The sequence below is a fragment of the Eptatretus burgeri genome, chromosome 5 (genome assembly GCF_056783735.1).
Source record: "Eptatretus burgeri isolate ZD-2024b chromosome 5, Ebu_testis_v1, whole genome shotgun sequence".
NCBI classification, from domain to species: Eukaryota; Metazoa; Chordata; class Myxini; order Myxiniformes; family Myxinidae; genus Eptatretus; species Eptatretus burgeri.
Window position 1 is genome coordinate 55,805,338 of NC_140965.1, and position 72,089 is coordinate 55,877,426.

The following is a 72,089-nucleotide window of genomic DNA, read 5'->3' on the forward strand; positions in this document are numbered from 1 at the left end:
GTTTGACAAAAACCAAAATTTGCGAAAGCCAGACAAGGCTGCCCTAGCAAGGTCCCTGAAGGCATGTGTGGCACCTGTCTAACAACCCCCTGCACAAGCCTTGTGGTTGATGGTGGGTGGCTCCCGCATAATGTCAAGTGTGAGGCTAACCTTACTTGGAAGGATGTTGCCGAGAGCTACATCCGGTTTGTGAAGTCCATGGGGAGCCATCGCCTCCGGATAACGGTGGTCTTTGACGGGTATGGCAGCTCCACCAAGGACCATGACCATTTGAGACGAACAAAGAATGCATGCTGTGACATTCAGATTCGTCTGGATCTCAAAATCATCATTGCAAGAGAAAAGTTCCTCGATAACAAGAACAACAAAGCCCAGCTCGTTCTGCTCCTTGCTGAGACATTTAGTAGGAATGGAATCAGTGTACAGAAATGCTCCGATGATGCCAACACCTCCATCGTCTGCGCAGCTCTAGATGAGGCAAGAGAGTCCCCTGTCGAGGTGAGGGCTGAGGACACAGACGTCCAGGTTATGCTGATTCATCATGTTGCAGACCATCTGATCTTCCTCACGACAGCCAAAGAAACATCTTACGATGTCAGAAAGATCCGGGAGGTCATCCTAGAGATATACCGGAGGTATCTCATCTTCTTGCACAGCTTCTCTGGCTGTGATACAGTGTCTGCAAATTTTGGGTTCAGCAAACCAACTTTGCTAAGCAAGCTCTGCAAGACTGATGAAGCAGAGAGGGCAATGGACGTGTTTATGGGCATCTGAGCTGAGAAAGTTGATATCATTAAGGCAGGCTGTGATCTTTTCATGCTCATGTTCCATGGGAAATCCTAAAAAGAATTGGAAGACTTGAGATTCGACATCTTCAGCAAGGGAGCTGCCACTGGGAGCATAAAAACTGAGAAACTCCCCCCGACAACAGGAGCTGCAGCACAGCACTCTCTCCAAGCTTACCTCCAGACTAGAGACTGGCTGATGCTGCAAAGTCCATCGTTGGATGCCCGGGACTATGGATTGGCAACTCACTGAGCAAGGATATGCACCAGTCCCTTCTACAGACCCCATTGCACCAGACTACCTCCTGACGTTTGCCAGCTGAAACTGTGCGGGGGACTGCAGCTCACTCAGGTGCTGCTGTAAAAAGCAAGAAGTCAAGTGTATGTCTGTTTGCGGCATCTGTCATGGTAACTCTTGCCTGAACATAAACCAGCCTGATGACAAGAGGAGTGAGGAAGATACTGGAGAGTTTGATGAATAAGGTTGTAAAAGCTGATGAAGCAACATTTCCATTGAGCACAGTTCTGTTAAAAATGTCAATAAAATACATTTTATATGATCAAGGAGTGTTTTTTTCTCTCAAAAATAATGCTTGGAATGAATTCAGCACCCCAAAAAACCCCTAGTCCGACATCCCACAAGTCAATATTGGCAAAGTTAATTTTTCCGATTTTTTCGCGCAGGCCCTCTGAGCACCCGAACTTTGATTAACTCCACAGAATTTTCCACAAGGATTTGGGTTTGCACTAATTTATAGGTGTTAGTAGACACCAAGATGAATACGTTAGTGAAGAAATTTTTTTTGTCAGCAATTTTTTCACAGATGCTCAATACAATTTGCTAAAATTCCCCAACTAAGTAACTCGGAACTAAAACCATCGTTATATCGTCGTACATGGAGCAGGAACACAGCATTACATTACAGAGCAGGAGGTGGTGGAAGTGGTGGTTAATGGGAGGAGAGAGGAGGAGTCGGCGGAGCTGATGATGTGCTTGGCATGGGTCCATCCATTGGGACCATACTCTGTGCAGAGCGTTGGTGCTGCGTTGGCAGTCTCCTTGGCTATTGGGCACAATCCTGGACGGGTCGCCACTCCGACACAGGATACCAGCATGCTGGCACCCATTTTTACCGACCTCGGAAGGATGACAGGCTGAGTCAACCCCACCTGGTATTAATTCAAGAGCTGAGCAGGATTTGAACTCAGCACCCAAGGATCCCAAGCCCACCACTCTAACCATCAAGCCAACACCAGGCACATGGGTCCGTTGGTGGATGGAGCAGATGTTGGTGACTTCAAGTAGCTGCTGAGAGGAGGCTGTTGACAATTTTTTTTCATTTCTCCTCAAGAGTCCTCATATAGATTACTACAGCACGATCCCAGAAATGCTTTTTTTGTCATCAGCTTTCTCCACCAATAAGAAGCAAGCTTTCATAAGTTACCAGGGCATTATGCATTGTAGGAAAGGTCATGATTCGTTGCTTGGGTTGACATCAGTTTAAAATCATTTGCATACACCATACACGTCTTGGCCACAATGGTAGCTTGACGTGCTTTATGGGTTCACACTTTCATTCCGAAAAGTTAATTGAATTCCTGTACTGTATTCGCAGTCCTTTTGAATCTCCTCCATTAAATAGTAATCTCCTCCCCCTCCTACCAGCCCTCACCCCCTCAAGACCACCGACAAGTATAAAAACACCCCTTTCCATTAATTTGGGTCATGCTGATCCTCTGTAACAAGTCTGGACGTAATTGGCCCAGAACTGTATGAGAAGTAGCCCCACAAACAAACAAACCCACAAACACAGGTCCGTGAATAAGGATCAATGCCAAGCAGTATTACCTGTTTGCTGAATTTTTTATGTCCTGCATTTTTCTTGCTTCCAATATTTGCTTACGACAGGTGCAGAACTGTAATCCACTTGAAATTTTACTTGCAAACATGATATATGTTTTCTGTGTGTTTAATTTTTTTTAATTATTCATCTCGGGTAGATGGGGTGCAGGAGGGGGAGGGGGTGCCAAATACTCGAGGTACACCCCTGGTTATACCACTTCCTCTCCCCAATGCAAGTCGGGAGCCAAATCATCCCCACTCGTCCATGCAGCCCAGATTTGTTAGCCTCGCTTAGACTGCCGATCAGTCCCCATGGACTCTCTCTCGGACTCTCTCGTACTCGGACTCGGTCTCTCTCTCTCTCTCTCTCTCTCTCTCTCTCTCTCTCTCTCTCTCTCTCTCTCTCTCTCTCTCTCTCTCTCTCTCTCTCTCTCTCTCTCTCTCTCTCTCTCTCTCTCTCTCTCTCTCTCTCTCTCTCTCTCTCTCTCTCTCTCTCTCTCTCTCTCTCTCTCTCTCTCTCCTCCACTCCTCCACTCCTCCACTCCTCCACTCCTCCACTCCTCCACTCCTCCTCCACTCCTCCACTCCTCCACTCCTCCACTCCTCCACTCCTCCACCTCTCTCTCTCTCTCTCTCTCTCTCTCTCTCTCTCTCTCTCTCTCTCTCTCTCTCTCTCTCTCTCTCTCTCTCTCTCTCTCTCTCTCTCTCTCCTCCACTCCTCTCTCTCTCTCTCTCTCTCTCTCTCTCTCTCTCTCTCTCTCTCTCTCTCTCTCTCTCTCTCTCTCTCTCTCTCTCTCTCTCTCTCTCTCTCTCTCTCTCTCTCTCTCTCTCTCTCTCTCTCTCTCTCTCTCTCTCTCTCTCTCTCTCTCTCTCTCTCTCTCTCTCTCTCTCTCTCTCTCTCTCTCTCTCTCTCTCTCTCTCTCTCTCTCTCTCTCTCTCTCTCTCTCTCTCTCTCTCTCTCTCTCTCTCTCTCTCTCTCTCTCTCTCTCTCTCTCTCTCTCTCTCTCTCTCTCTCTCTCTCTCTCTCTCTCTCTCTCTCTCTCTCTCTCTCTCTCTCTCTCTCTCTCTCTCTCTCTCTCTCTCTCTCTCTCTCTCTCTCTCTCTCTCTCTCTCTCTCCACTCCTCCACTCCTCCACTCCTCCACTCCTCCACTCCTCCACTCCTCCACTCCTCCACTCCTCCACTCTCTCTCTCTCTCTCTCTCTCTCTCTCTCTCTCTCTCTCTCTCTCTCTCTCTCTCTCTCTCTCTCTCTCTCTCTCTCTCTCTCTCTCTCTCTCTCTCTCTCTCTCTCTCTCTCTCTCTCTCTCTCTCTCTCTCTCTCTCTCTCTCTCTCTCTCTCTCTCTCTCTCTCTCTCTCTCTCTCTCTCTCTCTCTCTCTCTCTCTCTCTCTCTCTCTCTCTCTCTCTCTCTCTCTCTCTCTCTCTCTCTCTCTCTCTCTCTCTCTCTCTCTCTCTCTCTCTCTCTCTCCTCCACTCCTCCACTCCTCCACTCCTCCACTCCTCCACTCCTCCACTCCTCCACTCCTCCACTCCTCCACTCCTCCACTCCTCCACTCTCTCTCTCTCTCTCTCTCTCTCTCTCTCTCTCTCTCTCTCTCTCTCTCTCTCTCTCTCTCTCTCTCTCTCTCTCTCTCTCTCTCTCTCTCTCTCTCTCTCTCTCTCTCTCTCTCTCTCTCTCTCTCTCTCTCTCTCTCTCTCTCTCTCTCTCTCTCTCTCTCTCTCTCTCTCTCTCTCTCTCTCTCTACAAGCGTACACCATCTTTGAAGTGTGGGATCTCTGGGGTGTTCCTTGGAGAACAATCAGCTGTCTCCGTGCTGCCGGCTTGTTCGGGAGAACAATCTGGGGCGAAAAAAACAATATAACAACTGCACCCAAAACAATAACTGTAGCTACAGGCTGGAACATCACAGTACTGGCAAAAACTACAGCTCGAGTTAGTGATCTGGCCACTTGGTCACTTCATTGTGATGGAATTGTACAACAACTTTCTTTTCAGGCCTCACACCCAGTGACGCTGCTTGATGACAATACACGGACCAATGCCTGTTCTCGAGAAACTGAAGATACCTTGATTTCCATATTCACTTTTAAACCTTCATGTTTGAGAAGCCTGACTCTATCCATTATTGCTGGCAATAACATAAGCCAACAGGCCACCAGTGTAGTCATTAACGTACAAAATGCAATTGAATACCTTGTAATCATGGACATCGAGCGAACATGATATGTAGTCGTAGTCTGCATGCGGTTGGTGAGATACTTGCTTCATAACTTTGCTTCATTATTGAGATGTTAGTCCAACCTTTTAACATTCTTTTCATCTCAAATGCAATGATGTTATGTATTGTAACGTGAATGAGCACATTGCAGAACATGGCACACAGGCCACGGCTCCACCCCCAAGATAAACGAAGTGGTGATGATGAATTAAAATGTCATAGGTTGTGGCCTCTTTCCCATTTGAGCAACGACTTTATGTAAGCCCCACCTATTAGGCATAGACCCCTACATTTCCAGAGGATTGCACTGCAGCCAATAACAGGAAGCAAATTTAATTCTCTATTTTATAGACCAGTCCACCCACCTACACGATCCTGAAAGCCATCTCAAAGGATGTCAGAGAGTGTTGTGGCAACTCTGAAGTTGCAGCTTAAATCCGGGAGGATGGTAGCATCCAGGTCTCAGCTGGATGTTGGCAAGCTTAAGGATGAGAGGGCAGCTGAGGAGTTTGCAAATATGCTCAGTGAGGATTTTGGGGGTCTGGGCATTTTGGGGAATCCTGAAGAGTTGTGGAGCGCCTTCAAGACTACCATCCTTGATGTTACTGGTGGATGTCTTGGAATTCACCGTCAGGCGAAAAAGAATTTTGTCTCGCAAGGGAAGCTGGATACCATTGACCCGAGACACAGGGCCAAGCTTAATGGCAGAGTTGAGCTGTTCAGGGAGTTGAGGCATAACACTGTACGTGCACTGTGGGTGGACAAGGAGGCCTATGTGCGAGGCATCTGTGAGGGGGGTAAAGCATCACATGTGGACAAGTGATTCTTGTCCTGCTTACAGGGGAATGCATGCATCGTGTTCCTCCAAACCCATCCCTCAGTAAACTGTAGTTATAGCGGAGGGTGGTGTGCTCTTGACAGAGGACTTACTTTGAGCGGCTGTATCAGGCTGACCCACCAGCTGTTGAGTTGGATGTCAGGGGTGTTACTATTCCAATTGCTGATCCTCCAATCAACTGTGGTCCACCTTGATTTGTGGAAACATAGGCTGCAGTGAACTACTTGACATTGGATAAAGCTCCTGGGATCTGTGGCATCCATGCTGAACTTCCAAAGGCTGGTGGAAATGCTGTACTCATGTCATTGCATGCAGTTCTGTGCTCTGTTTGAAACACAGGCATCATCCCAATTGACTGGAAGAGGAGCCTTGTTGTCCTTCTTCCCTGAAAAGGGAAGGGTTATCGCCAATATGACAGCAACGTCCGAGGGGTGATGCTGCTCTCAGTGCCGGGCAAGGTCTTTGCTCAGATAATTATTGATAGGGTTCGCCACCATCTGATTGAGCACCAGTGTCGAGCGCAGTTAGGCTTTACACCAAAGAGGTCAACAATTGACTGTATCCTTTCTCTTCAGGTCCTCACTGAACGTAAACTAGAGCTTCGGGAGGGGCTGCTTGCAGCCTATGTTAATCTCTGCAAAGCGCTTGATTCACTGAATTGGGATGCCCTCTGGAGAATTCTCGGTCTTCGTTAAATGCCATCAAAACTGATCAATTTGATGTCTGAACTATACTCTGGTAATGAGAGTGCTGTGAGATGCGGTGATTCCATCTCGGACTTATTTCCAGCTGTTACTGGGGTTCATCAGGGGTGTGTACTGGCCCCTGCACTTTTCAACGCTTGTATGGACTGAATTCTGGGAAGGATGTCAGAGAGATCAAAGCTGCGGTGCATCGTTTGGGAGTGTCAAGATCTCTGACCAGTCACGTGATCAAGATGGTCTCCGCAATTTAACATCAGTTCCCTATCCTAATGTTGTAACCCATATTTGGGAGCATTCTGACTGGTATGTCTGGAGGTGAAGATTTTTGAAGGAATTTACACAATTTTCCCAAAAATTGACAAAGTTGGTCATTTTGACACACTTCTGGTCATGTGATCACCATGACTTCCTCAATTTAACATGTCCACCCTGGCCTAATGTTGTAACCCAAATTTTGTAGCTTTCTGACTAGTGGGTCTGGAAAAGAAGATAGAAGATTTTTGAAGGAATTTGGTGTCTGCCATTTTGACACACTTCTGTTCACATGATCAGCATGGCCTCCGCAATTTAACATCAGGACCCTGGCCTAATGTTTTAACCCAAAGTTGGTCGTACTCTGACTGGTGGGTCTGGTGAAGAAGATTTTTGAAGAAATTTATGCAATTTTTCCCAAAAACTGACTGAGCCAGCCATTTTGACACACTTCCGGTCACGTGATCAGCATGACCTCTGCAATTTAACATTCCTACCCTGGCCTAATGTTGTCACGCAAATTTGGTCATATTCTGACTGGTAGGTCTGGTGAAGAAGATTTTTGAAGAAATTTACTAAGTTGGCCATTTTGACTTACTTAAAGTCATGTGACCAGAACGAGCTTTGCAATCCCTGTTACCAGTCAGGAGAGGAATGTTGTTGCCAAATTTCAGCCACATCGGCCCAGCGGTTTGGCAGGAGAATTCAAAATAGGAGACAGACGGACGGATGGACTGTGCACGATGACAATACCTTATCTGGAATTTGAATTCCAGATAAACTAAAAAAACTTCTAAATGAAATGCCCCTAGTGATAATTTATGAAGATTTTTTTTTAACAACTCGAAAAAACGCCACACTATAAGAGGCCTGGCCCGGATAGAATTCCAATCTTCTGGCCATGACATCTCCACAATCACAATGCTCGAGCATTTAATGAACTCATTCAAGAGGAAAGGGTAATGGATGAGTGGCTCTCACAAAAGGTAACATACCTTCCTTATCCTGAAATCTGAAGAAACTGAACTACCTCCCAAATATAGGCTAATACCATGTCTACCAACAACATAAAACTTATAATGGGAATACTACCACCTAAAACAACAAGGAGTCATAGGAGCAGAGCAGAAGAGATTAAGTCTGGTGTTGGCTTAGTGGCTTGGGATCCATATCGTGTAGTACCTCAAATCCATATCGATCCATATCGTGTAGTACTTGAGGAACCATATCGTGTAGTACCTCAAATTGAACACCTCGATGAGTGCTTTCTAGATATGTCAAGCTTGAGACATTATGACGTCATTTGGTGACGTTATGAGGAAAACGCATATTTTTCATGGTTACTCTGTAAAAACGATTCTCATCGGAATCTCTCGTAGGCAGATATTCCTCAAGGACTCGCTCCTGGTGGATAGCAGCTCTATTCACCTCAGTGTGACCTTAAAGAAGTCACATGTGGTCACCTTTTGGCAAGATACAGGTCACCCTGCGGGTGACATTGGTTTATTTGTTTGTTTGTTTATTTGTTATTGAACAGTATTACGGAAAAACTCCTTGACAGATTTTGACGAAACTTGGTGGGGGGGTTAGGTATGGTCCAAGGATCATGCCATTAAATTTTGGACTTGGTCCCCTCCCCCCAAAAAAAAATTGTTAGAGAAAAAAAATATATTTTTTTTGCATTTCTACATGTTTTAAGTGATTTCCAACCCCCCCCCCCAAAAAAAATTGTTAGAGAAAAATTTTTTTGGGGGGATTTCTACATGTTTTAAGTGATTTCCAACCCCCCCCCCCCCAAAAAAAAATTGTTATAGAAAAAAAAAATTTCCAACTATTTTTTCAACAAAACTTCGATTTCTTTTTTTTGCATTTCTACATGTTTTAAATGATTTCCAACCCTCCCCCCCCCCAAAAAAAAATGGAGAAAAGAACTATAACTCTGTCAACAATGTTGACATCATATTTAATGAATAAGATATAAGGTTCACTTGAGTGACCCAGCAGTATTGGCTGCAGAGGTTTTGCACTCTCCCGAGTGCTCCCCCTCTAGTTAAATCCGGAATTGGTGGGGCGCAGGCATGATGGGCTGAATGGCTTCCTCCTGTGCAAAAAATTTCCTTGTAAAAAAAAGAGAATGCTATGGAACAATCGACCACCATAGTCGAAAATTGTAAAACGAGAAGAACCAAATTGTCCACAGCCTGGACAGACTATAAAAAAAAGCTTTTGATCGTGTCCTACATTCATGGATGACAAAATGCATGCAAGTGTCCAAGATCAACTGCAAAATAATCAAACTGATTGAGAAAGCAATGGAGCTATGGAATAGCATATTGATATTGCAACACTTGGAAGGAAAGATCAATATACCACGAGTGAAGATATGACACAGGATCTTCCAAGGAGACAGCCTTTCCCCTTTCCTGTTTTGCCTTGCTCTGAACCTACTGAGCAACCTCATTAATGAGCAAGGACACGGATACACCATAACATCTCATAGAAGAATGGCCAAGGAGATGGGGAAGGTGACTTATCTGCTGTACATGGATGATTTAAAACTCTTCACACCAAACGACAAAAAAGTGGCAGAACAACTGAAACTAGTGAAATGGTGCTCTGATATCCAATCCAAATTGAATTTGGTCGAGATAAGTGTGCCAAGTGCACATTCATACAAAGTAAACCAACAAAAATGGACAACAAAAATCGATCTAAGTATAACGATACAGCAACTTGCAAATGACGCATCTTTCAAATACCTCACGGAGTAGAAGAGGGCCACCAAATATGTCACAAACAAATGCACAAAACAATTACCAAAGAACACCTGTAAAACTTGGCTGATCTTCAAAACATACCTCTCACTAAAAAACAAAATGAAAGCCATGAACCAATCAAATGGAAGACCAAATACTGCATTTGAGTCATGAAAAGGAACCTGAAGAAGTAAAGAGCAAAGATGCAGTCATTCAGAGGAACCTAAATAGGATTCAGGTTTCAGCTGCTTCTCCACTACCCTCAAACCCATTCAAGTGCAGCCAAGTGAGCCTTACAGAAAAATTTCTGCAATAATTCACTTTTCCCAGACAAATAGATAAAGAGAAAGAAATAAAGAGTAAAAGAGATAAAGAAAAGAAATATCAAGAACTAGAATGAATATAGAGAAATGTGAAAAAGTAGAAAGAAATGTGAAAAGAACAAAGAGGTCAGGAAGAACCCAGACAGATAACTCACAGTACTGGTGTTCCAATTCAGTTGTGGAATAATAAATGGGCCACAATGGGAAATCAACAAACTAGATATCGAAACAAGGAAACTCCTCACTTTCTGCAAAATGTTCTCCAAAAATCAATGCATCCTGAGAATGTACCTTCTGAGACTCGGAGTAGGTAGCAGCCTGATGTAACACGATCAAGTGCACATAATGACAATTGTGGGGTTGGCTGAGTACGTGGAAAGTTCAATCGACTACTGATTCCAATTTGTGTTTAAACACGAAGACAGCAAGCCAGAAAATGTATCCCTAACCTACCTAGCAATTTTTTTTCAGTGCACATAATGACAATTGTAGGATTGGCTGAGTACGTGGAAAGTTCAATACACTACTGATTCCAATTTGTGTGTAAACACGAAGACAGAAAGCCAGAAAAGGTACCCGAACCTACCTAGCCCATTTTTTTTCAAAAACAGGTGCAAATAGAAGGAGTCTCTCATGAAGCCAAAACAGCAACGACTACAGCCCCAGCGATTGCAAAAAAAAAGACAAAAGAAAAATATAAGATGAAATAATACAGGTGGAAAGCAACAATTGAGAGAATGATGAAAGAGCAGGGAGCTAAAAAATGAAGAAAAATAAAAAGAGTTGGACAGACTGGAGTTGAACAAAGTTGGACAAAAGTTGGTGTTGGAGTTGAGCAAAAAAAAAAGAGTTGGACATAGACACAGAAGGCTCATTGGAATGGTTAAGAGATCATCTTAACTAGGATGGAGAACAAATCATAATAAAAGGACAAGGACACTATACCAATGGCTTTAAGATGATGACAGGACTGTGTCAATCGGATAGGTGTAGGTTCTGCAAGGTAGAAACAGAAAGCATGAGTCACCACCTTTTGGGATATAAAAAAAACTCCTGTCAGAGCAGCTGTACACACAAAGACACAACAAAGTATGTAGAGTAATCCACTGGAACATCTGCAAAAACTTCAATGTCCCAGTTCCAGAAAACTCATGGAAACATGAACCAAAAGTGATCATCGAAAACAAGGATGTAATGCTCATATGCCAAATTGTACCAGTGATAATTGGAGCAATGATATTGATAAAGAAGAACCTTATCGAGATCTTGAAAACCATACCTCGGAATATTACTTTCAAGTAACTCCAGTTGGGGCTCCAGTAAGTAACTCCAGTCCAGAAACTGTATGGGGCTCAGTGACGATCCTGAAAATAGCCTTCAGAATAAAACTTTTAAAACAAAAAAACTTCACAGCTTGGTCCATGAATCGTGATCCCTTAACAAAATGGAGGTGGAGATTCCTCGAGCCGAGGGAGGACTTCATTCCACCATCTGAAACTTGCATATGGAGATAATAACCAATGACACACACACACACACACACACACACACACACACACACACACACACCAATTATTCCCACCTTCTTGTGAGGTGGACAGCTGGTAACGTTTTGGCCCAAGTCTTTCACGAATCTGTTGGCGAGGTCTGACGTTTGACTGAAAGTGACAGGAACTTGGAATCTCACCAGGGTGGTGGTGATACCTTGTCATCTCCATGAAGGACACCATGAAATCTTTAACGTCCACCAAATAATGCTGGCAGACAGGACCTGCAATTGAATTCTGAGTATTGCATTTTGAACACCCCACCTCCACGATCCTGAAAGCCATCTCAAAGGATGTCAATATAATTATAAGAAGAAACTTTGGTTCGGCCAATCTTGTGTAACATTAGCAATCTAACCATTAGCCAGGATGAAGCTTTCTATATTTTTTTAATAGGTATTGCAAATAACAATACTTGTCTCTGTGAAGGCTAATATTGTTCTCTGTCTGCAGACAAGATAAACAATGGATCTTAAAAAGCAAAAGTTGATCAAAGTCTTTACAACTGTGAGAGACATTGGTGTGTCAGAGTTGCGTCTGATGCATTTAATTTGCTCCCTCATTCTTTAGGTTTTTTTAGCTGACAAAGCTCGAATATGCTCGAAACATCAGCTGCACATTTCCTACAACAGTATACTGTATGTACTCCAGTTTTAGTTGATAAAATTCAGTGCAAATAACAAAAAGAAAAAAGTTTTTTTACTTCTCCATAATTTGCTGATTATTACAACATAATTTATTATTGATCTATGGAGGCAAGTATGAAGCTCACTTTCCATTTAAAAGTCCGTCTTAAAGACAACTTAGAGCTACCCAGCTGGCACAGGTTACATTTGGCCAACGTTGGGCTTGGATTGGCATCATGACAAATAGTCATGCACACATTGCCAACGTTGGTTCAATATTCAGTCTTTTATATGGAAGGAGATGATCGATACTGTGGAGAGTGACTGAGGTCGACCAAAGTCGGGTGTTGGTCTGCAAACGACAGACCGATGCTGGGACAACAGGCCATCGTTCAACTAATGATAAAGTTGATGTTGGCCCAACAGAGTGGCTAGTTGAGCCAGCACTGGCCCAATGTAGCTGTGGCAGCTGAGCTTGAACTACATTGTTATTTGGAGCTTAAGAACAACTTCAACCTTGGACTGTTTGCCTGTGTTATAAAGTCGCTGATTAATTATTATGCGAGGAATAACTATGATAGCCTCCATGATGAGTTTAATAATGTTCTTGGACTTTGTGATTCAAATGTTGGGAGAGAACTCTTAAATCTGTCTGACGTTTAATTGCTTATCAATATTTGAAACAATTGGTCAAGCAAAAGTGTGTTATCGTGCAGATGCATGTAGCTTATGTTATCATGCTTAATATACTGCATATTCATTTTTAATATATGCCTGTGTTGGCTTAATGCTAAGGGTAGTGGGCTTGTGATCCTCTGGTCCTGAGTTCAAATCCTGCTCAGTTGTTGAATTAATACCAGGTGGGGTTAACTCGGCCTGTCATCCTTCCGAGGCTGGAAAAATGAGTGCCAGCATGCTGGTATCCTGTGTCGGAGTCCAGGGTTGTGCCCAATAGCCAAGGAGACTGCTTAGGCAGCACCAATGCTCTGCACAGAGTATGGTCCCGATGGATGGATTTTCAATATAAATTAATTTGCTGATGTTTGCCAGTGTCGTAGAAATTAAATTGTGCCGTATAATAGATATAGCACAGTTTCCTTGTATTTGAATAATGGTTTGTTTTTATGTAGGTCATGTTTATCTCGGCAAATAACATTTTAAGAAAACTGATTCGAGTAAACAACATGGCTTCAACTTTAAATCATTATACAAAACAAACACAGGATTTATATTCTATTGTGGTGCTCAAAGCAAAGTTTCTGTATATTTGTGCATGTTTTTCAGATTTGTGTAAAGGACACCTTTCACAAAAGATTTGACACACAACAAGTTATCCCCGAGAACACCGACCTTGAAATCCACTGCGAAGAAGCTTGATAACAGGATCATGAAAACGTTGAGGAGGTGATTCTTTTGGCATGTATTTCTCCAATAACTTCACCTTCCACCTGCCGAACGTGGAACCCTGCTACCCACCACACTCCGTCATAACCTTCCTCATCACAGCTTACATAGTTGTCATCATTGGGGGATTGGTTGGCAACACAGTGCTTGTGTTAGTTATTGCACATCAGAAGGAGCTACAGAATGTCACCAATGTCCTCATAGCTAACTTGGCATGCTCCGACATTCTAGTATGTCTCGTATGCCTTCCACTGACCGTGGCCTACACACTCATGGACCATTGGGCCTTTGGAGAGGTTCTTTGCAAAACCTCACCATTTTTGCAATGCTCTACCGTCAGTGTTTCCATCTTTTCCTTGGTGCTCATTGCCATTGAGCGCCACCAACTCATCATACACCCAACAGGTTGGAAGCCCAGCCTGGCCCATGCCCATTGGGCCATTGCTTTCATTTGGCTCTTTGCTTTTCTGATCTCATTACCCTATGCGGTCTTTCAGATGCTTACCAATGCACCATATGAAAACCTGACTTTGTTTTTCCCCGAATTAATAGACAAAGTTGCATGTGTGGAGTCATGGCCCTCCAATACATACAAAGTGGCTTGTGGCACATTAATGCTGCTCTTCCAGTACTGCTTTCCATTGGTGTTTATCTTTTTCTGCTACCAGCGCATCTTTCTACGTCTGAAACGGCGTGCACGGATGCTGCCCAGCAGTGCCAATGGCCGAGGTCGGGCCACTCATAGTAAGAAGATCAATCTGATGCTCGTAGCAATTGTGGCCGGATTTGCAATACTCTGGCTTCCGCTATATGTTTTCAATACGATCAGTGACTGGAACCACGAAGTATTATTGAACTGTCAAAACAATCTCATATTTTCACTCTGCCATCTCACTGCTATGTTGTCAACGTGCATCAATCCCATTTTCTACGGATTTCTGAACAACAACTTCCAGAAAGAACTAAGGGCAACGATCAGTCGCTGCCAGTGTCAACGTGAGGAGGAAGATATTGAAAACTTTCCACTCTCCACTATGAATACAGAGGTTTCCAAAGGTTCGACGAGATTTAGTTTAAAAATGAATGTGATGTCGAATATGTAAATGATATCGCAATTACAGCTCGAACAACCGACTGAAATCACACTTGGTGCAATTAAGTTAAAATCATGTTGACCGATAAATTAATCCCCCCCCCCCCTTTATCACTTGGCGTGACACCAAAAATAACCGTCTGAATATTTTTTAAACTATAAAACACAGCAGGTGTCCAATTTCAAAGGGGGTCAAAAATATTCTGACAATGTAAATTCCCCTCATCACTTTCAATATTCTAAATGTTTACATGTTCTTCAATTTTAAAACCTTGAAAGACTTATAATTCATATTTCTCAAAATAAATGGGAGAAACAGCTACATCGTGTAAATATAACATCTGGTGGCTTGTGATTCATGTACCATCAATGAAGAAAATCACAATTGCTTTATTTATTGTGATGTCACTGTATAGGCAAACCGTGAGGATATTGATTAGTATGCATTTGCAGATACATTAATATATGCATATAACTATGTCCATGTGTGTATGCCTTGATATTATAACCATATTGCAAAAGCTGTTGCATCATCTGAAAGTTGAATTTTCGAAGATACGTAAACCAGAGAGATTCTGTTACAACGAGGTGATCCCGCTTGAAGCTGCGCTGCTATTCCTGTTATTGGTTGTTGCACTGTCACGCTTCTATTGTATGCACACGACATTGAAATGACATCCTGAAAAAATATATACCGATGTTTTATTTTGCAATAAACCCCTCCCCAAAAAAATTACATGATCCTTTTTGTCCGACATCAATACAATTCATGATCTGAATTCTAAAAACAGCAACAATGTAAAAATATGTGAATACCATTATCTGAGTACCATGGAAATAAGAGGTATTATGTATTACAGAGCTGGCAGGATGGCCTAGAGGCATGCTCATTCAACTCTAAGCCCCTAGTCTGGGTTTGAATCCTGACCCAGCTATAAACTCTCATCCTGGTGTTTCCCAGGCAGGGCGATTTATCAACGTGTGTACCGTTCGTCGGATGGATGTTAAACTGAGCATCCCATTTGCTGGCGTTAGTTGGTGGACTTTAAAGACCTCACGGTATTGTGGTACGTTAAAATCAGAATGTATGTACTGTGCAGCATTTCAGCAGCATATCAAGTAAGAACTTCTTTCCCATAATTGCACAGTTAGGTAAAAGTCGCTAAAGATGGGGAATTGCAACTTTTTCGAATTAATCATTTATTTAAATTTTTTACAAATTATGAGAATTTAACTCCACTTGTACAAGCCCACAAATGGCTTGAACAAGAACAGAAAACTACCACCCACTTTGTTCAACGTGATAACTGGTGAACCACCTCAACCTCAATGCTGGTTTCAAATTTGGAATGGGACTCTGCATATCCATCACCTACTCACATGATGAACATTGTTTTTTTATTCCAGTACAATCTCGTAAAAATCTTATTGCCAACCATTATTATGCGGTACCTGCCACATTCTTTGGAAGATATGATCATCAAAGCAAATATCTCACACCTGAAGCTACAATTGATTCCTTCAAATTTTCATTCTTCTCAATAACTGTAAGGATCTGGATTTAGCTAACTTGCACAACAGACATTGCACCATCTGTTAAAGCCTTCTAGGAGTTTGCCCGACAACTCGTGAGAATGATGCAACCACATGCTGGCTCCAGGATATCTATAATAATGTGTGTGTGTGTGTGTGTGTGTGTGTGTGTGTGTGTGTGTGTGTGTGTGTGTGTGTGTGTGTGTGTGTGTGTGTGTGTGTGTGTGTGTGTGTGTGTGTGTGTGTGTGTGTGTGTGTGTCCTCCATAACTCCCAAACCATGAAACCTCGCAGCCACAAACTTTGCATGCATATTAAGGGAACTCCAAGGGAGTGTATGAATGAAAAGTGGGTGTTTGGGTTAATTAAAACATCCCTTTTGAATATAATTAACGGCCATATTTAATTATAACTCCGACCATGGTGTCATCCTCAGTCACCTTGTTGTCCCTCGCTTGGGTCTGAATTTGCCATTTTTTAAATTGGTGACAATGATTTTAGTTGGAAATAGGCCACAATGGTTTCTTAACCATAAAGTACTCAAATTTTTCTTTCACTCTCCGCACTCATATCATCAAAAGCTTGATCATCATTCTTATGAATCACTGTATACATCGCTTTTGTAAGAACTGTAGTTTTCATATTAGGAGCTTGGAACGATTTTATGCATTACATGATGTGATTTTCCATGATGTACTCTCATGGTCTAATTAAAGTAGATCATCGAAATGTGATGTTGGCTTTGAGGATCACATATCGTCCGTACTAAATAAGTGTCGAAATCTGGAGTAAAATCTGAAAATGTTAAGAAATAGGCAGTTTTGGTTTTTGCAGTTATGTCCCATGACAAATCAGCTTGCTATCACTTGCCAAGCCAGCCATTCCTAATCAACCGTCTTATTGGAGTGCTTGCTTGAGTGCTTAAGCCACTTGGCAAGCACTCTACAAACTGCTTGGTTGTTCATTTTCAAGCCATGGCCATACACGGCAAAAGTATTCACACTGTCACTGAATACATTGATTGACATCAACAAAGTTCAGGCCACACTCACCTGCGTTTGGCCCCGCATTGTTATGCGGTGCATTTGGCAGATGCTCACCCACTGAAAATGTGAAATTTTATTTTACATGTTTTTCCATTTTTGTACGATCTGCTTTCATTATATGACCCATCACTTTGATAAAGGTAGCTACATATATCAAAAAAATTAAACATTTTGTTTTTCAAAGTTTCTTCAACCATTTCATTGGAGTACTTGCTTGACTGCTTATGCCACTTGGTGAGCGCACGACAAGCTTCGATCTCTGCAACCTTCATGGTGATACTGCGGCTCGTTTCTCCTGCGGCTCGTTTCTCAATGGGGATATCTCCAGAGTTAGGAAGGCAAAATAAATTAGATGATTGCAATGAGTAAAAATGTTTTCAGTGGTTACAAAGCAATGAATGACCACATCACGGCAGAATAGCTGAGAGGTACGGACGCTCAATCTAAGCTGTCTTGCCTGGGTTTGAATCCTGACCCAGCTATAAACTGTCATTCCAGTGTGCCTCAGGCAGGGTGATTCATCAATGTGTGTGCTGTCCCTCAAAAGTATGTTAAGGCGCTGTCACACGTTGACGATTTAGCCGGCGTATACCGACTTATGAAAAATTTGTCTAAAACGCTGGCACACGTCAAATACGTTATGGGTAAGTTTTGTTTACGTTAACAGCATGCTGAAAAACACTGCCATACGTCGTAGTACGCTGGCTTTCATCGTTGTACTTTGCGGTTGTCCTCAAATTTTAGCATGCTTGAAATTTTACGACGTATGCCGGCGTATGACTCACACGTTCCGCTACGCTGTCCATAAGCTGTAGGCACGTTATGCGATCGTTGACACACGTTATTTGGAAGTTACTCATAAGTTGAAACACGTCGAGGTAATGATTAGCATACCCGAAACTTATTTATAACCTATGAGTAACGTGTTGTAGGCACGTCACGCGATCATTGACACACGTCGAGGCACGTTATGCGATCGTTGACACACGTTGAGGCACGTTACTTGTAAGTTACTCATAAGTCGAAACACGTCGAGGTAATGCTTAGTGCACCCAAAACTTATTTCTCACCTATGAGTAACGTGCTTTGAACCTATGTGTAACGTACCTCCATCGCATATTGAGGTATGTAGACGTATTTGATTGACGTCTTCCGGATGACCACATAACTTACTGAATGTGTTTCTAATATACAGCTACCGTATAATGGCGTATTGGCAGCATAAAAAAAAACACAATAACTTCCGATATTTTGTCACGTGCCGTTACGTCACGTCCGATTTCCTCTTCAGTTTGCTCATGTCTTATTCTTAGTTCCTCCTCTGTGAATATTTTCTGTTTGAGGATATTGTCACGTCGACGTCGAAACTTAAAAGCAAATGTCCGAATATATTTTAAAATTTAAAAGACTAAAAAAAAAAACAAAAAAAAAAAACAACTTCAGATATTTCGTCACGTGCCTTCACGGAGTGAAGGAGAAAAAAAAAATGTGCCTTGACGGAGAAAATAAGTTCCGGGTACGCTAAACATTACCTCGACGCGTTTCGACTTATGAGTAACTTACAAGGAACTTGTGTCAACGATCGCATATCGTGCCTACAACTTATTCCCAGCGTAGCGGAACGTGCGAGCCATACGGCGAGTACGTCATAAAATTTTCAGCATGCTTCAAATTTCACGATATATGAGACGTACCACGAAATATGACAGCATACTTCATCGTTTTTCAGCGTGCTCTTAACGTATACACAACATACCCATAACGTATTCGACGTGTGCCAGCGTTTTAGACACATTTTTCATAGGTCGGCATACGCTGGCTAAATCGTCAAGGTGTGACCGCCTTTAAACTGGGCATCACATCTGCTGGAATTCATCTCTCCTCAACCCCTCCTCACTCTCCGCTTCCCTTCTCTCCCCTCTCCCAACCATCTCCCCCCTCCCCTCTCCCAACCATCTCCCCCCTCCCCTCTTCTCCCTCCTCTCCCACCTCTCTCCCTCTCTCTCCAGCACCTCTCGCTCTCCCACCCCTCCTCTCTCTCTCCCCTCCCTCCCCTCCCTATCTCTCTCCCACCCCTCCTCCCTTCCCCCTCCGACCCTCACCCCTGTCCCTCTGTTAAGGGGACTATTAAGGACTGATTGTTTAGTTTTGAATTGAAAACAGCTTGCCTCAAGTGGAGCATGTACGAGTTTGATTTGGAGTGAGCCAGCTGGAGGGGTGGAATGGTCGCTGCATGTGCAAGCATGCACATATGTGGCAGGTACTGCAAGCACAAAGAGGTATGTACACCACACACAGACGTGTTACAAATGGTGAGATTGAGATTTGTAAAGGGACTCTCTGCGGGGGGCGGGGGGGGGAAGGGGGTGGTGCATGCCTGCATGCTTGGTTACGTGTGTGAGTTTCTTCAGTGTGTGAACCAAACTCGCACCCAAGGCCCATGTTGCCATGTTGGAGGTTACGAGGCCGTCTCGTGAACCATATGCTTTGGCATGCAAGACAGGACCTGCTGTGATGCCGAAGCCAGATAGGACATGCCACACAATGCAAATGTGGGGAAGGTTGAGTGTGCCGGTGAGAATCCGTGCATGTGTGTGAGTGAAAAGATGAGTATATCACTGGCGCGCATCGACCATGAATGGGTTGTAGGAAAGTGTATTGGGGGCTAAGGACTGACGGTTTTGTTTTGAATTTAGAATAGCTTCCCCACAGTGTAACATGCATTGAATCCGATTTGGAGTGAGCTGACGGGAGGGGTGCAAAGGTCGCTGCATAGGCAGGCGTGCATGCATGCAGGCATTCCTTTGCATGGCAGACAGTGTGGGTTTTAAATGGTCCTGCCCAGTTTTGTATAGAACCCGGCAGTTAAAAAGAAAATGTTGCTGTTAGGAGTGTTTTATCACCCTTGCCTTCCCATCCACTCATGTCACCTTCCCTTCCCCTCACACTGCCTTCCCTTCCCTTCCCCTCATTCTTTCCCTTCTCCTCATTCTGCCTTCCTCATGATACCTTCCCTTCTCCTCATGCTGCCTTCCCCTCCCCTCATGCTGCCTTCCCTTCCCTTCCCATCATGCTGCCTTCCTCCCCCTTATGCATATCTCCTCCCAAACTCCATCTCTTCTCCACCCACCATGGACATCTCCGGGCAGTCTCTGCGTGTTGCACTAACTAGAAGCACCTGCTCCCTATGGGAGCTGTAAAGGGGGTCATGTTAATATATTTATGCCTTTTACTCCAAGGGGTCCCCGGATTACACACACAAAAAATGGTTGCGATCGGTTCAGCCGTTTTTGCGGTACCTGGGGACAGACAGATAGACGGTGAATTAAAGTAAGATGTGCTGCTTTAATGTACCCCATTTTGTTCAATCCTGTACTACACCCCTCCCCACTTTCCTCCATAAGTCCCACTACCAAATGCAAGTTCAAAACCGCTCCCCCGCTTTCCCCTTAAAGTCCACCTCCCAAATGCAACTCCAGAACTCCCTTCCCTCATGCTTACCTCCTCCCAAACCCATTCCCCCTCCCCACTTCAACCCTCCTTTCTCCCCATCCTCCTGAAGTGCATAGCGATGTTTTGTAAGGTGTTGCTCTCTCTGCCCCCCCCTTTCCTCTCTTCCCAGCTCCCCCACCTCACTCCCCCTGCATCTTCTCTCCCTCCCCACCCTCCTCTCTCCCTCCCTCCCTCCTCTCTCTTCCTCCTCCTTCCTCTCTCTCCCTCCCCACCCTCCTCACCCTTCTCTCCCCACCCTCCTCTCTCCTCCCTCCCTCCTCTCTCGTCCTCCTCCTTCCTCTCTCCCCATTCCTCCTCTCTCTTCCCCCTCCTTCCTCTCTCCTCCCTCCCTCCTCTATCTTCCCCCTCCTTCCTCTCTCTCCCTCCCGCTTTCTCCCCCCCCTTCCTTAAATTCCCATCAGCGAAGCGACGGGTTGCATTTGTTTGTAAAATAAATAAATAACCACATCGTTAAAGCTATAGCAAATATATCATCTTCGGTTTTTCAGTCTGTAATGTATTTTATTGGTTTTACTTTCTGTTCTTTCTTATAATTTGTCACTTCTTCACTTACACTATTGATCATTGATGTAATCTTCGTTCCATCCTAGTATAGCTTTCAGATTGAGCTGCTTAAAGGGATTACTTTGACAAGACAAGACAATGTAGTATGCTTGCATGCTTTTGTGGGATTGTACCATGAAAAAAATACAAAAATACATGCACCGAAGATTGTGCTTGAGAATACCGACATAATCCTTGTGTCAAAGGCAGAAATAAAATAAAAATCGTACACTGGGTCACAAACCAGATCTTAAAGACAAGATTCACTGCAACCATAAGCAATAATTACCAAGCATAAACATCTATTGCTGTTTATATAGTCGAATTTAGCAAACAGATTCATCACTGTGGAGTGATAAGACTCAACAATTCATGTGCGAAACAGCCAGATGTTGGACAAAAGTCGGACAAAAGATATAGTTTAATGTGCACAACAATTTCAACTAAATGCACATACTATCAACATTTCCGACAATGTGTTTTCCCAGAATTCCTTGCGGAACAGATAGGTTCAACTATCTTTTATTGGTATTGTTTTGTAACAAATCAAAGTTAATCAGTCAGAGAGAGTCAACTTGTTCACCAACGATTTAAATGGACCACATTTTCGACACAAAAAAAATAATACTAACAATAATTAAAATGACATTTTATGTTCCACAGTGATTTCTGAGATGCCCTTCAAAAGGAATTCAACGTCTTAAATATTTTATGCATGGACACAATATGAATGCACAATCACACACATATAACAAAAAGTAAATTATAGTGTCTTTCCATGGGAAAGGGTTTAAGGTTCAGGTCAGTCTCTGGCTGCCACTGGTAACATGTAACCCAGTACGACCTGCCGCATAATGTTCCACATAAGCAACGAGCGATGGCTGTTGTGACAAAGGGGCAAAGGGTACCACAGATCCTGTGGCTGCAGCTAAAGTGGCAAGTGGAGAGAAATGAGAAAATGAGCATCAGAGTGGGAACATAGAATGTTGGCACAATGACAGACAAGGGGAGAGAGTTGGTGGATGCCATGATGAGAAGAACGGTTGACATCTTGTGTGGACAGCAGACAAAACGGAGTAGAAAGAGTACCAAAGAAATGGAGGAAGGCCGCAAGTTGTATTATTTTGGAGAATAGCGAAAGACAAATGGAATTGGAGTCATATTGGTGGAGTGGAAAGTACTGAAAGTAAATGGAATCAGGAACAGGTTGATGCCAGTCAAGTGGGTGATGGTGATGGAGAAAGGAACGGTGAATGTAAGTAATTTCAGCATACCTGCCACAAACTGGGTGTTCAGAGCAGGCCAAATACATTTAGTGAGAAGCGAGAAGTTCTAGTCAGAATGGCACCAGCAGGAGAGAAGATTTTCACTGGTGCAGACTTAAATGGGCATGTAGGACGAGAAGTGGGTGGATACAAATTGGAACATGGAAGAAATGGATATCGGCTGAGGAATGAAGATGCGGGAGAGGATTCTTCAGATTTCCCAGATCCTTGAGCTTTTCCTTGTGAATATGGGGTTCGGAAAGAAGGAGGAATATTTATTTACTTTCAAAAATGGAGGTAATAGTAGCCAGATTGATTATATTTTAGTAAGACAGAGTGATAAGAAGCAGGTTATGAATTGGAAGGTTATATTGTGTTTTTTTTTTTGTTTTTTTTTTTTTTTTGTATACCTTGGTCGAGGCTCGTATGAGAGCTAACACACAACTCACAGCAAGGAGGCATGAGACAAGAGGGGCGGGAGTGGAAGGGACAAAACAGTGGGGAACAGACACATTATGTGAACTGTGGAAGGGAGAGGGATGGGGATGGGACGGGGAACATGGCGAAGAGAAGATGGACATTTCAGGGACTTTCAGGAAGGAAAGTAGGAGAAATGAAGGAAGTGGACTTGGGTGGATTATCGGGGGTAGAAAAGATCGAGGATTTGGATGGGGGAAGATAAGAGGTGGTGGTGAACAGCTGTTTTGAAAGCCTGGAGGGAAGAATGGGAAAGAATAGAGTGAGGAAGTTTATTCCAAAGGCGGGAAAAAAGAGGAATGAAAGAGTGAAGATGAGCAGTGATTCGTGATTTTGGTAGTTTTACCAGAAGGGGTTGTTGGCGGACCTTGAGCGCCCTGTGGAAATGTGATGGGGACAAATCGCAGAGAGAGCAGGGGGGGCAAGGCTGGAGAGGAGTCGGTAGAACACAGAAAGACCACCGACCAACCTGCGGTGATTGAGTGAGAGGCCCAAAGACTCAGCTTCATTGCGGGAGATGCCGATGATTTAAAATGCCCTGGTTTCGACAGCGTGAAGCCGAGAAAGGTGGGAGGCAGGAGCACCAGCCCAGAGGGGAGAGCAGTACTCCATCGGGCTACGGACAAAAGCTTTGTAAGTGGTCAGGAGCTCAAGAGGGCCGAGGAAGGACTTAGCACGACGGAGGATTCCCAGTCGGCGACTGGCTTTTGAGGCGAGGTTGGAAATGTGACTTTCCCAGGAAAGGTCATGGCAGATAGTGAGACCCAGAAGCTTGAAAGAAAAGACTTCTTCCAGAGGATTGTTGAGAAAGTGGATGGGGGGGTTTTGTAAACGGTCCTTTCGAAGAGACATAGTGAGAGTGTGAGATTTGTCTGGATTGAAAGACATGTTCCACGTGTTGGACCAGTTTGTGATTTTATCCAGATCTGCAGTGAGCGAAGAAGCTGCTGCTCCTTTCCATTCTGAGGGATGACAGATGGTACGGCAGAGGTGGAGTCATCAGCAAAGAGATAAAGAGTATTTTCCAGAGAGTCAGAGAGGTCATTGATGAAAACCAGAAAAAGAACAGGGCCCAGAACGCTACCTTGAGGAACTCCAGCCTGCACAGGAAGAGGGGATGAAAGAACTCCATTTAGGGCCACACGTTGAATGCGACAGGAGAGGAAGTCTGCGAGCCATGAGTGGAGATGGCCTTGAATACCATGGGAAGAGAGTTTGGTGAGTAGGGCAGGGTGCCAGACTGTGTCAAAAGCACGTGATATGCCCAGGGATACGGCTCGGATTTCCTGTCTGGCATTGAGGACCTCCATCCATTGATGGGAGAGCAGAAGCAGCATATCCAGGGTAGAGTGACCTGGTCTGAAACCAAATTGATGATTGGAAATCAAGCCATTGGAGAAGAGGAAGGATTTCATGTCTGAAGCGATGATGGATTCCATCACCTTGCTGATGATTGGGAGAAGGCTGATTGGTCTGTAGTTACAGGGATCTGTTTTTGCACCTTTTTTATGCAGGGCAGTGATGTTAGCAGATTTCCAAGCAGATGGCAGATGACCTTGGGCAAATGAGAGGGTGAATAGAACAGAGAGAGGGTGAGCAAGAGCAGAAGAGCAGGCTTTGAGGACACGTGGGCTGATGCCGTCTGGACCGGTTGCAGAATCTGACTCGAGGTTTGAAAGCAAGCTCTCCACCTTGTCAGGAGAAAAGGATACAGAGTCCAGGGACAGTTGGGTGCGACTGGGTAAAGTGGGTAGAGATAGTGATGGGTTTAGGACACAAGATTTAGCTGCAAACACCGAGTTTAGACATTCAGCTTTATCACGTGTGGAATCAGCAGTGCGGCCATTTGAGGTAAGGGAGGGGATGGAGGGGGAACATACACCAGAAACAGATTTGATTAAACGCCACCAGGATTTTGAGGAGGGAGAGAGGTTTGAGAGTTCAGACTTGAGATGAGAAAGATGTTGTTTTCTGGCTCTCCTGAGGGTAGATACACACTTGTTCCGAGCTTTGTGGAAAGAACTGAGATTGCCCTCAGTTGGGTTTGCTTTCCATGAGGCAAAGGCAAGTTGTTTCAGGACAACTGCCTCGCCACAAGCTTCAGTAAACCAAGGGCGGGAGGAAGGGTAAGACAACTGAACACGAGAGGGGATAAATCTGTGCATGAGGGAGAGCAAGTTTCTTTGAAAGAATTCCCAGGATGAGTTGATGTTTGAGAAAGTAGTGATAGGAGACCAGTCTGTAAGTTTGATGGCTGCTCGGAGACCCTGCCAGTCGGCTTGAGTGAAATGCCAGACTCGACGGCGGTGAGGTGGTTCTCTGATAACAGCCAGAGAGATGTCCACTTTAACAAGGACATGGTCAGAAGAACCAATTGGAGCGAAGGAAGAGCAGCAGATATTGTCAGGGAAATTTGTCAAAATCAGATCCAGAAGAGATGGAGTACCATTGGTTGAGATCCGGGTCGGGAAGTTGACCGATTGAGTCAGTGTGAAGCGGTAGTGAACCAACAAGGCCGTTAGATGGACACGAGGTGGAGAATGAAAAGTCATAACCGGCAAGGGTCAACACCCAATGGTGTACACGACCAGATGATGTGGGCAGAGTGCCTCTGGTTTCTCCCAGGAGACCTAACAAGGGTTTCTGATCAGTCTCAATGGTAATATGTCTTCCAATGACATATTGGAACATCTTTAAGGTGCCCCAGACACACGCTAACGCCTCTCGTTCTACTTGAGCATGGCGACCTTCAGTGCCAGACTGGGTTCGTGATGGATACGCAACAGGCTGGGGATTACCGGTTCCATTTGTTTGTAACAACGCACACCTAATGCCATATGAAGAGCTATCACAACTGAGAATAAGTTCCTCGGATGGGTCGTAATGGACAAGTAACGGCGAGGAAGACAGCATGGTTTTAGCAGCCTTGAACGCTCTTGTTTGGGCAGCTTCCCATTTCCCGACAATGTCTTTCCTGAGGAGAAGATGCAGAGGCTCGACGGTTATGCTTCATTAAGGCAGGAAATTACCAAAGTAGGTTAACACACCCAGGAATGTACGAAGTTCTGAAATGTTTTGTGGCATTGGTGCATTCGCAATTGCTTCAACTTTACTCGAAGATGGCAAAATGCCTTGACAGGAGATTTGATGACCCAGGTATTTAACTTCATGTGCCATAAAGGTACACTTCTCATGCCTTAGGCGTAATCCAGCTTGTGACTGCCGATTGAAGACTTTGTTTAGGTTCTCGAGGTGTTCATGTTGTGACTTGCCAGTCACTTGTATGTCATCCTGGAATATGACTGTCTTTGGTTCCGTTTTCAATAATGTCTACATCTTGCAGTGGAAGATTGGTGGAGCATAGCGTATACCAACTGGGCATCTGTTGTACATGTGGAGTCCTCGATGAGTGTTGATGCATGTATAGGGCAGGGAACCATCATCCAGTTCCAGTTGAGCATAGGCATTGGTCAAGTCAAGCTCAGTGAATGTCTGGCCACCCATGAGAGTGGTGAACAGTTCATCTGCTTTAGGCAAAGGGTAGCCATCCAGCTTTTAAAAGTGGTTGATCGTCATTTTGTGGTCTCCACAAATGCGCACTGTTCCACTTGCTTTGAGTATTGGAACGATAGGTGCTGCGCAGTCGGAGAACTCGGCCGGTGTGATGATGCCCTCACTCTGCAGGAAGGCAAGCTCACATTCGATAATTGATCACATCATGTAGGGCACAGGTCAAGCATTATGGAACAATGGCTGAGCTTCTGCCGAAGCATGAATCCTCACTTTTGGCCCTGCAAAGGTGCCAACACCATCGATGAAGAGGTCAGGGTACTTTTTGAGCACTGTATCGTATCCAGCATCAGAGTTGGAGACTCTGTTTATGTTCCTCCCATTAAGTCTGATTATTCGTAACCAATCTTGGCTGAAGAGGGTTGGTCATTCTCCACGCACTATCACCACAACACCAACAAGTTACCCTAACTTTCCATGTAGATTCAGAAATTTCAGGAGATGGAGGTGAATTTGGTGGCTTGCTAAAACACTTTTGCTTGCAGCCAAAGGTTACCTTGTTAACTGATAGGTCCTGCTGAATAACTTTTGACCTGTTCGAGATCACACGCAGGCTCTCGGTAGTTTGCATACATTCAGTGGTTATTTTGATGACTTTAGCCAAATTGGGGTCGGATTCCGTCAGAAGTTTCCACAGAATTGTGTCGTCATTGATGCCTATTATAAATACATCACGTAATATCTCTTCGAGTTTATCTGTAAACTCACAATGTTCGGCGAGTCGGATGCTGACTTACCATCTTGACGATGAGGAGGAGGAGATTGGGACCATACTCTGTGCAGAGCGTTGGTGCCAGTTAAGCAGTCTCCTTGGCTATTGAGCACAATCCTAGACAGGTCGCCACTCCGACACAGTATACCACCATGCTGGTACTCATTTTGCCGACCTCGGAAGGATGACAACAAGCCAAGTTAAGCCCAGCTGGTATTAATTCAACAGCTGAGCGGGATTTGAACTCAGAACCCTCGGATCCAAAGCCCACCACCCGAACCATTAAGCCAACACCAGGCATAATCTTGACGATGGTGGGAATAAAGTTTATATCTTGAGACTATCTTACCCGGTTTAGGGTGACAATGTCTTTTCACGATATTGACGAGCTCTTCATACGACTTGTCAGATGGTTTGGCTGTGGCAAGAAGATCTTTGATGAGGCTGTACGTCAGGGCGCCGCATACGGTCAGTAATCCAGCTCGCCGCCTTTCAGCGTCCTCATCGGTGTCCATTTTGTTTGCCACAAAGTACTGCTTCAGATGCCACTGTAATGTACTCAATAGACAGGGACAAAGACTCTGAGGTGGGAACAACAGGTTTAATTCGGACATGGGCACTACACAGCACAGCACAGCATCAGAAAAGGGCGGGTCACATGACTCTGCTTAACCATGCCCCGGTGCACCCATGTATGCATCGTCATAAACTACTGAAACATGTCAGGTTATAAGTATGGATGTTTGTTTCACAATGACGTGTCGATCAAATCCAGTCATGTCTCATGCCACACGGGACCAATCAGCGACGGCCAGGATCACGTGTCAAGTTAGTTATTTAACTTCCTTTTTGTCCTCTCTTTTCCTTTTCGATGTCTTGGATTGGGATCTCCACTTTCCAATCATTTCACTCTCTTTATGATGTGTGCAGCCATCCGGGGATAACTGCAATCAGTGCTCCTTCATTTTTTACTCTCTTTCATGGGTGGAGCTTCCTTAAGCCCAGCCTGCATGTACACACGAGAAACGTCATAATGTCTGACGTCTGACGTCACAGACATGTGACAGGGGAGTGGGGAGAAAGCGAGCTGTTAGGTGGCTCTCCAAGGACCTGGACAAAAAGGTGAACGTGGTGAGAGGCCTCGGCGAGTTTGTTGGATTCGAAGGATACCATCGAGGTCGCACAATTGCCTCCAAGCTGTCTAACATGGGAGAGTGAAATGCTGACCCAGCTAGAACCTCTCATCCCAGTGTTTCACAGGCAGAGTGATTCAGCAACGTGTGTGCCGTCCCTCGGATAGATGTTAAGCCAGGCATCCCATCTGCCGGCATCAGTTAGTGGATGTTAAAGATCCCACCAGTCCTTCTCGAAGAGTAGGTAAGTGTTGTGTAGTAAAATCAGCTAACACGTAAGTCCTTTGGCTCAACCGTTTAATGGCGGCTCTCACCTCCTCCACTCACTCGACAACCCGCTGATGTCACTCTCGGTCCCCCTTCATCAGTTCCGGCTCATCATGCATTCATTAATATTCATGTAACTCCCAATACCACATAATCATTTTCTTCGTGAAAATAACAACTGGCTGGTAATGAACCCCTCCCCCCCCCGCCCCCCCCCAAAAAAGGTAGCAAGCATGTCACATAACAAAGTCCTTGGTCCTTTCAGGGCCTCGACGATATCTCGTCCCATGACGAACACCTGGGGTAAAAACTTGTGGAGGCATTTGTTGGACAGAACTATGTGTCCTATAGTCCTTAGAACCTGTCGTACTTCCAGCAGAAAGTCCATTTGAGGTCTCGATTGCAGGTGTTAGATGAATTGCATTCCACCCTTTCCCATCAGAGAGTCTGAAGGTAGCAGGACCTCTCTGTTCACTGATCTTGAGGGGTTTGGTAAACTTGTTTTGTCCTTTCTGGTGAAGTCCAGGTTTCCGAACTCGCACGAAAGAACCACATTAGAAGGTGGAAGGTTTCTCTCCCCGACGCTTGTCTGTGTATCGTTTAGACTTCTCTTGTTTCTGTTGAACACTGCATCACACATCCTCGAGTCTTGCAGCAGGTACGCTGATTTGACGATCCTCAATGTACATCTTGGTGTGCAATGTACGTCCATGTCGAAGTTCAGCAGGGGTCTGATGAGTTGATGCATGTCTTGTAGCTTTACGTTTGCAAGATCTCAGGTACGAATGATTTCCAGGGCTTCCCTTCGAGATCTGCAGTATGTAAACAGTCCTTAAACACTCTGTTGAATCGTTCTATCTCCCCCATTGGCTTGTGGGTAATATATAGAACTACGGCAGTGTTTGATGTTTCTTTCCTGCAGGAATGTTTCAAACTCAGTTGAAACAAACTGAGATCCATTGTCAGAGGTAAGTTCCCGTTGATTTCCTTCACCAGCGAATACTGTCGTCAGGAACTTGATAACTGTAGCAGATGTTACTTGAGACGTAAAGGCTACTTCTGGCCATTTGCTGAAGTAATCAATTAAGGTAATGGCATAGCGACAGTCCATTTGGCCGTTATCAAGTGGTCCCACTATATCGATGGCAAGCTTTTCCCAAACAGCATAAGGGAGAGGAACTGGTTGCAAAGGTTTAACCCCAGTGACAGCTGTTTTAACATGCATTTGGCAAGTAATGCACAACTTGATAGCAACTTCCACTTGGGAGTGCATCGCTGGCCACCAGTCGAGCTCACGCAGCCTTTGTTTAGTCCTTACAATACCTTGATACGTATCATGGGCAAGCTGGATTAACTTGGGTTCAAGTTCTGTCGACACTATCACACGGTGAGTGCCCCGAATCAAGTAATCCTCCTGCACAGCTAGTTCATTCCGAATGCGAAAGTAGGGAAGTACATTTGGGTCAATGCCCTCCGCAGTACAAGGCCATCCTCTCGAGACATATCCTCGCACCTTCTGGAGAATAGGGCAGCTATCACCAGCCCATTGCCTAATTAATAGACACTACAGTTCGCTTGCCGATTCAGGCCTACGACTTACTAGTTACTCCTCGAATACAAACTTCCATCAGAAGTATTTTGCTCTACTCACTCTAGATTGGTAAGTGATTTGATGATCTGTCCTGTCTGGATGGCGATTAATTAACCAGGATACATTTCAATTGCAATGCATTCAGGCAGATTGAGTTTGTATTCGCATTTGGAAAAGTAGTGACTGGGTAGGGTGCTCTGCGGTTCTTTTTATGTTACCCGATTTAACCGAGATGTAAATTTTTTTTATCATTTCCAAATTAATATTTCAATAATTTTGAACTGACATTTTTCAGAAATATATCCACGATGAAACGGAGCTCAAAGCCAAGTGGATCACCTTGCAAGAAGAAGAAGGGAGATGGAGACTAACATGGGAAGCAGAATCTAGCACAGGAGCACTTTATAACTGGTTGGACAAGGAAAAAGTGAAAAAAAGAAACGAAGACAGCATCACTGAATCAAATGAGGGCATACCAGTTGGACATGGGTGTGAACAACATGGAAGACGTCATGAGATTGATGAACAAATGGATGACAATATTGAACAAGAGGGTGCGCCAGAGCAGCAAAGAGGTGAAACAGACAATGAACAAGCTGGAGAAGAGGAAACAAACGCCATTGTCTTTCATGATTTTGGAAGTTTTCATTAATCGTATGGAAGAGCGTTTGAGAACCCAATTAGTTCGGTGTGGTTCTTCCAATCTACAAAACAAAGATGGACCTTTCCCTTATGCCAAAAACAGTCGGTCCATGTCAAAAAGATTGTTTTTTTTTCAAAAGAATGAGACATTCTGAAAGAGTACAGAACATCTCTTCCATAATGACAAATCTGCCTTTGGAAAGGAAGAAGGGTTCAAAGCAAGGAAAAAGCTGAACCCATGCATTGAAGAACATGAGAATAGCCCTGTGTGCATCAAGGCTTTCAATCCGTGGAAGGAAGCCTCCATCAGAAAGAGGAGTTACGCAAGATCAAAAACTCGAATGTGAAATAAACCAAGCAGTCACAAAGTGGAAAGAAATTCTCAAACGAATACTCGATTGCATCTTGTTCCTTGCAACACTAAATCTCCCTTTCAGAAGGCAAAGAGAAAATCTCAGCAACGACATGAACTCTTGGAATACTTTTTGAAACAGTGAAACTTTTGACAAAGTACGGCTCAGTTGCTCGTCAACAGGTTTACCAAAATTCAACAGGCAAAGCACAAAGTCATCTCTTACCTATCTCCACAAATACACAATGAGTTCATCGACTTGCTTGGTGTTAGCGTACGATCAACTATCCTTACCAACATCCGTACAGCTAAATATTTTGCGATCATGTTTGACAGCACACAGGACGTGTCACACACTGACCAGCTGTCAGATATTATCCGTTATGTGCTCATTGATGGTGATGAAGTGAAAGTAATGGAATTGCTTATTGATTTCATTCCTCTCGATGGAAAAACTGCTAAATCCATAACAAACCAGATACTTGCCAACCTTCAAAACGATGACTTGGACATACAAAATTGCTCTGGCCAGGGATTTGATAATGCAGCAACGATGGCTGGGGTACATCGTGGTGTTCAGAATTGCAATTCCGAATTTGAATTCAAAAACGACATTTGTTCCCTGTAATAACCATTGTCTAAACCTTGTGGGTGTAAATTCTGCAGGAACCACAACAAACTCTGGGACCTTTTTTGATGCAGTGGCAAAAATATACACTTTTCTTTGTCTGCTTCAACTCAAAGGTGGGATTTTCTCAAGAAGCATGTCTCGATCAATATTAAACAAGTCTCTGACACACGAGGGAGTGCAAGGCACTCGATTCCCACCTTGAAAAAATAATAATTGAAGCTTTTGAAGAACTGCGAGATGGGAATATGGAAACAATGGATACAAAAGGTGATGCTGGAGAAGTCTTCTCATCATCATCTTGTCATACAGTTTCACTGCATACCTTTACTTTTGGAGCCCTGTGCTCAAGGAGATTGATAATGCCCAAAAATACCTGCAAATGTCAGGCCTCGGATGATACAAGTGTGAATTGAAGATGGAAGCGCTCTCAACTTTTTTTTTTACATGAGGAACAAGATGCACTGAGATAAATGAGGCCCGGGGGTCCGTCTCTCATGACCCAACCAAGAGGCAATGGCCAGCATCTTTCTCAGCATGCGAGCCAATTCACCTCAACACGAATACGAGAATCGTGCCGTTGTCTTCATGCATCGAAGGAAAGCCAGCCGTAAAGCCCTGTTCTTATAGGCCATCTCCTCACTCCGATCTCTCTCGACCGCGTGCGTCCCTCACTCCACACTCGTGCATTCCTCCTGATCTGTATCTCTCCTTTACGTCACACCGAACAGCCGTTCCACCTCCGGAGCGTGGCTTTTTCGCATGAAACCCCAGAAGGCAGAGCCTGTCTGTCTGTTCCGCACGCCCGGCTTGCTTGTTATTATCATTGTGGTTATTATTATTATTTTTAAAAAACGCACTTCTTTCATGGTTTGTTATACAAAAACATCAGGAAAAGTCACAGGGGGGGGGGGCAATTACATACTGGGGGAACTTATCCTTAATCCTTCTTTTATTAACACAGCACCACCTCCCATGTGGTGACATGTAACACTTAAGCTCACAGTTTCCCTACTTAATTACATTGAGATGCCTCCTACATGTCCACGGACCAAACAACTCCATTCAATCCTAACTTTCCGATGAAATTCCTCCATATACTCCCACAACCGTAACAATATTACAAAGTGGGCGGGCATTTGATTTGCTTCAATGGATCGTGAAGTGGGCAGACATTGTAACCTATTATCTTTGTGTTTCAATCGGCAGTTGCGAGCGCAGCTTTTCCAAGCTAAAACTGATCAAGAATTACCTCGGGTCTACCACGAGTCAAGTAAGGCTCAGCAACTTGGCATCTTGTCCTACAGGCACTGGCATAGTGAGGTTGGCAGCCTTTGGAAAGTGAGGCACTGGCATAATGCCTGGCATAGTGAGGCATAGTGGTGCATAGTGAGGTTTGATGGAAACTACCCATTGATCATTGATCAACTTGGCAATCTTGTCCAGAGAAAGTGATATTGCCCATAAAATTGACTTTGATGAGATATTTTGAATGATTTTGCCGCACTTAAAACAAGGATGGCAATTTGTAGATATTAGTGGGCCTGTTTGTCCGTTGGACAAAATTTTAACTGGTCTAATCAATGTAGAAACTCATGGCAATCAGTTTGGTGCATCATATTCCCCTTTGGAAAGTCCCTTGCACTTCCTTTGGAGATCATCTTGCATTGCCTTCCTCTGCTGCTCTGTCTCATCAGCTCCAGCCTCTAGGCCATAGAAATACCACACCATGCTGCACGCATGTTTGATGTAGTTGTTGTTAATGGCCTTGTAGCATACCTGTCTGCTGTACTGTTTCAGCATCAGCTTGCCTTTCACCAAGCCCAGGTCTGCTTGGACCAGGGTGGGGATTATACGTTCGTTATTATTGTTGTCAAATGGTATAAATATTATTTTTGTTGTTAATATCATTATCATTAATAAATGCTTTGTTACAATGTTATCATTACCTCTGCCACCGAAGGTGAAGGTGGTTATGTTTTCACCCCTTTCTCCTGACTGTGTGCAGGATATCTCAAAAAGTTTGGACGGATTCGGATGAAACTTGGTGGACATGTCGGGTGTGTCGCAAGGTCGAATTAGATTGATTTTGGTGAAGATCCGAATCCGGATCCGGACATGGGAATTATTTATTTTTTAAAGTGATTCTTCACAATTGAGAGATAGAGCTCAAAAGCAATTATAATTATACAGCATGATACTGCATTTCAAAAAGTTATTGGGTCTGATGCGTTCTCGTGGATCAGGCATGACGTGGTGGAGTTATGCGCTCTACCGAGTGCCCTTCTAGTTTTGTACTTCCAATGCCATGCCATGGATGGACCTATTAAACTGCTCAATACACCTCAACATGGTTTGCGTTTACAAACATGGGAATTCTTCTGGATTCTTTGTAGTTAATTAGCCTAATCAACTCAGGAGATCATAAATAAATCTCTTCATTTTGAACAGCTTCCAGGGCTCTGCTGTTGAGCGTGCTGGGGAAGCTTAGAGCTCTTCCATGTGGCCTCTCCAATGGAAATTCCTCACTATGCCAGTGCCTGTAGGGTGCTATTACTGACCTTTTTGCCCAGATGCCACAAACCCTAACTACGCCACTGCTTGGTGGGAGTTGGAGCAGTGAAAGACGATGCTCGCCAGATCCGATGTAGAGATGAAATCAAGAGAAGGTGGAAAGAGTACTTTGAAAGATTGCTAAATGTGGAAAATGAGAGAGAGAGAGAGGTCATGGTTAAGGCATGGACAACTGAGGGTCCTGTGAAGAAGGTTGAAGAGGAGGTTAAAAAAGCACTTGACTAATGAAAACTAGGAAAGCCTGTGGACCATCTGAAGTTGCGGTCGAATCGTGAAGGCTTTCGTGCTTGGGGGAGGAAAGTGGATTTGATTAGGAAGGTGTGGAGTGAGGAGAGCCGACCGCATGATTGGAGGAAGAGCATAATGATCCCAATTTTCAAACAGAAAGGGGATATTATGGATTGTGGAAACTACCCATTGATCAATTTGATGGAATATGCAATGACGGCACGAGAGAGGATTGCAGATCAAAGGCTGAGATTGTGAAGATTGACGACAAGATGCAGTGTGGGAACAACAATTTTCATCATGAGACAGATTCAGGAAAAGATGCTGGAAGGACATAAGAAGCTGTACTGGGCATTCGTAGATTTTGAGAAGGCATATGATAGGATTCTAAAACAAATGGTGTGCTGGTGCTTGAGGAAGAATGGAGTGCCAGGGAAGATTGTTTAGATCATGATGGAACTGCATCAGGGAGCCAGCACTATGGTAATGACAGTGAACAGGCTCTCACAATATTTTACAGTGGAGGTTGGTCTGTACCGAGGCACTGCACCAAGTCCATTCCTTTTTCTGATGGTGATCGATGTGCTGAGTTTTACATCAGAGATGGAGAACAGTGGAAGCTCCTGTTTCGCAGATGACTTATTCAAGAGAAGAGTGTTGTAATGACAAGATGACTTAGAGAGACAGACATTGAGGATTAATGCTAGAAAGACAGAGGTTATGGTGTGTAGCAAGACAAGAACAGAGGGCTAACAATGTCGATAGAAGAGGTGAAGAGCTGAAACAAATGGACAGATTCAAATACCTGAGCTCAGCACTAAAGCTAGAGGGAGGCTATAAAAGTGAGGCATGGGACAGAGTGAAGGCAATATTGGGAAGGTGGAAGGAGGTTGAGGTGGTGTCTGCGATAGAAGGATACCAATAAAAGGGACTGATGGGATGGCCTAAACTAGAGGTACGCACACTCACATCTAAGCTGTCTCACCTGGGTTTGAATCCTGACCCAGCTATAAACTATCATCCCAGTGTTTCACAGGTAGGGTGATTCATCTATGTGTGTGTCATCCCTCAGATGGATGTCCAAGGGGTGTCCCATCTGCCAACATTTGTTAGTGGATGTTAAAGATCCCATGGCGTCCTTCGCGAAGAGTAGGCGAGCCATCTCCCGTATCCTGGCCAAATTCCAAATTCCTACCATACCCAGCAGAGGCGTTGCATCAACGGCACAGCCATGCTCTCAGCCAATGATGCTACCCCACAGCCTTGTGGTGCATACAAAAGAAGAAGAACCAAGAAAATTGAAGGTAAGAATGTACAAGACAGTAATCAGGCCGGTTATAATGTATGATGTAGAAACATGTGCTACAAGAAAAGGGGAAGAAGGGTTGCTGGATAAGACAAAGATGAGAATGCTTTGATGGATTCTCAGAGTATCACTAAGCGAGAGACATAGGAATGAGATGATATGTAAGAGAGCTCAAGTTGCGTGTATTACATAAAAAATATTGGATGTCATCCCTTCCATAGAAGGGATGACAGGGAAATGGGAAGGAACAGACACACAGGTAGCATAAGTCGAGACATATGGATAGGACAAAGGAACTGTGAGGGGTTGAGTGCATAAGGAACATGTAAGCAGATAGGAAAAGCTGACAAACAAACAGTGTATGTATGGAAAAGTGTGGGTAGATAGTCAAGGATAGTCAGTGAGAATATAAAATATCTGGAGTCGGAACAGGAGATGACATGTGATGGTTGTGGCTCACCATTTTAAAGGAGTGGAGAGAAGAACATCATTGGACAGAAGAAGGGATGTTATTCGACAATCGACAGATGAAGGGGACAAGAGAGTGAAGGTGAGCCGTTCACCTGGATTTGGTGGGGGGGGGGGCAGTGTGGAGGGAGTTGACAAGGTTGGGTTGTTGGCTGAGTGTGTGTTGCCTGGTCAGACTCACGAGGGACAAATAGTTGAGCCCAGGTGGGCAGACATAATAGAAAACTGATAGGCTGCCAACCTGTCTGAGCTGGGAGAGGAGCAATCCTGGCACCGCAGCCTCTTGTGAGTAATTACAATGAACTTCAGGGCGTTGGAATGCACCACTTCCAGATGGAGGAGGGGGAGGTGGAGCAAGTGGAGATCTGGTAGCATCAACCTGGAAAGGAAACCCATACATTTTGGAAAATCTTTCTAAGACAGGATTTATATCTTCAGTTATTCAGCAAATGCAAATCATATTGATTCATTTTAAAGCGGTTCATCGGGCTGGCAGGATAGCTTGGAGATATGCACACTTGCCTTCGAACCTGGACCCAGCTATAAACTGTGATCCTGTTGGTCAAACCAGTATTAGCCACGTCCACAAACCTGTGAAAAGTTTATTGATTGCATTACTAACCAGATTCGGTGGCGTAATAGTTAGAGCTTCTGCTATGACTCTGGGAGGTCGGTGGTTCAAACCACAGCCAAGTCATACCAAAGACTGAAATGGTATGTGCTGCTTCCTTGCTTGATGGTCAGCATTTAAAGGATAGAGTGCAGAGAAACAATGCTGGGAAGGCAATGGAAAACCACTCAGTTTTACCTTTGCCAGTAAACTGCTGCGGCAGCACCAACACTCTGTAAAGAGTATGGCATATCAATTGAAAATTACATTTCTTCACTATGTGCTTGGGTCATGGAACAGCTTCTGCCTCTATAATCAAGATATAAGTTTTAAAACTTTCTCAATTAAATAATACATTTTACCACTTTTGGAAATTTTCCTAATGTTAAAAGCATACAGATTTTATGTAAATTATGTATGTATAAAACATTAAAAACAAGAAAAAGAACAATCAGAAATTGCAGACCCTCGCCAAGACTTGTTTTATGTGGTGCTTGTGTGCTGTTGTGTTATGCAATTAATAAGAAATTATTAGAACTGCTGGCAGTGATGACCGGGTACCAAGACATCCCGCTTTGATCAGACACCTAACCCTGACCCATGACGTTTTTTATTATTATTATTATTATTATTCAATTGAATTTACAATGGGATTAAAGTAAATTGAATTCAAATCAAATGGAAGATCAAATAGGTACAGTCCTGCATTGGAGTCATCAGAAGGAACCCAAACAAGCAAAAAGCAAAGACAAAGTCATCAGGAGGAACCTGGATCGGATTCACATTTCAGCTGCTACTTGTAAACCCTCAAACTCATCCAGAAAAAATAATAATAATAATTCTGACTGCCAGACCATGTGTCAGATCAGGTTGTAAATGAAAACATGTATTCCCCATCAGTATAAGATCATAAATGTGAAGTTTCACATCAATTGATTAAGCAGTTCAAGAGAAAACATTATTTAATATTTTTCTTCAATCCGATGTGGCTGTCAAACCATGTGACATATCAATTATTTCTTAACAATCTTGTACATCCATGCATTGGGGAACAATTGTGTGAATTTTCCCCTCGATCTGTCCAGCCATTCTGGAGAAGAAGATTTTAATTCGTTTGAGGGTAAATCCAACATGGCTGCCAAATCATGTGACCCCCTGATGTCATGTGTGTGAACCTTTTGTTCCTCATGGATAGACGTTCTTATGTGTAAAGTTTCGCGTCGATCTGTTCAGCCACTTCAGAGAAGAATATTTTTGAAGGTTAAAAAAAACAAAAAAAATCAATATGGCTGCTGAATCAAATGACCGATGAGGTCATCAATTTTTTTTTCTGTGGACCATTTTATCCCAAGAAAAATCACAATTATTCTTCATGAGGAGTACTTGCCATGTGCCAGGTTTCAATTTTTTCTTTGGTCCATACAGAGATACAGAGGTCCAAAGTTTTTTGGGTTTTTTTAACCGTTTTTCCAACATGGCTGCCACACCACGTGACCTATGACGTCATAATTATCATGAAAACATTATACATGAGTAGTCACTCCGATGGTGAAAATTTAGTCTCAATCCGACAAGCGGTTGCGGAGAAAAATATTAAAGTTCTGTGCGGGCAAACAAACAAACAAACAGACAGACAGACAGACAGACAGACAAATGAAAAATCACTCATGGAGCGACACTTGGCAAAACATCACAAAGTAGAATGGCGCTCGGTACAGCGCATAACTCTGTCAGGTGGAACAGTTCACGTTTTGTATCAGACTGATAGGTCAGACCTGAACCAAACTCTAATCTGCTTGTTCTTGTCACCCAACCAACTCATCCACCTTGTTTTATCACAACTCGTCCAGAACATTTTGAGATATAATTATATATATATATATATATATATATATATATATATATATATATATATATATATATATATATATATATATATATATACACATGAGGTCTGTCTAAAAAGTAACAGGACTGACTTCACAAAAATTTTATTCCAAAAAACACATTGAAATCACAGGTTGTCCCCTTCAAAAGAGTTTCCCTCCAGTCTCACACACTTGTCCATCCTCTTCTTCCACGCTTCAATGCCCCCCTGGAAGGCTTCTTCTGGAATCGTCTGAGGCTCCGTCGTCATGGCCCTTTTGATGGCCTCCACAACAGGAAATCGGGTCCCCTTAATCACCCCCCTTGAGCTTGGGGAATATTAAAAAAATCACAAGGGGCCAAGTCTGGCGAATACAGGGATTGCTCCAGAATTGGCATGTTCCTCTCCGCCAGAAACTGTCGGATGCTCAGGGCACTGTGAGCAGGGGTGTTGTCATGGTGGAGGACCCAGGCGTTGTTCTCCCACAGATCCCTCCTCTTGTCCCAGACTGATCTCATCAGGCGCCGGAGGATCTCCTTGTACACGTATTGATTCACTGTTTGACCCTGTGGTAGAAACTCGAAGTGGACGATGCCCTTGATGTCAAAAAACTCGATGAGCATCACCTTGACTTTCAACTTCGACATCCTTGCTTTCTTTCGTCTTAGTGATGCCAGACTTTTCCACTGACGACTCTGCTGTTTGGTCTCAGGATCGTATTCGAATATCCATGATTCATCGTCGGTAATGACTCTCCCGAGCAGGTCTGGATCGTCCTCGAGGCGCTCGATAATGTCTTGACAGACAATGACTCTTTGCTGTTTCTGGTCCTCGGACAACAGCTTGGGGACCATCGTTGCACACACCTTGCGCATATCGAGATGTTCAGTGATGATGCTCCAGTGTCCTTGTTGATGGAAAGTTCCTCAGCAATCATCCGCACCGTGAGTCGACGATCTGCACGCACCATCTGCTTCACACGCTCGATGTTGTCCACCATTCTGCTCGGTGAAGGTCTTCCAGACTGTGGATCGTTTTCAACCTCCTCCCGTCCCTCTTTGAACCTCTAGTGTCATTCAAATGCACGTGTACATGACATCGTTTCTTCCCCGTAGACTTGCTCTTGCATTGCGAAGGATTTGGAAGGTGTATTGCCAAGCTTAGCAAGAAACTTCAGATTGGCTCTCTGCTCACGAATCATAGCGCGACGACTCAGACTAGACAACGTGTAAAGCACGAACTGTAAAAAAATATCACACAATGAGCACAGTCAACCAACACCAATCATATATATTGCTGGAATGTTGCAAAAGACTGTGACGCAACCCGTTAATTCAAGTTGTGTAATTGGAGCACACAGCAGGCTCAGTCCCGTTACTTTTTAGACCGACCTCGTGTATATATATATATTTTTTTTTTTTATTTATATATATATATATATATATCGTATATCGTGTTTGGCCCTATCTATCAATTAAAAAAATTAGGCCTGTGTTGACATTTTGACCTTCAAATTAATTGGTGGTTGGGTTAATTGACCTGGTATGCAAATCCTGTTCAAATTTCAAGTCGATCACATGCAAACTGAGGATTGCAGAAAGTGATCCTAAGTTATTGACCTTTGGCCGAGGTTGTTGACCTTTTGGTTGATATTGAACTCAAAAATAATAGTGGTTGATATCAGTGACCTGATATGTAAATGCTCTTCAAATTTCAAGTCATTCAGATGAAAATTGAGGATTTTACAAAATTTGCCCCAAATTGGCCTTTTGGCCAATGTAGACCTTTTAGATCGACTGGATTTGATGAAACTTCAATGGGGGACCATTGCAGGGTCGATTTCCATAATCTCTGAAAAATTCAGAATGGTCGGTTGAGCGGTTTGGGCTGGAGGCGAGCGGACAAACAAACAAACAAACAAACTAGCCGGTAGGCGGCGATGGGTCGCCGAGCATGGAAACTATAAGATATAGAGCACAATGGATGTCATATAGCGGATAGGGAATCACCTTAAGATTATGAATATCAAATCTCATCCAGTTCCATCGACTGATAACTACTCGGTATCCATTTGAATGAAAAGTACCGAAAATGCGGTTTGAAATCGGAAATCCCCAAAGTTCGAGGGGGTGCTGTGGGTGAACAAAGATCTAAATCGAAAATCCAGCTCGATCGTTTGTGCACAATGTATTCCAGACGATTAGTGTGAATTTTCATGACCATCCGACCATAACCCTAGGAGGAGTAGCATTTAGCGCGAAGGCACCTCCAGCTCTTGCATATTATCGATTTTTGCACTAATTGACCTTTGACCCCTGACCTAAGCGAAATCGGTCAATATGTCCTAAGGCAAAGTTGTAGTACTCATTGAGTACCATGAACCTGCAAAGTTTCATTCGTATTGATGCACTCACCTGGTCGCGAGGGGGCCTACAATTTTCGCCAATTTTCGCACATATCCTAATTGTAGGGGGCGCTGCGGGTAAAGTATTCCATATATCACAAAAGCCGGAATATATTTTATGGAGCATCACCTGTAGATAATTCGTGCCAAATTTCATAACCCTACGTGGGATAATGGCTTTCGGAATTGATTTCGCGTGAACGGTACCGATTTGGAAGGTTTTTCGGTTGTTGCTAGGGAACCAAAGCGTCCCTAGCAACCATCACAATTTCCATAGCACTGGGTCATAAGATGTACCTACCACCCGAGTTTGGTCAAAATCTGCCCACGTTTACTACCAATTATGCTGATGACAAACGAACAAACATCCAAACAAACATACAGAATTACTGACAATAAGGGTCACCTATTTCGGCGACCCAACAGAACTGAGGCTATCAACATGTCAAAAAACAACATTTTTTTTTGCTAAGTAATAAACAGACCCAAATGCAATACCCTTTCCTTCAGCAAGGGTAACTAGAACGGCACTCGGGAGAGTGCGTACCTCTGCCAGGCTGAATAATTTACGTTTTGTAACCTACTGATCGGCCGGATCTGGATTCGGACCTGAACTAAAATAGAATCTGTTTGTTCTTATCACATAACCAACTCTTCCACCAAGTTTTCTCAAAACACATCCACAACTTTTTGAGATATCCTGCTACATATCGTTTTTGGCCCCCTCTCTCAATGATGAAGAATCACTTAAAAGATTTTTTTTAAACTCTCATATCTGGATCCGGATCCAGATCTTCACCAAAATCTTATCCGTTCATCCTTATCACACAGCCATCATTTCCAAATTTCATCCAAAACCGTCCACAACCTTTTGAGATATCCTGTTCACAGACAAACCGACAGGGGTAAAAACAGAACCTCCGCCCACCTTGGGTGTCGGAGGTAAAAAGGTAATTTACATCTGCTTATTCATCAACACCGAAGGTTCAACGTTCATGATATGAAGAAACCAAATGATTATAATATTCCAACTTTGAATGTGCTGGTGGATGAAATCGAAGCTTCATGCTGCTTTTCCTTTTTGTAAGAATTGATGCTGAAGGTGAAGGTTCTGCAAGAGTAACGTAAGCATTCAAATGAATTCGCCATGAATTGAGCATTGAAAGGAAGGCAGGAATGGGGAAAAGTGATTTGGAAATCGGTCAAAAGATCCATGATCCCAAGAGCATCATTGTATTATATTCATGAAGAGCAGTCTTGTTGGACGACGACGATACTGTGCTGTCAATAGCAATTATGTTTTGCAGCTGTTGATGTTTTGCCTTTGGGTAAAGACAATTTACCAAGTAAATCCATTCAACATACACGAGGGAAAGTTTAATGTAAAGCAATAAACGTTTGATTTATGGGCTTTGCAGCAAATACCAAACACTGTATGTGGAAATAGGAATACAAGGGTCCTTCACAAAGTTTATATTGCCTGACCTACAGTATTTCACATGTTCGCAATCAAACAATTTCACAGATCAAAGTACTCATGAATTAATGTGTTATTGATAAACAGACTTTTGTTTATGTTTGCAGGAGTTGGACACTTTAGTGCCAACGTGAGTCAATTGAATTTTGAAAAATGGAGAACAACGAAATCGGAGAAATTCGAGAGAAGCCATCAACAAGAACAAGATAGTGTTTTGGGCACCTGAGTAGAGGAGTGTTGCTTGTACATCGTGGCTTTGAAATGCTTCCATATTCCCTGTAATAAATGCTTCATCACGGAGGAAATCCATGAGAACATATTGAAAAGAAACACTGGAGGATTATGCCGTTTTGTATGCAGCATTTGGGTCGGACCTCAGATGGGTACTGAGAAGGATTGGGAATAGAGAGGTACATGGTTATTGGCAAGAATGGGAGGTAGCTGTGATAGATCAGTGATGGATACCTGTGCCATGATTATGAAGTCTGCGTTTGTTCGGTCCTCACCCTTCGTCTTCATTTTTCCCCTCCTCAATTGGTTTTTTTAAACAAATTTAAAATTTTTAAAGAAATTTAAATGTTCCCCCTCCTCCTCACCCACACACACACACACACACACACACACACACACACACACACACACACACACACACACACACACACACACACACACACACACACACACACACACACACACACACACACACACACACACACACACACACACACACACACACACACAACACACACACGGTTTGTGATGACTGAACTGAAATTGAAAGAGATGTATTGTGACATTTGCCGGCACAACCATTATTCAAACGGAGAGGTCGGGATGGTTTCACATGATAATTTATCGTGACCATCCCAACCTTGTTTACATAATTTTGGCATACCATTCCTCCATCCTTTTACATGATTTAAATTAGTTATTTCTGTACTTTTAAAATATGTATTTCCATGCTTACTCACCGAGTTTATTTCATGTCTGTCGCACTTCAATGACGACAAGTCGACGACAAACTGCATACCTGCAATGGAAGAAAGTTTCTGCACTCAAAACACATCAAGTCACACCTGCGATAATTATCGTATTTATAAGATTACTAACCCGTCACTTCACTGGTGGGAATACTAAGAGGGGGGAGAGAGGGAGCGAGGGGGAAGGGGGAGGAAGGGGAAGGGTGAGAGGGGGAGGGTTAAAGGGAGAGGAGGGAGGGGAGCGAGAAGAAGGCAGCATGAGAGGAGGGGAAAGCAGCATGAGAAGAGGTGAAGGCAGTGTGACAGGATGGTACGCAGCATGAGGGGAAGGGAAGGCAGCGTAAGGGGAATGGAAGGTAGCGTTAGGGGAAGGGAAGGTAGTGTAATGGGAATGGAAAGCAGCTGTGGGGGAAATTTTTATATTAATGTATTCTAAATTGTAACAAATGGAGTTTTAGAAATGTAACTTTTATGCAACAAGTTGAATTTGCTGTTCTTTCTCGCCAAGAGACTTTTTCCCTAAATGTTGATAAATGTCTTGGTCTGGAGCGTTGTGACCTGAGCTGATAACAGTGAACCTTTGCCTCAAAATGTATTAAGTGGCTTATCGTCTAAAGGACACGTCTGTAGTCTGGGTTGATAGCACCCACCACTCTCCCATGAAAGTATAAAATGCTTTGAAATGTGAAATTGTTTCAGTGCAAGTACCTGAGGAAGTATTAGAATCTCGGTGGCTTGTACTCCTTGGAACTGACCAAGTACCAAGTTAGAATAAAACTCTGATGTAATGTGGAAGTGAATTGAATCGGGTTGGTCTAACTGTTAACTAAAGTAAGAATAAATGAAATAGAACCAAATAATATTGCAATCAATGGGGATTCTTAAGTTCATTGTACGAGGGTGAGAAGTGTATGGTGGATAATTAGAATAATAAATTGTTTCACAAGGAAGGACTTGTGTGGACATCGGTTATCAGTGTCAATAGGTTTTATGCAGGATTTTATAACCAAATCAGACAAACGTTAAACTCTGTCTGAAGTCAAATAGGATTCCACAATCGACAAGGTAGAATCCTTCAACGATCACAATGGGGTGGGTTAAAAAAAATCCACATCACAGCCTAAGGGGAAGGGAAGGCAGCGAAAGGGGAAGGGAAGGTAGTAGAAGTGGAATGAAGGCAGCATAAGGGCAAGGGAAGGAATCATGAGGGGAGGATAGGAAGCATACCAGGGCATTACCAAGGTGATAAAACGTGCCCAAATAGCAATGTTTTCTTTTTAACTGCTGTGTTCTATGTAAAACTGGGTGGAAAATCTCTTCCTCCTTCGTCTTCTTCCTCACTTATAATAATGTGAGTCTCATTCAATCCTGTTTTTCATATTGATTAGATTCAGAAAACGCTGATCATATATTCTTGAAGCGCCACAAAGTCGGTCGCTGTACTTGCAACACAGGTGAGAAAAGGATATGAAAAAGCAGCTGATATTTCAATAATTTATTCGCATAACTTTTAATGAGTGAATGTTAATTTTTATTCCCTTTTTTTATGCAAAGATGAGGATTTTCATCAGTGAAGTGACTGGTCTTACTTCTGGTGGCTTTGAAACAAACAACCAAGCAACTTGGTGAGCGCTCTCCATGTGGCTTAAGCACTCAAGCAAGCACTCCAATGGAATGCCTGGCTGGGCAAGCAATGACCGATTGCCAATCTGTCATATAAACCCATGCACCCAAAAACACCCAACCAATGTCCGAATTGGACATATTAACACTTTTTTTAGCAGTCAGAACTGCTGCTAAGTTCAATTCCGAAGCTTAAATTTTATAATTCGACTTAGTTTAAGAGATTCGCGAGGTTATTGCATGTGCAGAAATGAAATAAAGCCACGGACGCTGGCATCTCCGGTCGGTTATAAGTGTTGTTGTTGTTGTTGTTATAAATGAAATAAACCTCTTGTAGGTGTTGTTGCCGTGAGCAAGGGTCATGCACCGCTTTCTTGGCTCCAAGTGTGGCGTGCCCATTGGCCCAGATGTGCTCTGATGTGACGTCACCTTCTCTGCAAGCTTGCTGGTTTGAAAGCATCCTTAGAATATTCCAGACCATGCCACAAGCACAAACTCTCGACTTAACATGGAGCTGTTGTGTAGTGGTCCCCATTTGCCACCCGAACACCTGGGAAGGGTGCGGATGGTATGCTGGATAGCAAGGTGGTCTTTGCTGATACAGAAACATTATGAAATGTGGAGTGCACACTTGCGCCCCTGTATAAGAGGCAGCCTAAGAGGAGGTGAAGCATTGGACCCTAACAAGCTGCCTTCCCTTTGAGACGGTGCTGGCCTTGGGTGCAAGCACTGTCCGAAGGTGTACTTTGGCAAGGAGAGATAATGATCTGGAGGTGCAAGAAGGCAGTTGCCGTGGTGAGGCATATAGGTTGGTGTAGTTGTTGTTGAAGAGGTGTCGTCGGGCAATGGTGATGTGTGCTGGGGAGGAAAGCTGGAAAGGCGAGCTTGAATGGTGGGTTTTGTGTGAGATGGAAATATGAAGCCCAATGTGTGTTTGAAGCAGGCAGCGTGGTTATCACGAGTTTTGAGAAAGAATTGCTTTGAATAGGCTATTGTGGTGGAGGTGACTCCCATCTTGAAAACATTAACTACCTGCAGGAGCTGCATAACACATTTATCTTCTCCTGCCTTTGGTTTTCTCTCATTAACCTCTGCCATCGAAGATCGGAGGTTACTGTTTTCACCCCTTTCTGTTTGTTTGTTTGTTTGTTTATTTGTTTGTTTGTTTGTTTGTGAACAGTATTACGGAAAAAAACTCCTCGACGTATTTCGACGAAACTTGGTGAGGGGGGGGTTAGGTATGGTCCAAGGATCATGCCATGAGATTTTGGACTTGGTTCCCCCCCCCAAAAAAAAAATTTAGAGAAAATTTTTTTTTTGCATTTCTACATGTTTTAAGTGATTTCCAACCCCCCCCCCCCCAAAAAAAAAAATTGTTAGAGAAAAAGAAATGTTTGCAACTTTTTTCAACAAAATTTTGATTTCTTTTTTTTTCATTTCTACATGTTTTAAGTGATTTCCAACCCCCTCCCCACCCCCCCAAAAAAAATTGTTGGAGAAAAGAACTATAACTGTCAGCACTGTTGACATCATATTTAATGAATAAGATATAAGGTTCACTTGAGTGACCCAGCAGTATTGGCGGCGGAGGTTTTGCACTCTCCCGAGTGCTCCCCCTCTAGTTTAACTTGTTTTATAACGTACTGGGCGTGCCTCCCCATCGCTTCACTGACGGGTTTAATAAAAAAAAGACAAGCTATTGCACTTCACAAACATATTGCACGTCTATCTGTGAGTGTCAATGAGGATGTAAAATGAAGCAAAATATGCGAAAAAGGTTATTTTATAACACATGATTATTGTTGTCATGGCTGTGGTTGTTTTTAGTGTTCTCCTTCTGTTTTGCTTTCATACTTTTTCCAATTGCTTTGAGAAGTATGACTAAATATATTTTTGTGCTCCTCACATGTCCTTCTAAAGGGTTTCTGCTGTCACAGAATATTAAATGTTAGTTGGAATCGCAATACGAAGCCCTCATTCTCATGCCTTCTTCCTCAATCCCGGAAAGAGGGGCTTTGAAAACAGGCACTTTATGATTAAACAGACACAAATATTTTTTCCAAATTTTTCTTGTTCATGATCTTTCTTGGACAAACCACATTTCAAAGTTGGCCTCCAAAGCCAGTCTCTGACTGGCCATCCTGCATTGTACAAAATCTTTCCTTGGCACACCTCAACTCCTATCCACATGCAAGGCCTTCATTCACCCTCAGGACGAGGCGCCCCAGCCTCACACCTTGCTCAGCTTTGCGACATGGAAACCAAGGCCTTCAAGATTATTAGAATCTCCCGTGATAAATCTGAGTCGATGGGTCTGTCACTTTCTCATTGCAGACAGGTGAGTGGTCTCTCTGTCTTTTACCGCCTCCTTTCTGCTCTTGCACCTTCTGCTGTTTCCATGCTTTATCCCCCTCCCCTCCCCCTTCTGCAGGGTGCACACAGTCCGCCATCAAACCTCTTCTGGTGAAATCCCCAAAATCCAGAATCACTGCTCACCTCCACTCATTTGATCTTCTTTTTTACCTCCTGTGGAACTAACTTTCACATTCTCTTCTATCTCTTTCCCCACTCCAAGTCTTCAAGACAGCTATTCATCACCATCTCAAATCAGCTCACGTCCAAAACCATGATCTTTTCTACCCCCATTAAGCCCCCACCCAAAGCCCACATCCTTCCAAATTTCCAACTTTTCCTTTTTGAGAGTTTGCTACTGTATCCCTCTTATCCACCCCATGCCTCCTGTCATATCCCTCATTCCTCCCCACACCTATTATTTGTCCATGTCTCCCTCTATTTTGTTTTTCAACCCTGCGTTTGGTAGCCACTCCTCCCCCCCCCCAAAAAAAATCCTCTCTCCACTGTTGCTTTTGTTCTGTTGTGCCCTGATCCATTCAGTGTTCTAGCTCTTCCATGAGCCTTGACTCTGCATACAAAAAAGTAAATCGATTTTATTAGCTCTCAACCAAGTAAATTGACCACTAACTTTCCAACAGTAGAAATTTTTTTTTCATTAATCCATGACAGAACTAACCACTATATATATATATATATATATATATATATATATATATATATATATATATATATATATATATATATATATATATATATATATATATATATATATATATATATACATACATACATATATATTAAAGCTCGAGATCTCGCTTCTTCTTCCTCAATTTAGGAAATGGTGGTTTTTTTTAAACAGGCATTTTTATAATTAAACTAACAATTTTTTTGTTCCAAGTGCATTGATTACTAGCTTTGCAACCAAGTAAATCAATTATAACTTTCCACCGGCACCGTTTTAATTATTCTACGACTGAAGAAACCTTTTCAAATAAAGAGTGACAGACGCACGCATGCACACACACACATCCACGCTTCTCCTTTTCGTAATAAAGTCTTGCTATTTCTACTTCATTTCGATAACTTTGTATCTTTTTCTCTTTGCCATTAAAGGCTCTCAGTTTTTGCACCATTGCATTCATGGCGTCCTTTCTTTTTAGTTGTTACCACTCCCCAATCCCAGCCAGTCTTACTATAAAACATTTGCCCTGTTTATGAAGCAATTCAGGTAGTAGCCCTGCTTTCGTGGAGCAGGGTTCTATACTTCTATATTCTCTACTTTCGTGAAACATGCGAACATGAAGTTCTGAAAATATATACTCTGTTCACCTTTGGGTATCATATAGAGATTCTATTCCCTGTTCTCCATCTCTGCCTAACCAATTAATTATAGGCACCTTGAGTTTCAGACTATACCTGCCGCAATAAAATAACCAATTAAAATACTGAAAGCTGAAATACTTGTAGATCATAATGGAGATGTCTATTGCTCTGTTCTTGGTGGAAGGGATAAATTAATGAGTTATATTCTGCTTTCTTGAATGTCTTTCAATCAAATGTAAGAAGCTTTCCTGTGTACAGAGCCATTTTCCCTGGAATTTATTTGTTTATCTGTGAACTACTTTGGGCTGATTATTTATTGATCTGTAAATGCAAAGGGTTTAATTAGAAGTGCAACAAATGGTGTGTAAGATGCATTGCTTCAGAAAATACCAGCAACAGAATTGTATTTGGTAAACGACAATTACAAAATCCCAACATTATTAAAATTGAGTTGACAAACGAGTGTATTAAAATGAAAACAAAATTAATCCTATTAAAAGCAAAATGAATAACTATTAATCCAACGATTAAATTATCTTCTATACTGTATGTTTAAATCCATCCATCCATCCACTGGGACCATACTCTGTGCAGAGCGTTGGTGCTGCCGAAGCAGTCTCCTTGGCTATTGGGTACAATCCTGGACGGGTCGCCACTCCGACACAGGATACCAGCATGCTGGCACTCATTTTGCCGACCTCGGAAGGATGACAGGCAGAGTCAACCCCACCTGGTATTAATTCAACAGCCGAGTGGGATTTGAACTCAGGATTCTCGGATCCTAAGCCCACCACCCTAACCATTAAGCCAACACCAGGCATATGTTTAAATCACTTGCTAATTAAATAATTTATCAGTTAACTTAAATATCCTATTTTCATCTACAGGTACATTATTTTGTTGGAGTAATGATTTAGAACTTCAAGAAACAAAGAAAGTTCTTGAAAAACAATATTTTGGGAATTGACTCATCTGTCCAACAACAAGTTTTCTGCCTAATTTAGAACCAGTGTACCTCCTCCCCTACCGCTTCATTAAAAGTATGGACTTCAAATATCCGGGGCCTTCGCTCAAACCTTTCAGATCTTCCCAGATAGGATGCCACTGACAAACCAGACATAATATTATCAACAAACCAGACAATATATTATCCTACCTATATAGTCCAACAACGGATTGCTCAACAAGACACCATCCTCATTTGATTCCACAAGAGCATGCACCAACTAACAAGTATCAAACTCCACAGTGAAATATAGGTTTAAAGTGTTAATTGACTTCCGGTTCTGGGTTTGGAGCGTTGGCAGGTCGCCTTGGGGGCTCCCTGCTGACGATCTCAAAGTTAAGTTTCCGGTCGTTATCTGTCCCGTTTTAATTGCTTATTTTCTCACCTACATGTTACTTTGTGTTCCTAGTTCGGTTTTGTTTCAAAAATCGTGCTATTTGGTGAGATGTCGTCGAACTTGTCTTACTGGGTGCTTGAGGCCTATCCTTGAGGCTTGAGGCCTACCCTTTGTTCCCCTCTATGTATGATCATGTTTATTTGTTTTTTCTCCTCATTATCTTCAATTTCTATCTTTCCCACTTTCTTAATGTCCCCCATCCCTCCCAACTAATCACTCTATTTCTTATATTCAAACAACAACAACAAAAAAAAATGCTACATTTCTCCAATTCTTCCTCTTCTTCATCTCCTCTTCTTCTTCCTCCTCTTCTTCTTCCTTGATTTTTTTATACAACACTTCCATGACCTAATCTGTTGAAAACTCTCTCAAACATTAATAATAATAACAAAAACAATCTCTTATAATGCTTCATCTTCCTCTTTCACATGTATGGTACTCTTTACTGTATCAGAATGCACAACTCTTCTGCTATTTAAACAGACTGCTCTCAATTAGACCTTTCCTTCATACCTTGCATAAAAAATCCAACTTTTACAGCGTTTCATCGCTCCATTCTCTGAATTCGCCTTTATCACATCCCTCAAGAAATGTGTTTAATCGCATAACTGACCTAAAACTTAAAAAAAAACCCAGTTTGCTATGAATGTTTGCTTTCCATCAACCATTCTTTTTTCCAACTTCAGTACCAATTCACTCCTCTCAACTCTCACTCTCAAAGCAACCATCCCACTCTTATTCCTCAAAGCCTCCCTCTCACCTCTCTCAAAAACTCCTCCCTCACCTTTCTCCCACCATTCATCCCCCTCACTCATCCTTCCCAAAGTTGCCCCCTCCAATCCACAAAGTGCCTCCTTCCCCTGCCCTCTCTCCTCCATCTCATCACTCCACCTCCTCAAATCCTCAACTGCCTTCTTCCCCCTTTCTTGTCCCTCCCCTCCCCCAGCACCACAGAGCCTTTTCTCCCCCTCATCCGGCCCCCTCCCGTAGCTATTCTTGAATCCCCCACACTCTTTCAACAACACTCCTGACCTCCCCCCCTCGTCCCTTGTCCTACCCTCCACCTCCCCCCACCCCCTGCACCCAAAGCCTCCTCCCCTACCTCTTCATTAAAAGTATGGACCTCAAATATCCGAAGCCTTCGCTCAAACCTTTCAGATCTTTCCATACAGTTTGCCACTGACAAACCAGACATAATCTGCCAAACAGAAACTTTCATCCCCCAAGACGTGTCTGACTCCCAAGTATCTCTTCCCTGGTTACTCCCTCCTCCGGTTTGACAGACCTGAGCCTCGCCCTGGTGGAGGAGTTGCTCTCTTCATCAAATACTCTATTCCTCACTCTCCATGCACTGCCCTCACTCCCCACACCCCCAGGAATACCTCTGGCTACGGCTTCCCCTCCACTCCCACCTCATGTTTATATGTGTACTGTACCATCCACCAAACAGTGATGACTCCATCTACACCTCACTATCCAAAAACATGGACCAACTTCTATCTTCTCATCCAAACTCTCTCTTTCTCATATGTGGAGACTTCAATTGTCATCAGGCCAGTTGGCTAGGTGTGGGTACCTCTCTCACCTGTCATGGCACCTCAGCAAAAGCTTTCTGTGACTCATTGGGCCTGACTCAATCGGTCAACTTCCCGACCCGGTTCTCAACCAATGGTACTCCATCTCTTCTGGATCTGATTTTGACAAATTTCCCTGACAATATCTGCTGCTCTTCCTTCGCTCCAATCGGTTCTTCTGACCACGTCCTTTTCAAAGTGGACATCTCTCTGGCTATTATCAGAGAATCACCTCACCACCGTCGAGTCTGGCATTTCACTCAAGCCGACTGGCAGGGTCTCCAAGCAGCCCTCAAACTTATAGACTGGTCTCCTATCACTACTTTCTCCAACATCAACTCATCCTGGGAATTCTTTGAAAGAAACTTGCTCTCCCTCATGCACAGATTTATCCCCTCTCGTCTTCAGTTGTCCTACCCTTCCTCCCGCCCGTGGTTCACTGAAGCTTGTAGTGAGGCAGTTGTCCTGAAACAACTTGCCTTTGCCTCATGTAAAGCAAACCCAACTGAGGGCAATCTCAGTTCCTTCCATAAAGCTCGGAACAAGTGTGCGTCTACTCTCAGGAGAGCCAGAAAACAACATCTTTCTCATCTCAAGTCTGAACTCTCAAACCTCTCTCCCTCCTCAAAATCCTGGTGGCATCTAATCAAATCTGTTTCTGGTGTATGTTCCCCCTCCATCCCCTCCCTTTCCTCAAACTGCTGATACCGCACGTCAAAAAGCTGAATGCCTAAACTCTGTGCTTGCAGCTAAATATTGTGTCCAAAACCCATCACTTTCTCTACCAACCTTACCCAGTCACACCCAACTGTCCCTGGACTCTGTATCCTTTTCTCTTGACAAGGTAGAGAGCTTGCTGTCAAACCTCGACTGAGATTCTGCAACCGGTCCAGACGGCATCAGCCCACATGTCCTCAAAGCCTGCTCTTCTGCTCTTGCTCACCCTCTCTCTGTTATATTCACCCTCTCATTTGCTCAAGGTCATCTGCCATCTGCTTGGAAATCAACAAACATCACTGCCCTGCACAAAAAAGGAGCAAAAACAGATTCCTGCAACGACAGACCAATCAGCCTTCTCCCAATCATCAGCAAGGTTATGGAATCCATCATCGCTTCAGACATCAAATCCTTCCTCTTCTCCAATGGCTTGATTTCTGATCATCAATTTGGTTTCAGACCAGGTCACTCTACCCTGGATATGCTGCTTCTGCTCTCCCAACAATGGATGGAAGCCCTCAATGCCAGACAAGAAATCCGAGCCGTATCGCTGGACATATCATGTGCTTTTGACACAGTCTGCCACCCTACCCTACTCACCAAACTCTTCCTATGGTATCCAAGGACATCTCCACTCATGGCTCGCAGACTTCCTCTCCTGTCGTAGTCACCGCGTGGCCCTAAATGGAGTTCTTTCATCCCCTCTTCCTGTCCAGGCTGGAGTTCCTCAAGGTAGCGTCCTGGGCCCTGTTATTTTTCTGGTTTTCATCAATGATCTCTTTGACTCTCAGGAAAATACTCTATATCTCTTTGCTGATGACTCCACCCTCTGCCGTACCATCAGTCATCCCTCAAACTGGCAAGCAGCAGCTTCTTTGCTCACTGCTGATCTGGATAAAATCACAAACTGGTCCAACATGTGGAACATGTCTTTCAATCCGGACAAATCTCACACTCTCACTATGTCTCTTTGAAGGGACCGTTTAGAACCCCCCCCATCCACTTTCTCAACAATCCTCTGGAAGAAGTCCTTTCTTTCAAGCTTCTGGGTCTCACTATCTGCCATGACCTTTCCTGGGAAAGCCACATTTCATACCTCGCCTCCAAAGCTGGTCGCCGACTGGGAATCCTCTGTCGTGCAAAGTCCTTCCTCAGCCCACCTGAGCTCCTGACCATTTACAAAGCTTTTGTCTGCAGCCTGATGGAGTACTGCTCTCCCCGCTAGGCTGGTGCTCCTGCCTTCCACCTTTCTCGGCTTCACGCTGCAGAAACCAAGGAATTTCGGATCATTGGCATCTCCCGCAATGAGGCTGAGTCTTTGGGCCTCTCACTCAATCACCGCAGGTTGGTCGGTGGTCTTTCTGTCTTCTATCGTCTCCTCTCCAGCCTTGCCTCCCCCTGCTCTCTCTGCGATTTGTCCCCACCACATTTCCGCAGGGTGCTCAAGGTCCGCCAACAACCCCCTTCTGGTAAAACTACCAAAATCACGAATCACTGCTCATCTTCCCTCTTTCATTCCTCTTTTTTCTCGCCTTTGGAATAAACTCCCTCACTCTATTCATTCCCATTCTTCCTTCCAGTCTTTCAAAACAGCTCTTCACCACCACCTCTTATCATCCCCCTTCAAAATCCTCGATCTTTTCTATGCCCAATAATCCACCCAAGCCCACCTCCTTCAAATTCCCTGCTTTCCTTCTTGAAAGTCCCTGTAATGTCCATCTTCTCTTCCCCATGTTCCCCGTCCCATCCCTCTCCTTTCCACAGATCTCCTAATGTCTCTGTTTGCCACAGTTTTGTCCTTCCCACTCCCTCCCCTCCTGTCTCATGCCCCTCTTGATGTGCATTGTGTGTTAGCTCTCATACGAGCCTCGACAAGGTATACAAAAAAAAAATTGTATAACGTTTTTTTTTGTAGTTGCCCAACTTGATTGTAGTTGCCCATAACATGAAGTTTCACAGGTGCATGAAACTGAAATCATAAACTAATCAGAAGGCAGCTCATCTCAAAAACTCATGGAGCCTCAAAATTGCTTGACACACTGCCATAAGTTCCTTTATTTTATGTTTTTTCAGACCAGTGGAAAATCAGGAATTGCAATCAGTCAGGCAGGACACATTATTTACTTTATAAAATCAGGATGTCCCTTCTGGTTCCAGGTCTGAGCATGTTTGGCCTTGTTTCATACCTGCCTCCTTAAGTTCATAAAAGCTGAGTGTTCCGCAGTGGATCTTTCTCTAATCCTTGCATCCCCATGTTGTTAATTGTGTTTTCATCCCATTTTTGTATCTTAACCATACCTTGTGTGGGTGTATTACTGAATTTGTTTCATTGTGAGTATCTGCCGGACCCTCCAATGCCTCAGCTGGTGAACATGGCAATTCTGTCTCTTTCCCTGCTGTCGGTGTGTACCCTTGCCCCCTTTCCACTGTTGTTACCTCTGCCATCGAAGATGAAGGAAGTTCTGTTTTCACCCCTGTCTTTCTGTCTGTGTTTGTTTGTCTGTTTGTCTGCAAGATATCACAAAAAGTTGTGCATGGATTTGGATGAAATTTGGTGGACAGGTTGGGTGTGTGAGAATGAAGAAATGATTAGATTTTGGTGAAGATCCGGATCCGGATCTGGATCTGAGAATTATTTAATCTATAAAATGATTCTTCACCATTGAGATATCGGGCCAAAAACGATACATAGCATGTTATTTGATAAAAGTATTAGTATAGGCCCGATATTTTCTCATGGATCAGGCATTGCGTGGCAGAGGTATGCGCTCTACCGAATGCCCTTTCTAGTTTTCATTCCGTTATGTTCTGATCAGTCCATTCTGTGTTATAGTTTCTCACAAGCCTCGACTCTGTATAGAAAGAAAAGAAACAGTCTCGCCAAATTCGGGACATTTGGAAAGCAGGAGACAATTCAACGCAGCCAAGACAATTGAAATGCTAGTTTACCGACTGAGTTGTTCCAGCAGTCCATAAAGCATTCCGCATTTTATAAGTACCTGACATCAAATCTTTCAGCATCGATTTGAGGTGGAATGCTAATTTCATTTAAGATTTCCAATTTTTCAGGTTTGTAAGACAACTTAATGAAAAACTCATTTTTGAAACAATTCTCTGCTTCACTATAGTCTATCAAGTAGCATATTCATATAGTACAACTTGTGTCGGTCACACGGTGCACTCAATGATCCAATCACACAAGTCTTTATAACACCATTTAAGGTCGGTCCTTCCGTGACCTGTAACTGCGAGAGAAGCAAGTTGTTCTTGGTGAAATTAATTCACCAGGATGAATTATACATTTTTGACGAATGTAACCAATCAAAATGGTGATATACAGTGCTTTGCCATCTCTGCTCATAACACGCAATCATTTCTCATTTTACGACAAAGGGAGACAAACGATGACTGTAAAGACAGCTAGAGCTTTTTTTACTTTTCCCTGAAAGAATGGTAACCTTATTTCACTGACTTCTGATTGCTAAAGTTGTAGCTTCTCCCAGATTAGTGAGTTGATGAATGTAAAGAAGAAAAATTGAATAACGCCATCTAGGTGCTTATATTCAGCCCTGTAGTTCATCATAATCTAACCCTTCATTACTAACCATAAAAGAATCCTCCAAACGACTTGCAACTTTCACTTTCAAATCCTTTGGCAATGTGTGGTATCTCAAGTAACAGTATATGAGCTGCAGACGAGTTAATCTAATTTCATCCTTACTTGCTTTAATTCGCTTTTAAAAGTGGATCAAGTACTTTAAAAATAAAGTTAGCCATAAGGTCATAGTCACGTGTCACATAAACTGGTAAAATACATGGCAAACACTTTCGGTAGGTAGTAATAATTGGAATGACCCATTTTGGTTACAATCCTTATTAGAAAAAAAAGTTGAAATATTTTTAGACAACTATTATTGTTAATCCATTAGGAAATAATTATGTCAAAAACTCGGGGGGGGGGGTTAACTCTCAACCCTCATAAGGTACCCTAATCCCATATCCACCACCCTCTCCTTCCCCAGATCTACTGATTAATTTTTTTTCTATGTGACCATACTAAAATTGAGTATCTGAGTATTTTGAAATTAAACTCAATCAATTATATAATGTCTGCCTTTGGGAAGGTTACTTTCCGTGTTCACATAATTGAGATAAGAATATATAATCACGAACTTCCAAACCTGTCCCAAATCATGTATTTTAACATTCTTACTTGAGATAGAGAAAATAATTACAATAATGTTTTTTATGTCTTTGTATTTCTATAATTTAGCATTTCCTGGTGGTTCTTTTCTGCAGCAATCCAGCCTTCCTGTTGGAAGGATGAAGGATGGTGGAGGTGGGAGGGGGGGAGTTGTAGGGGGCAAGGGAGGTAATGGGGGGGAGGAGGAAGTGGAGGTGTGAAATTTCCTTGTGAAATATCATGGAAACTACTGTGATGACTTTTGAAGATATTTTTTCTGATAGTTTTTATACTTTTAGGTATGACCTTAAACGAGTTTATTTGCAAATGGGTGTTTGAGTTAAAACAAACGACCCTGCTGTCATAGACACAATGTAAACACTCTTATGGTTCGGATTATTTATTTCATTAATTTAACAGGAAACTTAACACGTTTGTTTAAACTTGGTGTTTAAACTTCATCAATTTGAAGATATCCTTATATGAGAAGGTAAAACAAATGGATGTTGTCAAAGGAAATTATTTCGATATTCTCTGCTCAGCTAAGCTGATTATCTCAAGAAATCAGAACAGTTAATTGCAATCTATGACGACTACCTTTTCAATGGTGCCAATTATTCCCAACTTATTGTGATGTTGGCTGGGGAATGTTTTTGGCCCAAGTGTTTCACAAACTTACAATGCATGACTGTAGGGTACCTAGATAGGGGGGTTACCTCCTCACCCCCCCCCCACCCCCAGGACTTGGTGAGACCAACATTTTTAGAAGCTCTAAAGTGTCCCAAAAACATTTTGGCCTCTTTTCAAAATGGCCATCGGACACCTCGTTTAGCCACTATAGAGCTGCAACAGAAGTGTACCTCCAAAATACACCACCTCTTCGTGCTTAAAACTATAAAAATGCAATCAAAGTCGAAATAAAAACCAAGACAAACATGTTTTGAAGGATTTAGGTCAATGTGTACAGGAATTTTCCTCTACATCTACATCGGACATCAACTTCTCAGTCCAACACAATGCTATGCATGGATGCTTCTTACATCCTTAACTTGCTTTTGTACCGACTCTCTAACAATGGTAAATACAACAGTAGACCAATCGATTAATCATCAAATGCATCGGACAACTCATATTGATCAATTTCCTCGACATCTTCACAATCACGTTGAATGATATCAGCTACAATATATATATATATATATATATATATATATATATATATATATATATATATATATATATATATATATATATATATATATATATATATATCAGTCTGTCAGGGAGGTTGGCGCCTTCATACCAGACTGGCTCAGGAAGATGAGGGTCTGTGTCCTCTTTCCAGCCATGTTCATGGACAGGAGGAAGATTAGAGTTGGAGATGCTCCAGGCTACTGGATCGATCTGATTTGTTGACTCCTTGATCAGCGATGATAAAAGCCAGGAACTGCTGGAGTTGTTCAGTGATAACCCCATCATTCACATCGAAATCACTGACAGAGGGTGGAAAAGGAATTCAGATTTATATTTAAAAGCTCTCACAATTACACCATGTAATAAATGTGCTACTTCCTTGACTGAGTCCTTCATTGCAAGCTCATATGCCTTGCTGATTGCTTCACACATGGATATGTTTCTATTGGATTAAATATCAAGTAGAATGGGCCAACTTCCTTCAGGATCTACCATCGTGAACTGGATTTTGTCAAGGAAATCCTTAGATTCTCGAGTTTTGGTTTCAACTTTGCATCTCCTCTGTAGTTAGAATTTGCAAAAGAGTTTTTGTCCAACTCTGCAATGTACATCAGAGTTGATATTGAGAGGGGTATTACTTTATATTCACCGACAACAACTCTTCTTACGATGTATGCACTGGGTGAAATGATTATGAGGTTCTTGGTGGGCAGCTTCCATTCAGGGATTGCGTCACCACATTCTCAAGGTTACTGCTTCTCCAGTATTCTGCTTTTGATGTATCCCTATTTCTACATGATGGGTGGTATGAGCTTCACAAGCAAACAAGTCAAATCCACAGATTTGTCTAAGTTATGGTCTCCCCTCTTCTCGGCAACTTATTTAATTGTACCATCATCCATCTCAAAAACTGTTGTTGACTCCTCCGATCGACTTCCCTGCTTTCGGAAATTCATACATCCCGCTTTATTGCAAAATATACAATCTGCCTCAAAGAGAGCTCGTTCATTACTTCCCTTTCGAGAAGATCTACAAGAACCTTTAGAAGCTACTGGATGATCTTCTGAATGCTTTAGTCCATTCAGATTCGCTGTGAAACAAGAATATCAGTTGTGATGATGGCCGTCAGTGGTGTGTGTATATGTATGTGTGTATATATATATATATATATATATATATATATATATATATATATATATATATATATATATATATATATATATATATATATATATATATATATGTATATCATCAGGTATTTGCTCACAGACAGAAGCCATTCGTTTAGCATCAATAGGTTCTATCATTCGCCGACCCTTTATGTTCTGAAGCTTGATTAGAACTCCCGGTGCATCGTCCATTGCAGAAAAAGGCACAAATTCTCCATGTTTGATTTCTTCCACATGGACAATACATTTGTCCCGTTGTCGTTTCTTCTTTGTGGGTGAGTCCTCCCATGCTTCATGAGCCTTTCGTTTTGAAGAGCATAAATGGTGGAAATTCGATGCATATTGACCTAAAATCCTCAAAACATGTTTGTTTTGGTTTCTATTTCGACTTTGAATGCAATTTTATAGTGAACGTAGTGAGCTTCATACTCAACGCATGCACATGAGAGAATAGGAAACAACAAACAACAAAAACAACAACAACAACATACTCTGGCAATTTGGAATCCGTGTCTCGGCTATGACCCTTTTGCTTCCGGTTTTTGTCATGGGGAATGATGCATGCCGGGAGATCATGACCGAAAGTGTTTATTTATTTATTCAATTATTTTTTTTTTCCCAAAGTTAATTTTATACTTCCGAAAGTGATTTTTTTCATGACAGGAAGTGTTTATTTAGTATTTAACATTACCGGGAGTGATTTTGAAACTCTTTCCAGAACTTTTAATTTCTTTTATTCTTGACCAGAAGTGATTGTTTATTTATTTATTTATTCAATTATTTTTTCCCCAAAGTTAATTTTAATAAAGACAAGTCTGAAGACGATGATGGTTCACGAGCAGTATCTGACGATGTAGATTATTTCAGAAGTCAAGGATGAGACAATGTGATAATGTTTGACCGAGTTATAAAAATGATCAACATGATGTGGTATGAGTGACAGGTTATCAGCTGCAAAATGTTGAAAACCTGGTTTTGTTCAACAACTTTCAAAATTTGACCTTTACATAACGTTTAAAGGTCACAAAACAATGTTGTGGACATTAAAATAAGGAAACAGGATACGTGCTATATCTTATTGGAGTTAGTTCATCGAAGAAGGTCGAAAACCCGGCTTGATTCCCACAACTTTGAAAATTTAACCTTTGTGACCTTTAAAGGTCAAAGGTCAAGGATTATGACCTTTGGTGTAAAACTTCCTCTGGAACATTCCAGGAACAATATAACGTCATATAGGCTATATGGCATTTCATACTCATCGGATTATCCATACTTTGATGAAATCAGCGTAAAAACAAACTTGAAGGGGGCGCCACGGGCAAGGTGTTCGAGATAGAGCAAAATGGTTTCAAGACTTTAGGTGGGGAATGACTTCAAGATTATGCATAAAAAATATTGTCATCCTAGTTTGGGCGGTCGTATGATTTTAATGTCAAAATTCGAGATTTTCTAAGTTCGTGACCTTGTGACCTTGACCTTGGAAAGAAAATGAAAAATCGAGCTCCGTGGGGCTATGCCGGTGCCATTGGGCTAACCAAATACCGAAATCCCTGCCAGATTTGACAAAACCCCGAGGAGAAGATGCAAATTGAAATCGGCTACCCCCTAAAAACACGTTTTTTGGGCGTGGCTCCACCCATAATGGGCGCACCACGCCCATTCTCAGGAAAACACAACGAGATCATGATATAAACCTCCCACCAAAATTTTGTCAGGATCGGATCAAAACCCATGGAGCTATGTCGGGACAGACAGACAGACAGACAAAGACACACAACAATAACGAATATAGTGGTCACTTATTTTTTTCGTGAAAATATTTTTTCGTGAACGAATTATTTTTTTCGTGAAAATATTTTTTCGTGAACCAATTTTTTTTCCATGAAAATATCTTTTCGTGAACCAATATCCCTCGCATTATCAAAAAAATTTTTCATTGTGATTTACATTATTTGATCGCTGATGCCGAATCAAGGCCGAAGTAACCGGAAATTGCGTATACAGTTGTGAACAAGTTATATGTAAAGTCAGAAGCGAATGTAAGAAGAATTCTACATTCTCTTCCAGTATTTATTTTTTTTGATGAGATCCTGTTCTAGGCGGTGTAGTTGTCGTTGAGAAGGTAATGTTGAGGTAATATTAATTTTTTTAGATGAGATCCTGTTCTAGGTGGTGTAGTTGGCGTTGTGAAGGTAATGTTGAGGATTTTTTTTTTCAATGAGATCCTGTTCTAGGTGGTGTAGTTGTTGTTGTGAAGGTAATGTTGAGGTAATATTAATTTTTTTAGGTGAGATCCTGTTCTAGGCGGTGTAGTTGTCGTTGTGAAGGTAATGTTGAGGATTTTTTTTTTTCAATGAGATCATGTTCTAGGTGGTGTAGTTGTTGGTGTGAAGGTAATGTTGAGGTATAATGCTGAGGTCATATTAATTTTTTTAGATGAGATCCTGTTCTAGGTGGTGTAGTTGTTGTTGTGAAGGTAATGTTGAGGTATAATGTTGAGGTAATATTAATTTTTTTAGATGAGATCCTGTTCTAGGTGGTGTAGTTGTTGTTGTGAAGGTAATGTTGAGGTAATATTAATTTTTTTTTCGATGAGATCCTGTTCTAGGCGGTGTAGTTGTCGTTGTGAAGGTAATGTTGAGGTAATATTAATTTTTTTAGATGAGATCCTGTTCTAGGCGGTGTAGTTGTCGTTGTGAAGGTAATGTTGAGGTAATATTAATTTTTTTAGATGAGATCCTGTTCTAGGCGGTGTAGTTGTCGTTGTGAAGGTAATGTTGAGGATTTTTTTTTTCAATGAGATCCTGTTCTAAGTGGTGTAGTTGTTGTTGTGAAGGTAATGTTGAGGTATAATGCTGAGGTCATATTAATTTTTTTAGATGAGATCCTGTTCTAGGCGGTGTAGTTGTCGTTGTGAAGGTAATGTTGAGGATTTTTTTTTTCAGATGAGATCTGAAATGAGAGCGAGAGAAGAACCTTCAGAGTTTAGGCTTTATTCCATTTGATTGGAGCCGCTTCTGTGGGCACACCGGGGAATACAGGTTCAGCTAGGAGTACATAAGCAGTAACGTATACATGTGCGATTAATCATTGCAGACTAAATCCGCGTAAGCACGGAGTTCGATATAATCTCCATTCTCACCAGTCAATGAGCACCTTCAGTCAATGAGCATCAAGTGAACAGCCGATGTAAATGGCAATGCCCCGGGGACAATCACTCCGTGCCGCGGAGACCTCCCCTTATACGCGAGACGCACAACATGTGATCCCGCGTCATGTCCCTCAATTCACCTCAATTCACCACATTCTCCCCACCTTTAAAATGCAACTAGGGGCCCATCTTACACACCATGATTGCTTTAGCACTATAGGAGTATACATTTCAAGCAACGCGGACTAATAGGTCTACAGAAGCATACATGCCAAGCAGTGATTATTTTGAGTTGTAGGAGCATGGAAATGAGCATCGATATATGATATAATGAGCATATAGGAGCATGAGCAGCGAGAATGCCGATAATCCCCTTTACAGATTGAGTCGTCGAGGGGCCTTATTCGTCGACCTCTCCGGGAGTAAATGGCAGTTTCACTTGAGGGAGACTCCCGATCCTCTTGGTGAGCCTCGACTTGTGCCGGGGATGACTCCTCGATCGCTCTCGGGTGGAACGCGGCAGCCCCGTCGCCCGGTGGAGTTCCTGGGGGGGGGGAATGTCAGAAGGAGGAGTGCCAGAAGGTGGTGTACCTGCGGGAGGAGTACCTGAGGGAGCCAGATGGCGAACCGACACAGTGGTCTCCCTGCCATCCGGGAGCCTGACATGAGCATACTCTGGATTAGTGTCAATGAGTTCGACCCCCTCCACCAGGGGTTCATACTTGCTTTGGCGGACCGGGCGTTTCATGAACACTGTTCCGGGATGGGTTAGCCAGTTGGGCACCGTTTGACCGTCAACATAACGTCGCTGGTGAGTAAACATTCGTTCGTGAGGAGTTGCATTGGTGGACGTGCAGAGCAAAGAGCGTATGGAATTCAGAGCGTCGGGAAGAGTAACCTCCCACCGCTCGGGGCCCAGTCCTCTCAATTTCAGCGCCAGAGTTACGGCTTTCCAAATAACTCCATTATACCTTTCCACCTGCCCGTTTCCCTGTGGGTTGTAACCCGTCGTTCGACTAGTTGCTATGCCGTGCTCTAGTAGGAATTGTTTTAGCCCGGCCGACATGAAACACGGCCCTCTGTCTGAGTGTATGTACGAAGGTTTCCCAAACATAGCGAAGAGGTCAGAGAGACATCTCACGACAGTGCCCGAGGTCATATCCGAGCACGGAAATGCGAAAGGGAACCTTGAATATTCATCAACAACGGTGAATATGTATCTGTTGTCTGTCTCGGTCGGCAGGGGCCCTTTGAAGTCGATGTTTAGTCTCTCGAAGGGGGAAGTGGCCTTGATCAGTCTGCCAGATGCCGCGCCAAAGAATCTGGGTTTTAGTTCAGCACAAACAGGGCATGAAGCATTCATTTGTTTAATATCTTCAACAGAATAGGGAAGATTTTGTCTGCGCACGAAATGTGCCATTCTGGTTACCCCCGGGTGGCACAGAGACACATGGAGGTCTTGCAAAGCCTGACTGATTGTTGCCGAACTGTAGACCCGAGAGAAGGTATCTGCAGCAGGGTTTTCCTTCCCGGGCCGGTAAACAATGTCGTAACTGTAGCAAGCTAGGTCTATCCGCCATCTCATAATTTTTTCATTCTTAATTTTCCCGTTATTTTTCCCATCAAACATGAATGCCACGGATCGTTGGTCCGTAACGAGCGTGAAGTGGTTTCCCAGTAAATAATGTCTCCATTTCCGCAGCGCTTTGACGATGGCGTACGCTTCCTTCTCTATCGCTGAGTGTCTCTGCTCGCTTCTAGAGAGAGTTCTCGAGAAGAACGCGACCGGCCGCCCAGACTGATTAAGTGTAGCAGCTATGGCGTGATCTGAAGCGTCGGTTTCCACCACGAAGGGCACCGAGCTGTCGATTGATAAAACCACGGACTTACTGATATCATCCTTGAGATTGTGGAAAGCTCTTACAACAGCGGCATCTGGTGGAAAGTTTTTGCAATGCACTAGGGGATGTATTTTCTCGGAGTATTGCGAAATCCATCTTGCATAGTAAGCGAACATGCCGATCACCCGGCGCATTGTCTGCAAGTCCTGAGGTGGTGGAAGCTCACGGAGCGGGCGCAATCACTCAGGATCAGGCTTAATTGTGCCGTCGGCTATTGTGTAGCCGAGAAGGTCAATTGACCTTGCCGAGAATACGCATTTCTCGTAGTTGAGAGTCAGATTATATTTTCTAGCAATGCTCAAGAATCTGTCCAGATTCCTATCATGTTCGCCCTGATCCCTACCGCACACTGTGACATTATCCACGTAAACAAAAGTGTCTTTGAGGTTTTCATCTGAGATGATGTCGTCCATAACCCGTTGGAAGCAAGCTGCCCCATTCGTGACACCGAAAGGTATTCTCCTGAATTGGTAGAGGCGCCTCCCTGCCTGGAATGCGGTGTAAGGTTTGTCTTCCTCTCGGATGGGAATTTGATGATAGGTGCTTCGCAAGTCGATGGTGCTGAATACCTTATAATTGGCCACGCGTTCGACCATCTCGTCTATGCGCGGCAGGGGGTAGGCGTCGAGTTGGGTGAAGCGATTGACCGTTTGGGAATAATCGACAACCATCCGTTTCTTATGGTTCTGACTGCTGGTTACTAACACCTGTGCGCGCCATGGCGAATCGCTCGGTTCTATAATTCCTTCTTACAGTAATCGCTTGGTTTCTGAGGTGATGAAATTCATGTCAGCAGTGGTATATCGCCGCGATTTAATCGCTATCGGTTTGCAGACCGGCGACAAGTTAGCGAACAGCTGGGGGGACGTCACCTCCGCGGTGGTCAACGCATTTAAAATTAGACGAGGCTTGCTTCCTCCAAAGGGTATTTCAACGCTCGTGTGCTGCTTGAGGACATTATGACCCAGAATTACGTCTGCGCACAAATCACGAAGCACCAGTACCCTTACATCCCGATGCGTGTACCCTTTTACGTCCAATTCAACATTGCAGTACCCTCGTACGCGGGATTGTAGTGAGGTGGCGGCCATGCATACCGTATTGTCAGTCGGGTGGACTCAATTTATTCCATTTGGTTTTCTCGGCTCTCTCAACCAACGATGGACAAGATCTACAAACCAGAGAGGTTCGACGCAGACCCAAACGCGACTGACGCAGAAATGAAATGGTCGCATTGGTTCTGTTCCTTCTCACACTATCTGACCATCATCGAGGAGGGAGCTGACAAATTTGCCGCTCTCGTGAATCATGTCTCGCCCAGCGTGTACAGGCTCTTCTCGGAGTGCGACACTTACGAAGCAGCGATCGACGTGCTGCAAGCGCTCTACGTGAAGCCCAAGAACGAGGTATACATACGACATCTTCTCAACACACGCAAGCAAGCAGCCGGGAGACAATCGATCAGTTCCTGCAAGCTTTGAATCAGCTGGGAAAAGACGGCAGCTTCCGGGCCGTAAGCGCCGAGGAACACCGAAAGGAAGCCACACGGGAGGCATTCATCCAAGGACTCAGATCAGCCCACATACGGCAACGCTTACTAGAGAAAGCGCAACCCACTCTTGACAAGGTAGTCGATCAGGCACGAGCGATGGATACGGCTTAGCAGCAATCTGAGTCATTTGGGACACCGATGCTGCTAATGAACGCTGCTACGATGGGAACCCAAGGAACCCCACTGGCACAGACACAGCCAGACATAGGGGATGGAGAAACACCCGAGGAGCCGGATACCCAGGCCACGTCAAACTCCTCAGCAACTGCTCCGGTTGGTAAATGCTTCTTTTGTGGGTACAAAAGGCACCCTCGTCAAAAATGCCCGCCAGAGATGCCACATGCATGAATTGCGACAAGAAAGGGCATTATGCCAGGGTATGTAAATCTACTCTAAGGAGAAATAAACCCACTTCTGCGGCTCTCTACTCGCAAAATAAATTAACTGCAGCCTCCCCGGGGAATCTATCCAAGGCTATCATCAACGTACGAATTAACGGGCATATGGCTGAGGCACTGATTGATACCGGTAGCTCTGAAAGTTTCGTCAACAGCTCGCTAGTGAAGGGCAGGAAATGGAATAAATTGAAATGAGAGCGAGAGAAGAACCTTCAGAGTTTAGGCTTTATTCCATTTGATTGGAGCCGCTTCTGTGGGCACACCGGGGAATACAGGTTCAGCTAGGAGTACATAAGCAGTAACGTATACATGTGCGATTAATCATTGCAGACTAAATCCGCGTAAGCACGGAGTTCGATATAATCTCCATTCTCACTAGTCAATGAGCACCTTCAGTCAACGAGCATCAAGTGAACAGCCGATGTAAATGGCAATGCCCCGGGGACAATCACTCCGTGCCGCGGAGACCTCCCCTTATACGCGAGACGCACAACATGTGATCCCACGTCATGTCCCTCAATTCACCTCAATTCACCACAAGATCCTGTTCTAGGCGGTGTAGTTGTTGTTGTGAAGGTAATGTTGAGGTTTCATGTTGAGGTAATATTAATTTTTTTAGATGAGATCCTGTTCTAGGCGGTGTAGTTGTTGTTGAGGTATAATGTTGAGGTAATATTAATTTTTTTAGATGAGATCCTGTTCTAGGCGGTGTAGTTGTCGTTGTGAAGGTAATGTTGAGGTATTATATTAATTTTTTTAGATGAGATCCTGTTCTGGGCGGTGTAGTTGTCGTTGTGAAAGTAATGTTGAGGATTTTTTTTTTCAATGAGATCCTGTTCTAGATGGTGTAGTTGTTGTTGTGAAGGTAATGTTGAGGTATAATGTTGAGGTAATATTAATTTTCTTTAGATGAGATCCTGTTCTCGGCGGTGTAGTTGTTGTTGTGAAGGTAATATTGAGGTAATATTTATTTTTTCAGATGAGATCCTGTTCTCGGTACGGACTTCTTATAATAACCTGGACCAGCAACGGCCTCTGTCGACTGAAGTCAGAGGTCGACTGAAGTCGCCATGTTGCGTTGCCAATCTGAATTCACAGATTGAACATATTAATCTGTGCCGAATTTCTCGCTGGAAACAACATTTTTGTACAGCTTAATAAGAAGAACAGGATTTTCATTTCACTAACAACAGTCTCCACCGCCCATTATCACTACCAAGCTAATATAAGCTCTGCAGCACGAATCAATAAGGTGAGTGAGTACGAGGTGTCAATTCTCATGAATGATTATCATATCATATGTCATATGATCTGATGATCAGTGTAATGTGTATAGCTAACCCCCTATGGCCTATAATATTTGTATTATTTTTGGCCATAAGGTAGTAGCTTTCAGCTACCCCCTATAATAATAGGCCTTATGGCCTATAATTAATAATGTATTGACCAATCATAAAAACATTGAACAGACATCGGACAACCTTAATAAATATGATCTATAATCTACAGATTAACCTATGGCCTCCTATTAATATGTGTATATTACAGAGGGTAGCTTTCTGTCGTGGGTCGAAGCATATTGAACCAGTACCAGTCTGATTTATGTTTTCATGATTGATCAATATATTGTAGGCCATAGTGAGTAGCTTCAAGCTACCCTGTATGGCCTATTGTATATTGATCAATCATGAAAACATTGAACAGACATTGGACAACCTTTATAAACATGATCTATAATCTACACACTAATGAGACTGGTTTAATATGCATTGACCAATAGAAGATGACGATCAACTATTATAATTGCAGTAGGTTGAAACATAAGATATGTCGAAACCTAGGAGAAACACTTCAATGCAAATGGTTAGTAAACTATTGATGTGCATATAGGATCAGTTTGCTGAATTTTTTTCCAGATGGGTTTATCTTTCAATCCAGTGTTCATGGTTCGAACAACATGGTGGAGACGAATCTTTGTATAGCACTCACAAATGTGCTGTATGAGAGAAAAAAATTGAATTCTCGACGCCTGGCAAACTAATTTCCGGCATATTCCTGGATAATATCGTTTTTTTTACATTTTCTTTCAAATTATCGACTGTACTTTGCCATCATTTAGATTGTTATACTGGTGTTTAGAGTTTAAATTGTAACTTCTTAAAATAATACTCTAAAAATAGATTGACGATTGAAAGAGGAAAAAAAAAGCATCAATAATCGCATTCTTTCAGATGAAAGGTGCATGTGGAGCTCTTCCCAGACTTATTATTGCATCCAAACGCCACGCACTGTGGCATTTTTATATTTACCGGTTCAAAATACTGGCAAAATAGTTAAAACTCTTAATGCATCTACAGGTTTTTTGAATTGCACGCGACTTGCGAGTGGCAACGCAACATGGCCGCTGAGCCATTTCCGGTGACTTCAGTTCTCACTGCTGCGAGTAGTTGGCATTGCTGGTCCAGGTTATTATAAGAAATCCGTGGTTCCAGGCGGTGTAGTTTTTGCTGTGAAGGTAATGTTAAGGTAGCGTTTATTTTTTAATGAAGGACCCAAATATCAGATATGGTGTATATTTCCTCCACTGATTTTAATGAAGATATCTTCCGCATCATCAAAAAATAATCTTTAATCGTGATTTACATTATTTGATCGCTGATCCCGAATCCAGGCCGAAGTAACCAGAAATTGCAGCATCGTCTGCTATGCACCTGACTGACCTCAGATCTGTCAAAATCATCAGCTGTGCGGCGCTTACTTGTACCACGGTATAGTTGGCAAGTACTGTATACTGTTGTAAACAAGTTATAGGTAAAGTCAAAAGCGAATGTAAGAAGAATTCTACGTTCACTTCTAGGCTTTGCCTATTCCATATTAGTTTTAAACATGAGAAATTGGTGTATTTTGGAACCATACTTCTGTTCATATAGTGGTTAAACAAAGTCCCTGGCAGCCATTTTGAAAAGGAGCCAAAACGGTGAAAGCATGCAGTTTGTTTTCAATGATAAAAATCACAAACGTTTTTGGGACACTTTAGACTTAGAGCTCCGCAAAAAGTTAGTTTCACCAAGTCCTGGGGGGGGGGGGTGGAGGTATGTTACCCCCCTGGCTTGAGCTCAGACCATGATGTTCGACTGCCAGGAATTTGCAATTTGGTTAGATTGGTGGTGATAACTCACCTAATCTTTGCAATTTAAGGTATTGTTGCTGCTCTGGCTTCTAAGGGGTAAAGAGAGATACTCCCATAGTGTAATCGTAGTTATTTCATAGTATATTGTTGAGTGAAGTGTCCAATGTTCATGTAAGCAGATATGCATTCTGAGTGCATAGAAAGGTATCCAACGCATGTTTTTTCTGCTTCAACATTCTGGTCTACATTCATTTCTTACACCACATCTAATATACAAAACACAGTTTGTATTTGTGTATTTCTCTGATCCCCTTCATAAGGACGATTTAAGAAGGCGTTTTTAGAGGCCAATCTTTGAACACGACTGTGTGTTCACTATTTGAGGATTAAAAAAAAACTCGAAAAACATTTTCCATAAAACAGTAATTCCATCTCTTCGATTGAAGATGTAGACGGTGACTTGCAACCTGGCATCAAAGGTGGTGTACTGAAACGTATCTATCTATAATTCCAGCAGTGTGTGTGTGTGTGTGTGTATGTGTGTGTGTGTGTGTGTGTGTGTGTGTGTGTGTGTGTGTGTGTGTGTGTGTGTGTGTGTGTGTGTGTGTGTGTGTGTGTGTGTGTGTGTGTGTGTGTGTGTGTGAGACCGCTGTTTCTCGACAACCACTGGTCCGATCTAATTGAAACTTGCCAGGTATATTGCTGGGGACCTGAGGATGTGCCTTTTCAAGGTTTGATATTAATCGGACAAGTGCTTCCCAAGTTATGGCCATTTATTTACCAAACCAATGGGAAGACATGTTGTTGCGTGGGCGTGGCCAATGGGGAAGGGAAGCACAGCCACGTTCCCCATTACGGGTTACAACGTACGGGCTTCCGGATAATGATGACTTCGTGTATTCTAATAATTTCTCGATTTCTTATGCACATTTATAGATAAACACAATGGCCCAAGTTGTGATCGTTTTCATATTAGACGGTGTATAAATTTCGGGAATATCAGAGTGCTGGTATGCTCCGAACCAGGAAGTAAATTTTTTCTCTCTCTTCTCTTCTCTTTTTGTTTTTCCTTGCCACGACATTGTGAAAAGGTAAAATACGTTGGCGCTAATTGAATAATTGGGTATTAAAAATAAATTGCGAATAATCGACACTGCAAATAATATCGAACTTCCGGGTCACGCACGTATGGGCACGTGAGAGCGAAGAAACTGCCTGTGTGGTTTATTTATTTATTATTATTATTTTTTTTTTATGGGCACGTACTAGTATCTATAATTCCTGCAGTGTGTGTCTGTGTGTCCGCTGTTTCTCGACAACCACTGGTCTGATCGAATTGAAACTTGCCAGCTATATTGCTGGGGACCTGAGTATGTGCCTTTTCAAGGTTTGATATTAATCGGACATGTGCTTCCCAAGTTATGGCCATTTATTTACCAACCAATGAAAGGACACGTTGCTGCGGCAATTTATTTACCAACCAATGAAAGGACACGTTGCTGCATAGGCGTGGCTGAGTAGGCCGGTGCGCGGCCGGCCGACGATGACGTCACGTGCCGTGCCAGTTACGATGGGGATCGGTGCCTTAGTTCCCGTGGCGTAGGAGTGTCAATGGTCAATGGCAGCGAATGTCATGGCAAGCAAAGACAGGGAGGTAAACTTGATTTTAATTTGGATTTTAATTAACTCTGTGTGTGTAAGTATCACAGCAGTTATTACTTCAATGTAAGCGATAATTCGTGGAATGCATGTGAACATTCCGTACGGGCACGCAACACTTCCGGATAGTGATCCATCCATCCATCCATTAGGACCATACTCTGTGCAGAGCGTTGGTGCCGCCGAAGCAGTCTCCTTGGCTATTGGGAACAATCCTGGACGGGTCGCCACTCCGACACAGTATACCAGCATGCTGGCACTCATTTTGCCGACCTCGGAAGGATGACAGGCAGAGTCAACCCCACCTGGTGTTAATTCAACAGCTGAGCGGGATTTGAACTCAGGACCCTAGGATCCCAAGCCCACTACCTTAACCATTAAGCCAACACCAGGCATGGATAGTGATGACTGAATGTATTCTAATAATTTCTCGATTTCTTATGCGCATTTATAGATAAACACAATGCCCCAATCCAGTCGTCGTTTACGAGAACAAAGGAACGGCCTGTGTGGTTGTTTCTGTTGTTTTTGGCTTTTGTTGTTGTTTCTGTTGTTGTTATTATGTTGTTTCTGGCTCGTGGTTTGAAAGTTTTTTTATTTTTATTTTTTTTTGCACATACGGGCACGCACGTGCGGGCACGTACTAGTTTTTTAAATAACAATAAATACATGGTGAAAGGAGGTAAAATTCACTGCACGGTCATGTGCAACGTGCGCAGAGTAAAATGAGTGTTCATTTACATCCATAGGATATCTAATAAATAAAGAAGATGTAAGCACACCTGACACGAGGCCGATGCTTCAGACTTTGGCATGCTCATGAGGCTGTACCATCGAAATAAAATATCTCAGAAGATAAAGAAAATAGGGTCACATTTGTACGTGTTGTGCTTTAAAATAAAGCTTTTTCTTGCTACGAAACATCATATCTTCCAGTTTAATAAAGTAACTCCAAGCCATCATTCTTGATGGGCTTTTATTTTAGTCGTGCATAAAACACGGTTCTCAGCCGTATTGTCCCTGCATTCTGTGCAGCCTGTCTTGTCCTTCTCCCCGAACCTCCTAACAAACTGCTTCGAACCAGCTTCATGCCAAGCAGTCTGTATCCATCATCATGAGGGGTGACAGGCCGCCAAAACCAATTCCCAGCAATACTCCATACCCTGACCCATGGACAGCAAA

General features: G+C 43.0%; 1 protein-coding gene, 1 long non-coding RNA gene and 1 pseudogene across 4 annotated transcripts in view; all 3 read left to right on the forward strand.

The window, feature by feature from the left end:
* Positions 1 to 2,949, forward strand: part of LOC147026476 (uncharacterized) — a 4,362-nt pseudogene extending 1,413 nt beyond the window's left edge.
* The window catches only part of LOC147026475 (neuropeptide Y receptor type 1-like), a 101,657-nt gene extending 85,493 nt beyond the window's left edge, over positions 1 to 16,164 (forward strand). For 2 of the 3 annotated variants that reach the window (XM_085881913.1, XM_085881911.1), the window contains exon 2: positions 13,178 to 16,164. In XM_085881913.1, the coding sequence (XP_085738039.1) occupies positions 13,312 to 14,400 (1,089 nt within the window). In that variant the 5' untranslated portion in view covers positions 13,178 to 13,311 and the 3' untranslated portion in view covers positions 14,401 to 16,164. Of the gene's footprint in view, positions 1 to 11,837; positions 11,906 to 13,177 lie in introns of all 3 variants that reach the window. The other variant, XM_085881912.1, reaches the window with a different exon arrangement.
* Positions 16,165 to 28,633: 12,469 nt separating this feature from the next.
* LOC147026477 (uncharacterized) lies at positions 28,634 to 43,745 on the forward strand. The gene is made up of 3 exons (XR_015058367.1): positions 28,634 to 35,767; positions 36,240 to 36,319; positions 42,703 to 43,745. It is a non-coding gene; the product is annotated as an uncharacterized LOC147026477 (long non-coding RNA).
* Positions 43,746 to 72,089: the final 28,344 nt, after the last annotated feature.